This window comes from Callorhinchus milii, unplaced genomic scaffold (assembly GCF_018977255.1).
Source record: "Callorhinchus milii isolate IMCB2004 unplaced genomic scaffold, IMCB_Cmil_1.0 Scaffold2, whole genome shotgun sequence".
Lineage (NCBI taxonomy): Eukaryota > Metazoa > Chordata > Chondrichthyes > Chimaeriformes > Callorhinchidae > Callorhinchus > Callorhinchus milii.
In genome coordinates this window covers 90,534,444-90,606,532 of record NW_024704743.1, presented here as the reverse complement: position 1 = coordinate 90,606,532, position 72,089 = coordinate 90,534,444, and the positions used below count along the sequence as shown (strand labels likewise).

Sequence of the window (72,089 nt, the reverse complement as noted above, 5' to 3'; positions counted from 1 at the left end):
AGCTGAGTGAACTTAGGATGTATCACCCACTGCAATCTCAGCTGCGTAATGCAGTGCTGAGGTGTTCTGAGTTGTCCATCCATGGCGTTACAGACAAGAAAACGATGGAGGTTACATTCTTGGAGCTGTATGATTTGCTCAAGGCCTGGCAGAGATAAATGTGACATTATACCATAAATTGACTATTAAGCAGGCGAAAGAACTGACCTTTGGAATTGAACCTTGAGCCCTTGTGCATTGTGATGGAGTGAACATTGTTCTGGAGAAGGACACGAACATCAGAAGCAACTCCAGGTTCTTTTGAGTCCAAACAAACATCAAACCCAACTGAGGATCTCAAGTGACCTGAATTGACCCATTTCAGGTTACATTTTAATGCAGGTGTTTGTATAAATAGGGTTGGAGATTACCATGAACAGCTGAGACATATATATTTTACAACACACACTTCAGTCTTGAGGTCAAAGTGTAAACAGTTAATACATGACTTATAGTATTTTTCCTACAGATTTTTTTTTAGAAATTGAAGCATTTTGATTCACGTTGTTCAAAACAGCGATAATCTTTTACAATAAATATATTTCTTGAGGCCCACTTCTCATTGGTTATTTCTACTTTTGTTGTCAACACTGCACTTCACAGTGCAGCTCAATGATTCTGTTGTAGTGGTTCACTTTTGCTGCTGTAAATAGAAAGTGATTTTTACTGAGAAAGAATAACATTTTATTTCAATTTCGAAATATCCAAACGGAGAATGAGACAGATTGACAATAAGTGCTCGCAACTCTGTATACTGATCTCCAGTGAGCCTCTTGTAATACTTGTGAAACTATTAACGGTCCCACATCAATTTGCTTTGTTGCTGTATAAAGTAGCTTCTATGCAAAGTATTGTTACGTGTTTGTGGCTGACTTCAGTTTAGCGATGCCCTTTGTAGCTGCTTCATTTTCTGGAAAGTACACTCACTACCTCTTTCCATTTGCACCCAAAATTAAACATTATCACGGGTACAGTATATACTTCAAATAATATTTCTGGAGATTTTCGATCTTTAAAAAGCAAACACTGAAAATTCCTTGTAATTTCCATGTGCTTTTGTCAGAATATGGTACTTAAAAACAACTATTGTATGCATGCAGACTTTATTTTCCTCCTTGTAATTAGATTGGTCCGACTTTAATGTCTGTGGGAGCTCTGACTATTAGTATCATAACTCATTCAGATGAAGAGAGAACACAATGAGGTTTCATGTACTGGAGATTTCTCCCAGGCATTCTGAACATTCTCTGGCCGTTGCTAGGATTTTTTAATTGCTAAACCTATATTGTGTGCCAAACTAACTGGAGCACACACTGACAGCCAGACAGGAGGAAACAAAGCACAGCACACAAGTGTTGCGTCCCAGAGCAAAGAGTAAGATATTGCCTTATTATGAAGTAGAATCATAAGACTTTACAACACGGAAGGAAGTTAACCTGTCCATCGTATCTGTGCTGGTTTATCAAGACTATTTATCAAGACCCCTTTCAAATGCCTTTATGGACTCAGCCAGAACAACATTTGTGGTAAGGTATTCTAAAAACCTCAATTATTAACAATATTTTCTGGGCTAAACTGGAGACGAAGGGAATTTTGCTTGTTTTCTAAAGATTCAGCATTGAAAATAATTATTACATCAAACAAAACCTCTCTAAAGGACAATACCCTGTAGGCCTCAAGAATGGAAACCCAATACAATGGCAGATTGAGTTTGAAAACTGGATTGCGGCAATAATGGATCTTTGTTAGATCTTTAAGGCTTCTAATTTTGGAATCATGAACAGGTGGAAACAGCTTGCAAACTTCCACCCCATTCAATATTAGTTCACAATGATCACTGCTAATTAGCGGTGACGTTAATTAACGTACAATTCGCGAACATCACAAAAATCACTCGGTGCGCAAAGAGACTCTGTGCTGAATCTCGCTTGCTGCACTGGCTGAACATATTAACTTAACTGTAACACAAGCAGCAGCTGTTGTGCTTCCACGCCCCCCATCCCCTCCCACCCACCCCCACCGTCTAACCTGTTTCTGCTGGAAACTAATAACATAAAACAGTTATTTGGACACATGGGAATATAAATAAGAATTTTATATGCGTTACCATGCTGAGGGCATCTAGTATAACTGGGACAGCTCCAATAATCTGCCCATATGGATTCAATATACAACGTGTTTCATTATAACCAAAACATAAAACCTACAGCAGACATTATGCATTGTAGTGCCAAGTATCTTGCAAAGGTCAATAAGATGCTTTGGAATTTAAAGTGTAGGAGAGAGATAATTATCTACATCTACACTAGTCCAGATTAGTCCCATTGCAGATATGCAAACAGTGCAGATAATTGGACATCATGCAAATTGGCTACAGTGCTGAAACATTGATACATCAGGTTATAATGTCATGAATATACTGCACTGTGCCAACCCTTTTTCTCTGATGCCCTCCCACTAACTTTTTCTTTCTCCTTCCAAATCTCTAACTTTCTATCTCTCACTACGACTTTATGTCTACTACATTTTCTTACATGGGTCATGCTTACTTTTCCACTACAAGCAAAAAAAAAAGATCCAGTGTCCACATGAATGAAGTTGTGAACATGTATGCAAGGTTACGAGGGAAGCAATGTAGTCATGCTGTCAGGGAAAATTACTTTCCTAGTAACCTCACACAGTTACGTGACTAAATGCTTTGGCTAGTATCTTGTGACCTCACATCCACTATGCTTCAGAACCCAGTGAAGATTACTGGACACGTGGATAATTGGCAAGCAGGTAAGCAGTGTTCTACTGTAAGGCATTAACTATTGTGATTTAGTACAACATACAATTTTATAATTACAGAGACAATTGAAGGTGGGTAAAAACACTATAACAGAAGAGGGAAGTTATGACCAATGACCTATTTTATGAGTAGATGGCCTACTGTCAGCTGATGTACTTGGTCTAAACATTTTGGGAAAAGCACACTTCAGAAGTTCTGAAGTTCAGAAATAAAATTAAAACGAGAAGTGACTGTTACCATTATGCCCCTTGAACCAAAAGCTTATATTCTAAATGTAGACAATCAGATGATTGAAAAACAGTCTGTTTAAAGTTGCTGTAGTTTTCAATGGATCAACAGATAGCAGGATTGATGCAATTTATATCCCCACATTTATACTGGAGTGAGTGTAAATTGCACTACTCTTGAAAATACGTTCTCTGGATGGTATTGGGAGGAGGCTCCAGTGTAATTAATGTTGAATTTTCCCCTGTTCACACCAGGGGGAGAACTTATGGGAACCAAAGAGCCAAAGGATTAAGAGTAGAAGGAAATGTATGTTCTTTTTGGGTGGTTCAATAGCGGAGACATTTTCTGTGGACAGCGCTCAGTGATGCTGACACTGTACAGCAAGTGGTAAGAGTCACACCCATCACAGCCTGGCATGTAAGAGGTCCTCTGATGATATAGTTAAAGAGCTCAACAAGGTGATCACGCTTAGCAGTGTTTTTTCATTTCTAGACCCCGGGTTAATCAATGGAACCTAGATTTTATAAGGAAATGTGCAATATTCCTGCAACTGTTACACCCCTGCGACTATGTGGAGTCCTGTAGCTCAGTGGTTAGAGCACTCGCTTTGCAAGTGAGAGACCTGAGTTCAATTCCAGGCAGAGGGCGAAACCTTGGGCAAGTTTCCTTACTCCACACGCCTAATAATAATCCCTCCAAAACCCAAAACAATAATAAAATTGGTCATTTTCAATCCATGACTGTTTGTGGGACATTGCTGTGCGCAATTGGCTGCCGCGTTTCGCCCACAAATATACAGTCAATTCACTTTACAGTATATTCTGTGTAGCGCTTTGGGACGTCCTCCCGACGTGAAAAGCGCTATATCAAATGCAAGGATTATTATTATTATTATTATGACTTGCTCCAACCACCCATGTCAATCGCTGCCCAAAAGGGAAAGCTGCAAAAACTTTGCAGATAATTAGTTGAGGGTAATTGCAGATTTTATTGTAATTACAGGCTTTATTGTAATTACAGGCATCATTGCCCTATTTTAAGGATAGGTACACAACATTTGACCCCAGTAGGCAGTTTTTAACAGTACATTATTGTAATGACTTGAGATCACTGTTACATTGTATTCCACTTACAGCCAGACTGCTAAATGTTTTCCTGCTGATACAAGCATATGCCGAGCAAATCAAATGCTTGTCTTGTATAACTATCTTGGGAGTGTACATGGCATGGAATTAGGTTTGAGTCACAGATGAACAAGTGATCCATTTCCACCATTACATTTAATTCCTCTTGTTATATATAACCATCTGTTATATACAACCATGTTATACACAGATGTAATACACAAAAATGTTAAATAGAAATTATAGATACAACCATCCTTTATACATTTATACATGCATTTAAGAGGAAGCTAGATAATCACATGAGGGTGAGGGAATATCAAGTTTTGGGAGTGAATAAATCCGGGTCAGAATAAATCTTCACTTAGAAGAATATGGGTTAATTAGGGACAGCCGGCACGGATTTGTTAAAGGCAAATCTTGTCTAACATATCTAATAGAATTTTTCGATTAGGTAACAGAGAGGGTGGATAAAGGTAGTGCAGTTGATGTAGTTTATATGGAGTTTCAAAAGGCATTTGACAAAGTGCCACATGAAAGACTTGTGAGAAAGATAGAAGCCCATGGTATAAAAGGGACAGTGGCAGCATGGATCCAGAACTGGCTGGGAGACAGAAAGCAGAGAGTTGTGGTGAACGGCTGCTTTTCTGATTGGAGGGAAGTGTACAGTAGCGTCCCCCAGGGATCGATATTAGGATCACTGCTCTTCTTAATATACATAAATGATCTGGACTTGGGTATAGCAAGTGCCATTTTCAAGTTTGCGGACTACACAAAGTTGGATAGGGTAGTAAACAGTGAGAAAGATAGTAGCCAACTGCAGGAAGACGTAGACAGAATGGTAAAATGGGCAGACACATGGCAGATGAATTTCAATGTGGAGAAATGAGAGGTAATGCATTTTGGTAGAAAGAATGAGGGGAGGCAATATAGGCTGGTAATACAATCTTAAGGGGGTAAAAGAACAGAGAGACCTGGGGGTTCAGGTAAATGAATCCTTGAAGGTGGCAGGACAGGTAGATAAAGCTGTAAAAATGGCATATGAGATATTAGGCTTTATAAATAGGGGCATAGAGTACAAGAGTCAGGAGGTTATGATTAACCTATATAAAACACTGGTTAGGCCTCAGTTAGAATAGTGCGCCAGTTCTGGGCACCACACTATAGGAAGGATGTTAAGGCATTGGAAAGGGTGCAGAGGAGATTTATGAGGATGGTACCAGGAATGAGGGACCTTGATTATGAGGAAAGGCTGGAGAGGCTGGGATTATTCTCATTGGAGCAGAGAAGGTTACGAGGAGACCTAATAGAGGTCTTCAAAATCATGAGGGGATTTGATAGGATGGAAAGGGAAAATCTGTTTCCACTGGTGGGTGTGTCGGTGACTCGAGGTCACAGAATCAAAATAGTCTCCAAAAGAAGCAGAGGGGAGGTGAGAAGAATTTTTTTCACGCAGTGAGTTGTTCGAATCTGGAACGCATTACCTGAAAGGGTGGTCGAGGCCGATTTGATAACTACTTTTAAAAACGTGGTGGACAGGTATTTGAGGAGGACGGGTTTGCAGGGTTATGGGGAAAGCGCTGGGGAGTGGAATTGACATTACATTGCTCTTTTCAAAGAGCCGGCACAGACTCGATGGGCCGAATGGCCTCTTTTTGGGCTGTACGATTCTATGATTCTATGATTCGATGAGTGAGTGGAGATTCATGTGGAATATAAATGCTGACACAGTTGGCACTAATAGCTTGATTCTGTGCTGTACAATTTAAATAAATCTATATGAATGTATAGATGTTATATACAATCATGTTATATGCAAATGTTTTATATAACTATATTATATAGACATGTTATATACAACCATCCATTATATATACATGTCCTCCCAATGTGAAAGGTGCTATATAAATGTAAATTTGTATTGTATTGTATGTACAGATGCCATGTACAATAAGGTATGTGAAAATACATTTTTATTTTTTAATTAATTGTTTAAGAACAGGTTACTATTATGTCAGAGTGACTCCACACCTGGTAGTTTTCAAACAGTTAGGCAGCCTTTCAATTGTCCACGCCAAGAGACATGTATTTAATCAGCAGCTGTATTATTCGATGGAAAATCACTGTGATTTCCAACAGTAATTTGATCAGTTCAGTGGCTGACTGAATGCACACATATACATCATAATATGCACAGCAACAAAGAACACTCTAAAAAGTTAATTCTGGTACACTCCCCTCAGAAAACATAACTATTAAGTTTTAAACAGGTTTTCTGAATTAGAATCTGAATTCATAAAGTGAGGGTGTACGAAAACTGCATGAAGTGAAAATTGTGCGTGGAGACCGAACTGTATGTGCAACCTGGACACCTCTTGGTTAGTGGAAGAAGGAAGGACCAGTAAGATACATGTCTGCCTATTGCCATTAACTGGACAATGAGTTGTTTCAATTGGTACATGAACTGAACGTAAAATCCATCCTTAAAAAAGTATGATGTGGATATAAAACTTCTACCACATTGTAATGTAATGCATTGACTGTTTCCTGAGGCACTGCATCAGGGATCCCACTGGGGGCAGTTACCTTATTAACTAATTTATTTATGTATTTATGTATTCCTAGCTCACTACTCCGTCATTAAGCCCTTTTCTCCTGAAGTGACAAGTTATCAGGATTTTACTGTAGTTGATCTTCCAGGTGACAGTGACCATAGCTCAATAATATTCACTGTGACTTGGAAAAAGGTTCAAACTATCAACTGAACTCAAGTGTAGAAGTTAGATGGGAAAACTTCAGGGGTGTGATGGCAGAGTTTCACATAGAATAAGTGCTCTACTTATTGTTTCTCATTGCAGAAAGTAGTGTTCCATGCAGCTATGAGAGAGAAATGGGTGTGGGGGACTAGAAAAGGGCGGATAAGGATGGGTGGAGGATCACTTGGAGTGTAAGCATCGGCCTGGACTAGTTGTGGCAAATCTTGGAGTCCTGTAGCTTAGTGGTTAGAGCACTCACTTCACAAACGAGAGGACTTGGGTTTGATTCCCTGGCAGGGCGAAATGTTGGGGAAGTTTCCTTACTCCACACGCCTCTGTTTACCTAGCAGTAAGTAGGAACTCGGTTGTTAATCGATTGCCAGATCGCTTTTCCAGGGATAATAATCTCTTAAAAAAAATTGGTTACTCACTCCATGAATGTTTGTGGGACACTGCTTTGCGCAATTCACTGTTGCGTTTCACCCACAAAATATACAGTCAATTCACTTTACAGTATATTCTGTTAAGTGCTTTGAGACGTCTCGAAGATGTGAAAAGGAGCTTTTTCAAATGCAAGGATTATTATAAATGGCTTCAGCTTCAAGCGCTTCAATATGCTACCCACATGAAGGGTGCTATATAAATGTAGGTTATTGTTGTAGCCACAAGTAGGATAAAGTAGGAAAACTGGCGTGCAGAGAAGCAGCATTTAAACACTGGCTACAAGATTAACAAAAAGAACTATGCCTATCATCATTAAGTGAGTAATATTTTGGAAACAGTCTTTGGACCAAACTTTTGTGCCAAAGTGGAGGTGAGTGATGTTTACAACCAAAATTATCAATAGTTAAAGATAGGTTTGGATTGCAGTATTTGTTGGTGTGATAATTAAGGCATTGAAAGCAGCATTTGTCACCTCACAGTGTATAAAAGGACTTACAGTGCTACATTTGTACAATTACAACTAAAAGTAGCAATTGTTGTTGAGTGTACTGTTTTTGATAAATGTAGTGAACATTTTGCACACAGAAAATTTAATTAATGCCATGAGGTGAATGATCGAGTTATCTGGAGGATTGGTAGCTGGGATACTGGGATAAACTCTCTTCTCTTTTCAAATAGTCTCATGGGATCTTATTGTCCGCCTGAATAAAGGTAGTAATTTTAACATCTCAATCTGAGGAAAGAATCTCCAAATATTCAGGGCTTCGACAGTAATACACTGGAATACAGTGTTCACAATGGACCATTCACAGCTCTCTTCTCATTCACTTTTGGCCTTTGGCAGACCTGCTGCTCTGTATTTTGGGCTCGCCTAACTGTGGGACACTGCCAGAACTGTGATCCATCGCTTCACCAAGTGACAGTTTTATTCGAGCATCTATAAAGCAAGTGAAAGTGCTCTATAGGATCTATATCTTTAAATAAACGGTGCTCCCCTTTCCTTGGCAAATGGCCAGTGGAATGATTAAACGTACAATCTCATCGTATGGTGAATGGAGGGTGCAGTGCATTGCAGCATTCCGGAGAGCAGCCCTCAAGCAAAGGCATTCCTTGTAATTGTGCTGTTTGCAGAATCTTAAAAAACACTGCTTTAGATACAGTGTTATGAACTGTTTCTATTAGTTTATCTACGTTACTTAGGATCATATCTTAACCTGTTTTCTCTGCTCTAGACAATTGTAAGAAGGTGTTTGATACTTCAGAAGATAAAGTTTATTTATTGATTTGTATCTAAATTTTCATGCAAAGGTATTTACTCGTCTGTGAATCACTTAAAGATAAAAATCAATTAATTTATCATATTAAAATGCTCGCCATTTAGTTTTAATGCGACTGGTTTCCATACCTTAAATCCACAAGGATTTTAAGCTGTCATTCATTACACATATATTTGTAACATGTTGAGCCATGATGTTGAACCATGAACCTAAAGTTGTTACATTAAAAGGACAATGTATTTATTGAAAGCGGTTAATTTGATTTTTTTACTCGGGCATGTGATTTGGATAAACATACTTGTGAGATTAATGAAGAGCACAAGGAAAAGTACTAGATATCTTAGTCTTTACCTAGTCCATAAGTCAGGAGGTACAAAAACATTTATATAGCACGCTTCACGTCTAGTAGCTAAAACAAAATAATTAAAAATAAAATAATAGACAGTGATTCACTAATCATTGTTTAGATGTTGGCCTGGCTCAATTGTTAGCACTCTTGCCTCTGAATCAGAAGGTTGTGAGTTCAAGCTCTATTTTGGGACATTGAACTCACATAGTCTAAACTGACACTCGAATGCAGTGCTGGAGATGTACTGCTTTGTCAAATGGGTTGTTCTTTTTGATGAGACTTTAAAACCAAAATTCTGTCTGCCTGTTCAGGTGGATCGCATAGTACCACTTGAAATGAGAAAGGAGTTTCTCCCAATGTTGTCGCCAACAATCTTCCAGATAAAACTGTTCATTCAATTATGCCTGTTTGTGGACATTACTGTGCCCAAATGAGCTGCCATGTTTGTTCACAAAATACAGTCACTGCGCTTTACAGTAAATCTAGTGAAGCACTTTGAGGCGTTCTCCACTCAGCTCATTAGTTGAATTGCTCCCACTAGAACATTATTTCCATTTTAGTTTAGGTTAAGCTTTTACTTCCTGAACAGCTCCCTCCTTTCTTAGAAATGATCTCATTGTCTCTCAATGTCTCCCTTTTGTACCATTCATCAAGCCACACAGTCACAAGCCTACTCTGTGCCTTCCTGTCTGGTCCTCTGCGTAGCTCAACTAATAATCTAGAGACTACTACCCTAGAAGTCTGACTTTTAATCTACATCCTGATTCTTTAACCTTTCCTATGTTGTTCCAGCCAGTTGTACAGTTTATGTAGCCACATTCAGGACATAGTTGTATAGCAACTGTATAATTTGTTTAATTCAAGTCTACAAAGCATCTGAGATCTAGCCAGAAGTCTGAAAAACAATTAGATAAAATAAAAATACAATCATAAAATAGCATGATAACTTGAAAGGGAGTTGGAAATCAGGCACAGACATCATGGCGAGTTCGACATGGGAGGCTTCATTAACATCAAATCACAAGCATACACTTACCTGCACACAATGAAGAAGACATTCACACCTGTAGAACAGGTTTCTGACAAAGAACATATCACATATACAACTGGCAAGAAAAAGGCAGATGAGGCTACGACAACTTGCATTTATATAGCACCCTTCATGGGTGGTAGCGTCCCGGAGTGCTACACTATCTCTACCCCTTATGGTCTCACTCTGACAACTAGGCTTTGCTCATTGGACAGAAGGAGTTGAAGCCCATACAGAGTCCTGTAGCTCAGTGGTTAGAGCACTCGCTTTGCAAGCAAGAGACCTGAGTTCAATTCCAGGCAGGGCGAAACCTTGGGCAAGTTTCCTTACTCCACACAGAGCCTAATAATAATCTCCAAAACAAAAAACAATAATAAATTGGTCATTTTCAATCTACGACTGTTGTGGGACATTGCTGTGCGCAATTGGCTGCCGCTTTCGCCCACAAATATACAGTCAATTCACTTTACAGTGTGTTCTGTGAAGCGCTTTGGGACGTCCTCCCGACGTGAAAAGCGCTATATCAAATGCAAGGATTATTATTATTATTACAGTGAGCTGATGGTACAGTATAGAGACTCAGGGATGAAGATCTTGGCTTTACAAGAATTTTGGTAGTCCTCAGCAAAAGAAGTTCATTTTACATCTATTCCTAAATAATGACCACTGGTGAAACTGCCAACTCCCCACTAACTTCGGATCGCTGGTTATCTCAATGATTTCCATTATGCCATTGTTGTTTCCAATAACAACGTTTCAGTGCCTCTGTGATGGGAGCAGCATTGCTCGATAACCTATGAAGTGGCACTGAAATGCTTGTTGCAATATCCGGAACATTAAATTTAATGGGAGTCCAAGCTGCAGACTGAAAATCTTGGAATTGGTTTGGTGCTGAAGTCGGAGGTGGGTGGGACATTGAGAATACACATACATAGTCTTTACATTGCAAAAGGTAATGTTCCATAACAGATTCCATAACATATTTTGTAAACACGGTATTTGGTACCGAACTTCACCTCACCTTCATAGTTCCTCCATTATGTTCTACGTTCCAATCGAAAGGGAGATTTATTTGAAGATTGCTTTCACCTATTATTCGACAAACTGCTTATTGAACTTCACCTACTTTCTGTGACTTCAAATTCGTAAGAACAAACCAATGTGAAATTCAGTGTACTGGCAGGTTGATTGCATGCGGTTTGACATAATTTTGAACATAAATTCTTCAGCTTGGCTCAGCTGGTAGCACTCTTAATTCTAGGTCAAAAAGCTGTAAGTACAAGTTCCATGTTGGGACTTGACCTTATAGATTTGGTTGACACTGGGCAAATGCTGTATTGTTGGAGGTGCTATTTTTTGGATGAGATATTAAACCAAAGTCCCGATGCATGTTTAGGTGAGTATTGAAGATCTATAACAATATTTAAATAGGGAATGTAGTTTTCTCCAAACAACAATCCTTCAGATTAATTGGTCATCATCTCATTCATCCTAACCTGCGAGACATTGAAATAATCAGCCAAACTTTACCATTTGCTTTTGATTTCACAGATAGCTCAATGAAACCCATTTTTTTGCACTATGGTTAGCAAAGTGGGGTGTTACATTCAAACTAGACGATAATTAAGGACTGTCTTAGATTTTGGGGGGACAAACACAGTCAGGGATAATCAACACATTGCATATTGCAATTTTCACTGCTAACTTTCAGAGAGTCAAAGCTGTGGACATATTGTTCTAAGGCCATATGTGCAGGGATTAACTGTTCTTTAGCAAGGCTCCAGAATGGAAAATAATTGATCAAATGTAAAGCTCCTCCATCAGAAAATAAGTGTTTTAATGAGAGTTGGCCATATTTGGATGGTCTTAGTGTAACTAATACATGTAGGTACTTGCTGTCTGTACCAAACAGTTTCAGATTCAAAGCTAGTTATTTTATACTAGTTGTACCCATTGCAGCTTTGCTTGCAACCAAAGGATCCAATATGGAATGTTGGTTGACACACAGACAGACACATAGACAGACATTTCAGCTTTATCTATACTCATGTGGGAGGACTCCTGCGGGTTGACTTTGTTCTTCAGTTTCATTTATGGGCCTTCTCATTTTTGTCTAGTATTTCTACTTATACTTGAAAGGTTTGATTTTTGCTTAGGCATCTTTATAATGATAAATATAAATATATATTTATAATCACTGGAACGTCCTCCCGATGTGAAAGGCACTTTAATAATGTAATTTTGTTGTTGCCGCGGCTTAGCTTTGTTTGTGTTCTTTATTTTGTTCTCATCGCTTGGGTACGTGTGTGCTCTGTGACGCAGGATGCCACAGTGCCACTTCGACTCGGCGACCACCAGGTGTAACTGCAGCGAAAAACGCAAAACTGAAAATAACTCATGAATGACAGGAGATACCCAAAAATAAATATGCCCGTGCCACTCCCAGATGTAAGACCTTTCCGATGAGATATAAATCATGTCTCTACTTCAATCGATTATTGAAATCCTTCTTGAAGCACAGACAGACATTGTTATTTTATTAGTATAAATGATAATAAAGATAGATTACTTATTTTCTTAACTGACCAGGTTATTTTGTTTTTCTGTGTTATTGCTACCAGATTTGTAACAAATACTTAGCTGAGTGGTGACTGTTTAGTGCTTTTTATTATCGAAAATATGTTTAATAGGATTTTTTTCCAAAAAATAATTATACAAGCCAAGAGTCAGTGGGTACCTTACGGTATTTTTTTCTCAGTACTGGCATATTTGATTCTTTAATATTGCTCTAGAGTCACCCCATCTGCACCTGTAATCTATTCCACATGAACAATGAAATTGAAAACAACTGAATGATTTAGAAGCTTAGCTCCACAGCACAGGCTAATGAAATGACCTGCTTTATTAACAGTGCCTTTCAATTATTTGTACCTTAATTGTCTGCAAGAATTTTTGCAATATTGCAATTTTTACATTATTACTTGCAATAAAGTGTTTGTACCGCTATTATTTGTTAACTGAAAGACATGCCCTCTTCGCAAACAACGTGACTTTAGCATAGTCAATTTTCGTAATAATGTGCTTTACTCCACGTGTTTCCTGTAAATCCCTGTTGCATTGCAAAAAATCCCAGGGCACATTGTAAGCACCATATGTGTATGAGATGTATGAAAGCCAAACAAGTCATGCCATTTTGCACATTCCAAGATTTTTAGATGTGGTTTACTCTATTACATTGAACTAAATCACAATGAACACATATAATAAAGAATGGAGAAAATGAGAATGAATAATAACATTCCTTGCCTCTGGGAGACATCTCAAAGAGCTTCACAAAATGTTGTAAAGTATAGAGACTCTATTTGTAGATAAATGAGGCAGCCAATTTGCGTACAACAATTTACCACAATGAATCATGAAGTGAATGTCCAATTTTAGCTGCGGGATTGTTGGACATGATACCAGGAGAAACTTTCTTTTATTTTTGAATACTGCCAATGGAATCTTTATTGTCCATCTGAGCAGGCAGACATGACTTTGGCTTAACATCTCAAAGCTCTTGCATTTTCCTTGGGAATCCCAATAGTATTTGTGAAATGTTGTGAGATGCTCATCCTAAACAAAATTTTTGAATATGTACAAATTATTGCTATGTTCCTGCTACAGTGTTCGGACACAGATGTGGTAAGCAACATCTCTAAGTCCCATCCAACTGCCCCCTAACAAGTTCTATCTGCATTGAACAACCTTTAATAATAATAGTAATCCTTGCATTTGATATAGCGCCTCATTATGTCAAAAGTCTCAGAGTGTTGTATAGTTTTTCTGTAATGTTTAGTGACTCTGTATTGGTAGGCAAATCATTTGCCAGTGATCAGCCCTCTGATTCTACAGTTCCCCTCTATCTTTGCATTGCCTGCTTGAGTCTGCAAAGCCAAGCATTTTTTGTGTTTTTGAAACAGAAAGAGTTCTGCTATCATAGTATTTATTCTCCATAATAAAGGCCTGTGTTAAGGCCTGTGGAGTCCTGTAGCTTAGTGGTCAGAGCATTTGCCTTGCAAGCAAGAAGACCTGGGTTTGATTCCCAGGCAGGGCAAAACGTTGGTCAAGTTTCCTTACTCCAGACACCTGTTTACTTGCAGTAAGTAGGAACTCAGTTGTTAGTTGGTTGGCAGAATAATCCCTTCAAAAAATAATATTAATAATTTGGTCACTCAACCCACGATTGTTTGTGGGACACTGCTGTGCGCAATTGGCTGCCGAGATTCGCCCACAAAATATACAGTCATTTCATTTAACAGTATATTCTGTGAAGCACTTTGAGATGTCTCAAAGGTGTGATAAAGTAGTGAGTTTGCATAGTTGAGTCTCGATGTAATGAAACATAATCACTAAAGAACAAATTCCTCTTAGTGCTTTTGTCCCAACTACAAATCTTCAGATCAAACAGAGGCTGCAGTTGCTTTTATATCTGAAGGGAGCAATTTTGGTTAAGAGCATATAATATCTAAGATGAATTTAACAGGTGATGACTGTAAATACCAGGGGCTATTCTCAAGATGCTAAAACTGGTTTTGGTTAAAACTGATTTATATTATATTCTTTTCAATGCTTTGTGACATCTTAGCGACATGAAAAGTGCTATAGAAATGTAATTTGGTATTATTTTAATTATCCCAGTTATTGCTTCAAGATTTGAAGTTGTACAGTATGTTTTCATATCTCAAAGCAGAATGTATATGTATATTACATCTGATATCTTGCTGGCCAAGTGCATCCTTAGTGTAAAGTCACAGCTCAGATACCAAACTGCTTCTTGCTCTGCCTGTATTATTTGGTGGGTTTTGACAATTCCTGGATTGATGGGCTCTCTGAGCATCGATAGACTCTGTGAGCTTGTGCAATGTAGGGACTTGGCTGTGTATAAAGGTCTAAATGATCTTCTTCAGTTGTGCTTCTTGCCAATGATACTGGGTTGTGAAGAAATCTGCCACTCAAAGCTTCCAAGCTGACTCTCACCATTCCAATATCATAAAACATACTTGTGGCTACTGTGCAACACTGCACAAATATTAACCCAGATCATGATTCCAGTCGGGAAAGGGTGCAAAATTGACTAGGTAGAGTGCTGTGGGGAGAGAGGAGGTTAGAGAGATGGGGAGGTGCAAAGAAATGGAGGGATTTAAACACTAGAATAAGGATCTTGAAGTCGATCTGCCCTGTGACCGGGAGCCAGTGGAATTTGGCAAGGACTGGAGTAATCAGGGTACAAAGTTTGGTGCGGGTGAAAATGTGGGCAGCGGAGTTTTGAATGAGCTGAATTTTGTGAATAGTGGAGGAGGGGAGACCGGTGAGGAGGGCATTAGAGTAGTCCAACCGAGAGTTGACAAAGGCATGGACAAGAATTTCGGCAGTTTTAGAGGTGAAATATTGTCGGAGATGGGCAATGTGGCAGAGATGGAAGAAAGCGGTGCTGGTCAGGGACCGAATGTGGGGGAGGAAGGACAACTGGGGATCAAACCTGGTGCCTAAGTTCCGCATGGGTTAAGAGAGTTTTAAGGGCAGTTCGGGTAAATTGAGGAGGTCAGAAGACATTGGTGGGAGCCAAAGAGTATGGCTTCTGTCTTGTTGACGTTTAACTGCAGGAAATTTGCGCTCATCCAGCTCCTGATGTCCGACAGACAAGATGACAGAACATCAGGGGACTGGGGGTCACAGGTGGAGGTGGAAAAGTAGAGTTGAGTGTCATCTGCATACATGTGAAAGTTAATCCCGTGTCTGCGGATGACATCACCGAGAGGGAGCATATAGATGAGGAAGAGAAGGGGGCCAAGGATGGATTCTTGGGGTACTCCCAGGTGACTGGGTGGAAGCGAGAAGAAAAGCCATTTGCAGAAATATAGTGCTGGCGGTTTGTAAGGTAGGACTCGAACCAAGCGAGTGCGGTCCCACTGAGGTGGATGATGGAGGACAAGCGGTGGAGGAGGATGGCGTGATCAACTGTGTCAAACATGGTGGAGAGATCCAGGAGGCAGAGGGAGCCCTGGTCACAGATAGAGAGGATATTGTTTGTGACCTTCACGAGCGCTGTCTCTGTACTGTGGGCAGAGAGGAAACCGGACTGGATGGGTTCGAGTAGGCTGCACTCTCCACCTCTCAAAGCCAGTCAGGAACCTTGGTGTTCTATTCAACCCTGAGCTGTCCTTTCTCCCTCATATCTGCGCCACAACTGGCACCACCTTCCATCACCTCCGGAACATCGCCAGACTACGGCATTACCTCACCCCTCACGCTGCTGAAACTCTGGTCCACGCCTTTATCACCTCAAGGCTGGACTATGGGAACTCTCTCCTCGCCGGCCTTCCCGGCACCTCCCTCCACAAGCTGCAGGTCATTCAGAACTCTGCAGCTCGTGTACTGTCCCGCACCAGGCTTCGGGACCACATCACTCCCACCCTCACTCGCCTCCACTGGCTCAACATCCCCCAGAGGATCGAATTCAAGATCCTTATCCTCACCTACAAGGGCCATTCACGGCCTCGCTCCCTCCTACCTCTCCAACCTACTATCCCCCTACCTACCTGTACCCTCCGTTCCTCTGGCTCCGGTCTGCTCCACATCCCCCGCCCCAACCGCCCTACCATCGGTGCCGGGCCTTCAGCCTCTCAGCCCCTAGGCTCTGGAACTCCATCCCCCAGTGCCTTCGCCGCCTCCTCCCATTCCTCCTTCAAGGCCGGTCTCAAGACCTTTCTTTTTGACCCGTGCCTTCAGCTCCCCTCTCGACTCTCTACCCCCTCCTCGCTCCCTCCATTCCCTCCCCTCCCCTCACCCTGACCATTTCCCCCTTGCTCAGTTCCTGACCCAACTGTACAGCGCCTTGGGACGTCCTCCCGACGCTCTATAAATGGAATCTTGTTGTTGTTGTGTGCACAAAGTTGGTTGGCAATAATGCATTTCAGAGCTTTGGCAAGGAAGGACAGGTTTGAGACAGGGCGGTATTAGCTGAGGTTGGAGAGATTGAGGGTAGGTTTTTTAAGGAGAGGGGTAATGACTGGGGTTTTGAGGCCGAGTGGGACTGATCATGAGGAGAGAGACTGGTTAATAATGTCTGCCAGCAGTGGGCAGAGGAGGGGGAACTGAGTGATCAGCAGTTGGGTGGGAAGGCGTTTGAGGCAGCAGCTGATGGGTTTCATTGTGGTGATGGTGGATGAGAGGGAGGAAGGAGGGATGGGGGTAAATGAATGTAGGATGGAGGCCGAGGTAGGAACTGAGGGCGGGGTGCATGAGGGCGAGGGAATGGGGGTGGTGGTAGGTGACATGGGGCAGAGGGATGAAGCTGCCGGGTGGATGTTGTCAATTTTAGAGGTAAGGAAGTCTATATCTCTTCACACTTGGCGTTAGACTGGTTGATTGAGGCTGCTTGAGGAGGTTCACGGAGGAGGTGGTGGACAGTGGAGAATAGGACTTTGGAGTTATTATTGTCCTCCTGGTTGCTGATAATAAAGGTATTTCAATTAAATGAAGTTCTAAGATCCAATGAAGGGACTAGAAAACGCAATGACAATCTATGAACTCTGCTCTAACACAAACTATTTCCAGATCGGAGTGAATAATATTTGTGAATCTATTTCTGATTATTGTGTTTTCCATCACAGAAATAATGAACATTTCAGCATTGCTCTTCACTTTTACAGAGTGTGAATGTCCAATATTGCCTGACATTGAAACCCTTAATGCTGCCTGTGCGTTGTACAGCACAGAATACCAAATCACATATTTTGCTTGGAATGTGCAGAGACAAACAACAAAATAAAACAGCTATCAAATAGTTGAACTTTTCTACCAAACAAAAAAGTTCTACAATTGGGCAGATCAGAACATACATAAGGAATGGATTTTACCTGTTAAGAGTGGAAAACCTGCTTCTGTGACCTTTAAGGACATTCTTCATTATTTTTGAGGCATATCGATTTTCAGGATTTAATTATGGAAAGAAATGGTCAAAACATTTATCCTTCACTGTTAATATTATTTGAAGCAAACTTCCACAGTACTGGTCAACCGCATGATAGAAAGGGTTGGTACCAGTTTATGAGTAAATTCCAGGAAGCCAAAAGACTAGGGTGTATTTATTAGTGAGTTTGTTCAAGTGTTGACTAGGGGACCCAGCTCTACCTCATCTCATTCAGTGAAGGAACCATATCCCAAGTAACACTGTGATCAATTGCAGAATGAAGGTCACTAATCTCTAAAATCTCATTTTTAATTGATGATCATTTTCATGAGACTAGGATCTCAAACCAAGGGATTTCAAGCAGGATTACTTGATCATAAGTAACATGCTTCACCAGCCAAGTGATTATTCATTATTTTGGAACTTTGTTTCAAATAATCCTAACAATTAAAGAACCCAAGTAGTGAACTCCTTTCAGTAATCAAAAGTAACGCACACCAAGTGGTGGGAAATCCACTCCCAAACTGAGCCCATTTTAATCGGAGAGAATTTCCTCATTCAATGTGATGTAATTTCATTTGAAGCAATTGTTTTTGAGACTTCCCACGAGTGGGGATTCCTACCAGTCACCAGAAGTACACCACGTTCATCATCTTGACTCGCGGCAGAAATATAATCCCATCAGAGCAGTTTGCACAATGTGGCATGACGTACATACATCTTTAGAAAGGAATCCTGTTAGAAATCACCACATAATCAGCAACCTAGACTCCAGAATTGGACCAATTTAGCCTGTCCAATTTTTCAAAGCCAGATGGCATAAAAGGATAATGCTGGAATCCAAAATAAACTCAACAGTGAAGAGATTAAAATTCCTGGGCAGGTTGGATTACAGCGATATATCACAATATGCTTACAAACCTGAATACCACTGGTACTTTTTATTAGATTTGCATTACTAAAATGAATACTAAGCCACAGCAGGAGCACAGTTGGATGTCATTACATTGAATGTAAAAAGGCTGACTAAATGTTAAAGAGCAAGAAAGCATGAATCTAACACATTACCTTTCCGTTTTGCTATTCTAAGTTTCCCACGTAACCATTTTCAGTAGATTTACAATACAATATTGTATACAGTATGTAGTGACCTAAAACACTTACTGATATGAATTCCTGAAAAAATGGATAATATAGAAAATGTCCTCTAAATACTGTTATCTGTCTGTGTTTGTTATGCAGAGTGAATGGTGAACTGAAATGCTCACTATAGTCACTAACGCAAAAACTCCAATTCATGTCAAACCACAAGAGCTCACTGAGGCTCCATCTCCTTCTGAAACAGAACTTCTGGCTACTGACAGGAGTTTATATTTGCAAATCACAGTCATTATTTGCAACTCCTGTTACAGATATGTATTTGAAATCACAATCTAATAATAACAACTAAGTTACATTTGTATAGCGTCTTTCACATCGAGAGGACGTCCCAAGATGCTGAACAGACAGAGTTTCAGACCCGAGCTGGGGGTCGGGGTGGTGGGTGGTGGAGGGTGGAGGGCAGGGGGGGAAGCAGGGAGATCGAAAGCACTATTGTCATGGTGGCTATAAGCACTCTCGTCAAAATCATTTTTGAATGGTGTGAATAGGAGAAATCCCAGAACCACTGTGACAGTCTGACAAGTCACAGCCTTGACAAACGTTTTCCTTTGACCATGACTTTTGTTTCCTATTGCTAAGAAATTTTCAAAGTTCATTGAAACACCCAGACAACTACTTCCCCACTCCCTGAATGGAATTGCAAGAAACAATTGTCTCGATGGGGTTTGGCTTATGTTGCATAAGGCTGACTCTGGCTACAATAATGGATGTTGTACAGTCATACTCACCTTTGCCAGAGGTGAAATAAAAGCATGCAGCTATGAGGCTGTTGTCAAAACATTTTGAATTAAAAAATACATTTATAAAAAATAACCTGTAATCATTATTTTTCTCCTTTGTCACTCGTTTTGTAATGAGTAATGTTTTGTTTTACACAACACCGCAAGGGAGAAGTGTTTGACTTCAATACAGCTTGGGGAAGGTGGGGGGAGGTCAAAATGAAGGACAACAATTCTTTGGAGAAAAATACAATCCATTTCAATTCTTTGTGAAGAGAGAATAAATCTTTTATGCAAACAGCTTGATTTAATCATAATTTATTGCTTTTTCTGGCAAAAAGAAACATGATAACATTATGAGAGAGAAGCATGAACACTCTGATTCCATGCTAGTTTGATTATAATTGGTTTTATGCTAGTTGAAATAAAATTGGATATCAATAAAATAATACAAAAAGATTACATATTAGAATTGTATTATTAGTACCCAGTGATAAACCATTCTAAATGGAATTTATTGCACTTATCAGTGGGACTTAAAGACCTGATGTGGTATTCAGTTACAGTCATTCCAAATTTACTATTCTGCAGCCTTTACTATATTTAATAATGTGGAATCTAATACGCAGCATTTGCAAACCGGAATTTCATTATCAGCAAGTTCCTAAAATAGTTGTTCCTGCATTTTGCAGATTCCACAATTTGGTCGACTGGCCTCTGAGGTCAATCTAACCTGAGGGAATTAGTTAAAAGTAGAAACATTGAATCAAATAGCACAAAATTGGTTACAGGACTGAACGCATTGAAACTAGAAGTCAATACACCGAACAAGTAGAAATGGCAGATTGGAACAATTAAGTGATTTATTCTTTAATATTTTTCACCTGTGAATAGATCTGTCCTAATATTATTACCTTCTTTCTATATGTGGCCTCAGAAGATGAGATTTCAGTGCTTTTATTTAGATACTGACAAAATGACAATAAAAACATAATAATTCTTCAAAGCTGTTTGGTGTTTAACATCTAAATGGCAAATGCAAACTGACACTGAATAATTAATATTATTTTGCCTACAGAGATTCCTTATATTGTTGGGACTTTGGGTCACAATAGTTGACAATTGCTTAAAACACGTCAAGTTTCTCGTGGCCAGAAATACCAATAAATTATGATTAAAGTTTTTTTAATCAAGTCATTTATAATAATAATAATAATCCTAGCATTTGATATAGCGCTTTTCAAGTCTTCTAGACGTCTCAAAGCGCTTCACAGAATATATTGTAAAGTGAATTGACTGTATAGATGTGGGTGAAATGCGGCAGCCAATTGCACACAGCAGTGTCCCACAAACGGTCGTGGATTGAAGTGACCAATTTATTATTGTTTTTTTTTCTTGAAGGATTATTATCAGGCGTGCAGATTAAGGAAACTTGCCCAAGGTTTCCCCGGCTGGGAATTGAACTCAGATTTCTCGCTTGCAAGGCGAGTGCTCTAATCACTGAGCTACAGGACTCCACACATTTGCTTAGCAAATAGTGTCCTAACCAACAATCCTACAAATTAATTGATCATTCACCTCATCATAATATTTGATGAGCTCAAATGGCTCCTGTGTTTGCTTATAGAAACAGTCACTACACTTGAAAGTAATTACCCATGAAGAGCTTGGAGATGTTTCCAATGCTCTTGAATATTTTGTTTAGTCAGCCGGGTGTCGGACACATGTTTGACCCATCATGGTGCCTGGATCCAAACCAGACTGAGGGTTCCATATATGCACGCCATTTACACATGGAAGTTCCCATTTCTGAAATGGAATGCATATTTTCAGATCAGATGAGACATTAAACTGAGGTCCCATCTTCCTATGGCACTATTTGAATAGAGAAAGGAGCTTCTCCTGGTGTCCTGGCAACAAACCCCCCCAAATAAAATTGATCACTAACTCAACGCTGTTTGTGGGACATTGCTGTGCACAATTGGCTGCTACATTTTGCCCACAAAAATACACAGTCAATCCACTTTACAGTATATTCTGTGAAGCACCTTGGAATGTCTCAATCATGTGATAAGGCGCTATATCAAATGCAAGGACTATTATTATTATTTTTCATTCAATTTCAATCCAACGCATGGAGCTAAGTGCACCACACTGTGCATCCACTCTGCCAAAACTTCCAACTGCCAGTACAAGAGTCGGCATGTAGATAGTTACACCATCCTTGGCATACTTTCCCTTGAAATAAGAGCATTTTCATTTTGACAACTTTTTTTTGCTTCATGATAAATGTCAGTGCAAGAGTTTGGGTCAGCAATCAAGGGTTGAGGGGTAGATGAGAAAGGAATGCATTAGCTTTCTGAGATCAATGAATCAAAAGAGACATTTCAATTCACATTCAGACCTTAAACAGAGCTCCCATTTTCTCTCAGCCTTGCCTCCCCACCCCCTTCTTCTGTAACCACTCACACATCCTATGGGTCTCAGACGCATCTTCTCTTTTTATAATCTCCCACTATTGCCTTCTTTTGACTTGTACCATCAACACCCCTGATCTTGTCATTTTCTGTCCTCCACCTAAATTTTTCCGTTATCTTTCCTTCCCCGCCCCCTTTTCTATTTGTGCTTATAATCTGCTCCCTTCCAACATCCCCCAGTTCTGACAAAAGATCATAGACTTGAAACGTTAACTCATTTTCTCTCTCCACTGATGCTGCCTGACCATCTGTGTGTTCCCAGCGACCTCTGTTTTTATTTTATATTATTTTATATCTTCCAGAGAAGACAAGGAAACCAAGCACTTATTTTTAACTAAAGATTCTTCTGAAAATATGAGCAGTAAACTAAAATGGATCAATTTGTGCTGATATATACATATAATATTTTAGAAACACTGACTGAATTAATGAAAAAAATGAGGTCACAAAAGTTGTGATTCTTGACAGGTTTCACTACTAAATCAGAGTTGCTATTGTCAAAGATTGGCAGTAACTAGCAGTACATCACAGTCACTTCACAGGAACCCGACAATCTACTTCCAGTGCCTTGGTAGTGCTTGCCAGTCACCTGAAATACTGCCAGTAACTGGCTGCTTCCCTTTGGCAGCTCTGAGTCACTGTAAGCGAATCCCATCGGAAACTATGAATTTCACCCCCCTTTGTGAATGGTTGACTTCAGATGAAAGTTAATCATCCAGAAGTTAATTTAATTCAGCGATGCACTGACAAGCTGGTTAACATTTTGAACCTAGTACTGCAGATGATATATTTCACCCTCAAGCCCTTTACAGATCTAAGCACCTTTAAAATAATACACTGTATACTTTGTTAGCATAATGAAAGCTCGTCCTGGTAGCCCTAGGGATTTTTAATGCATTTGTATGCATTATATACCATCCAGATATTTTTCCATTACCTATACCTGCAGATCAGTGTGCTAAGAAATGTGACATGGCTTTCTTCTTTGTATTTTCATCTATGATAATCATTATCCTCCTTGAAGGAGGTAAGCGAGGTCTGCTTGTAACTGAGCTGGTTATAAAATGACATGTTTGGCAATGGAATGTCAGAATTGAGTCTGTCCTCGGTAGTCAAGTTCCTGAGCTAGGTGGGTCTGCAGTCCTTTAATATTGGGAGAATACTGGGAGAGAGTGCACAGTCTGTTCTAGCAAATTTCCATGTGTATCTGACATGCAAATGTATAACTTTCAAACTGGTTTGATTACTCTTAAGCAATGGGTTTCCATCTGTCAACATATCCCTGACTGCCCAATGCCTTAGCACATCCTCCTGACGTGAAAGGCGCTATACAAAAGTAATTTGTTGTTGTTGTCAACCTGTTAAACGTTAGCCAGGCTCAGTTGGAAGCACTCTTTCCTCTGAGTCAGAAGGTTGTGGGTTCAAGCCCCAATTTAAAAAAAAGATTTCCTATTGTAACATGGCTAATCCTGGAGAGTTTAGGCACAGGTTGGCAAGAGCCATGGCTTGTGGACCCAGATCATGTGATGGGATATTATAGCATTTTAACCAATTAAAACTGCAACTTGACATTGAGAGCACTGTCCAGTAAGCTTCCTACTGTTTCACCAGCCAGACCGACCCTTCAGTTATGGCTTTAGCTGGCAGACTAACAAAATCAGAAGAATCCCTGCTCCCGGTGACTGGTCAACTGTGTCAAGTCCAGGTACTATCCAGATGAGGCCTTAAATCTGCCTGTTCAGGTGGATGTTAAAGATCCCATGGCATTACACAAAAAGAGAAGGGGCTTTCTCCAATAATCCCCCAGATAAATTCACTTCATGGCTGTTTGTGGGATATTGCTGTGTGCAAATTGGCTACCACATTTGCCTACAACATACACAAGCACTGCACTTTACAGTGAATCATGTGGAGTGCTTTGAGACATGCTCCCAACATGAAAAGCATTATATCAAATGCAAGGATTATTATTTTATGATTATTATGGTTCAAAGTTTAACATTTCTAAAAACTCTAGCGGTGTCTATATTTTCCATTATCCTGGGTGTGTAATTTCCCTTTCTCGGTATCACAAACACTCAAAGAAAAAGATAAGAGTGCCTAATGCCAGCATTAAATGCTTCAATACTTCAATAAAATCTAGTGCCTTCAATTACTTTACCATGGGAAGTGGCGCTCTGTGTAGTGAAGTGATTAAGTATAACTTTCACATTGAAATTTTCTGAAACGGAACAAATCGCAGTGGAAGAATGTTCAGAATAATAACAATGTCTTTGATAAACTGGTTAGAGGCTGTTTGGTAAGAGAGCAGCTGACAATAAGACTTATGTTTTAACACAGCATCATTCATCCGGATGCACTCATGCAAGTCGTAACAGTGTATCATGAAAGAATGTCTCAGCAACATTGGCAGATTCATTTTTGTCAGTGTATTTAGGGCTGTATATGCACCCTGAATTCAGAAGATGAAACTTTAGACTTGGCCTCTCATACTTGGCTCTATTTACACAATAATAGGCAAGAATCTCTGGACGGCAGGGCACTGCTCTATTCAGCTGCCTCACATAATTGATATTTGTCCTTTAATGAATAGTTTATCAACTGGTCAAAAATAGAACAAACCAATCTTCAACTGGTAAAAGGTATGATACTTAGCACCTTCCCCTACCCCCGACTCCGGCCCAATGGCTTAATCCAAACCCATCTTGGATTTTCTCTTAGTGGAGGTGGTCCTGGTGATTCACGTGATTGTTATTATAATAATGATAATAAAAAATGTCTGGTTTGCAAATACCACATTCTGGTGGTGGGGATTCTTCCCACTCAGCTCCTGCTAATCCTGCAAAACAATGCCCTAACAGATAGGGTGATCCGAGCCGGACAACCAGTGGAAAGCTTGCCAGACAGTGCTTTCAATCGCAAGATATGCAGTGTTAGCTGATTAAACTCCAGCAGTATCCTAATAATAATAATAATAATCCTTGCATTTGATGTAGCACCTTATCACATTTTCAAGACATCTGAAAGCACTTCACAGAATATACTGTAACGTGTAGTGACTTATATTGTGTGGGTGAAACGTGGCAGCCAATTGCGCACAGGAGTGTCCCACAAAGAGTTGTGGATTGAGTGACCAAATTATCATGATAATTGTTTGTATTATTATACAATACCCCAGTTCTTAACCGATTGCTTAAGCGATGTCTAACACACATTCTGGGGTCCCCAAGCCTTGGCTCTTGCCAACCTGTGCCTAATACTTTCTAGAATTAGGTAAGCAGGATGATTCCGTCTGGGGAGAGAGTGCGTATTCTGTTCTAGACACAGGAATTTAGATGTGTAGGAGGCATACACGGATCTCAGTTTGGTTTGGATACATCTAAACATGGTGATGGGTTTCCACATGTGTTAGACACACGACTAACTAAATAAAAAAAACTTCAATCCCATTGTTGGAGGACAGAGGCTCAGATGTATATACACCCACTGTTAGAGTAACAGCAAATCACTGAGGTGGGCTCAGTAACTGGTAAATCCAGGAAAATCTCTAGCTGAATAAAGAAATGAGCTTTAACGCTTCCTAACCTGCTGTGCTCCAAATTTTCTTCTTGTTCAATTTTATAAAATGGTGAAAGGGATACCAAGGCTCTAAGCGAAGCTGGGATCTCATTCACAAGCACAGGTCAGGGCTCAGCAGCTGTTAATACTTAAACATTTCCATGGGCACTTCAGAAAATATGGAACCAATCGTGTTTTATCTTTACATGTCGTGCAGTGGGACCTGGATATGTCCTTGTGGGTCATTCTATATACAAATCAATGAATAAAGCTTATCTTCTGAAGTGTTAAACTGTTTGCTTAGAATTGCCTAAATGGTAGAAACAGATTGAGATGTGAACCTGTGCGTAAATTATATCAGCTTTGACATGTAGAGTAAATAAGGGACTCAATATGGAAAGGATAGGTCTGAAATGGCCTTTGTTCTGCGATTGCAGGGAGGAAATTCAGAACAAATCTACGCAAACACTATTTCAGTGAGCGAATAGTGAACCTGTGGAACAGGCTCCCTAGGGCGACGGTTGAAGCAGGAAGTGTTGATTCTTTCAAACACCGATTAGATGGTTTTCTTTTGGAAATAACATTATGGGATGTAGTACATAGGAAGTTTGGGACATATGTGCATGCGACCACCAGAAAGATGGATGTTGGTCTTTTTTCGACTAGCATTTCTTATGTTCTTATGTTTGTTACCATACAGTTGCATCAAATGAAATAGTAAACATATGTTTATTGAATACGTTATTTTGCCAAATCTAAAATTGCATGATTTTACAATGGTTTGTAAAGGTGTCAGGCTGCCTCAGGTAGAGGCACTCTAATTTCTGAGGCAAGAGTTGGGGTTTCAAGCCCTACATTGGAAGTTTGAACTCACACCCTAGGCTGATACTTCAATATAGTGTTAGGGCAGAGCAACATTGTTGCAGATGCCACCCTTCTGGTTGAAATGTTAAATTGACATCCTGTTTGCCTGTTTATTTGGACATTAAAGATCTCACGGCACTATTTCAAAAGCGAAGGCAGTTTCTCCCAGTGTCCTGGCCAACATTCCCCAGATAAAAACGGTCACTCACTCCATGATTGTTTGTAGGTCATCATTGTGTGTAAATTGGCTGTCGCTTTCATCTACAAACAGTCAATGCACTTTTACAGTAAATCTTGTGAAGCTCTTTCACAACCAGATAAAGCACTCTGTCAAATGCAAGGATTATTATCATTCAGACCATGATGTCATTGGACTGCAGATTGGGGGAAAAAAGCAAGATAATTCACTTTAAACTTAAATAACAAGAGTATAAATTGTATGATTTCATCCTGTAAAATAGAAGCCCTATCAGCCCTACAATAAAGGCCACAATAGGGCCACAGTATTTAAAATATCTTGAGTATAACTTGTACAATTTCATCCGGTAAAAAAGTATTTAATGATTACCTGCCTGTCAGGAAATACTTACAGAAAACTAACAAGAAACAAGACTGGAATTTGCACAAGATTAAGCCCAGAGATTTTTTTTCAGCTGTTAGTGGCAAAACAATGTTATTTGTGGTTAGGCAGATGGTCAGAGGCAAATCAACACCACAACTTGTACTTATACAGCGCCCTCCACACAGGGTAGCATTTCAGAGTGCTTAACAGTGGTGGAGCCTGACTCCCAGCGGTGGGGAGGGGGAAGATGGCCATAAGCACGGTTGAAAAGGAAAATCTTCAGGTGGGACCTGAAGGAGGCTGAGAGGGGGCAAGGTGGAGGGATTGAGGGAGAGTGTTCCAGAGCATCGGCGCGTAGTGGCTGAAAGCATGACCTCCGATGGTGGAGGGTGCAAGGGACAAGCAGGAGGCCGGTGCCAGTAAAGTGGAGGTGCCGGATGGTGGATCGGAGAGTGAGGAGGTCGGAGAGGCAGGGAGGTAATCAAAGGGTAATTAACAACTGGAACAGGAAGAGTGGTCAGGCCATTAAACTTAGTCTAGAATCAGTTTGATGCTATGACTAGAACCATAGAAGTTTACAGCCCAGAAGATGGCCATTTGGCCTATCATGTCTATACTAACTCTTTTAAGAGCAATCTCTTCAGTTCCATTTACCCAACCCTTTACTTTTACTGTAACCCATTAAATGATGAATAAGGGTGCATATAAGATACACTTGAAGAGGTAGATAGAGACCGCTTTGCACAGGTCGGTTGCATGACACAATTATAATTTGGGTCACTTTCTCACATGAGGTGTAGACAGAGTTTGGAAGTAGGACTCATTTGATCTTGAATACTTCCCAATTAACCTCTCTCCAATTGGAGGATGCTAGGTTGGGTCAAAGAACCTGCTTCATTCAAACCAATCTTGTGTGATACAAACAGAAATGGTTCATAAGATCAGAACCTCCCTCTTACAGCCTCGCACAGCACTAGAGTGTGACGGAATCCCAAATTAAAACTCTTTCTTTAAGTAAGAAAGCGACTTAAGGAAAATATTGCTAGTGTTTAATAATAATACCTTGGGACATTGGTTCAACATCTCATTCGATGGATAGTAATGCAGCATACCCCTAGCACTGTGTTTGAATGTCACCTTTGACTGTATATTCAAAATCCTGACTCAGAGGTGAGAATGTTACCAACTGAGACAGGCTGATAATCTCTAACAATGCAAATTCAAGGTGACCTGTAAAGAGAACATGCACCATACACCGGAGTCTTTTCTCTTTCATCTTGTGTTCTGGTAATTTGTGTTTGACTTCTCTCTTATGATTCCAAACGTCCTAACAACAAGCAAGAAGCAAATGTATTGTTAGATGAGAGGAATTGGATGGGTGGACTTCATTTCTGTAAATTTACTACATCAGGTCAATGCCATTATTTCACAATATCCTGGAAATGTGGCACTTTGTTAGATTACACAAGTCTGTGGAAGGACACCACTGATAGTGAGACTGTTTTTATAAACGATACCATGGTTTGAAAATTGTCTGTGAATGCATTGAAAGTCAGGTTACCTTGAGGATTTTTTCCTTTGTAAAAATCGGCACATATTTCCATATGAACATGCTCGCAGTTGGTGGTATTATTGTTTGATTTGTGTTGTGAATTACACACATGCTTAAAACTGACAAACTGCTAGATATACTAAGACATGGCTTCAAGTTTTCCAATGCTGTTTATGTATATTTTGGCTTTCATGTTTGATCTTTATTAAAATAAACTTTTCCATGCAGCTTTTGTACATGACCCATTGGATACTTCCTAAATGAAAGAATAACAGTGGGGAATGTGAAACCAAAGGGGACAGAGCAGGAACTCTACCTATATCCCCTTCCTCCCCACCTTCAAAATCCACCCTAAGACCTATCTTTTTTTGGCTGTGCTTTTGGTCACTTCTCCCATGCCACCCAACTCCCCCAACCACCCCCCCACCCTCACCTACCAAGCTTGGGCTCCCATTCAGCTGTGTGGTGCTGTGTTGGCCTGACATGTAAGTCATATGTGAATTGTAATTGTAAATTGTAATTTGCGACTGTCCTTAATGGAAGTGCTTCAGTGCTAGGATTCTCTGGTGCAATAATGAATGTTGGCTCAATGCTATCATCTGGCTCCTGCAACCCATCAAACCAAAGCCCTAATGAGTAGGATGGTTCTAACTGCAGAAGCAGCAGGAAGCTTACCAGACAGTGTTCACAATAAGGAGCTGTGTAATATTTGTTGTAGCAGTACCCCAACACATGCTCTGGAGTCCCCAAATCTCACAATCTAAGAATTTTCCTGCAAAATATACAGTAACTAATAATAATACATGCATTTGATACAGTGCCTTATCACATCTTCGAGACGTCTCAAAACGTTTCACAGGATATACTGTAAAGTGAATTGACTGTATATTTTCATTCCATAGTAAATCCTGCAAAGTGCTTAGATGTTTTTTATAACATGATAAGGTACTATATCAAATGCAAGGATTATTATTATTAATCCAACATTCACAAGACAAAAGGTGCAAGTCGAGACCATAATCTGTCTGTGATTATCCCATTTGCAATCCCCCATTCTTATATGAGATTTCTGGTTGCAGGTATTGCACTGAGATGTATCCAAATCCCCGCAATTCATTTTCAAGAGCAAATTAATATGAGTTAAATGGGACTTGATGTCTGCAGTAAAATTAGTCATTGGTTAGAACACGCTGTGTGCAGATGTCTCTTCTGCTTACATTTCCCATCTGCAACAAATAGATTCCCTTCACACATTCTTGTCGTCTGGCCCAGATCTTCAAGCAGGTCAATACATTTTGTGCTCAAAGAATTCCTGTGTTACTCACCAGCTTACTTCTGGTAAATTCATATCAATCTGATTGATCTGTGTGAGTAACACATGGCATGAAGACTCATTTACTTCCCAGCACCCCGGTGTGGTGTTCTTCTCTTTGAAAACAAATACATTTCTTTGCACTGAGGTGTTGCAGCAGCTCTTACTGGGGGCAGCAACTAGCTGTAGAGAATGTGCTTGGGTTATGTACTTTAATTTTCAGTGGTGACATAATGTGTTAACAACAGACTGGAAGAACACTGACAAATGGACCACTACAGATACGTTCTCCGTCAGAAAAACAGTACAACAGAGCGACTTCATTATAATGCAATATTGACTTCTGGGTTATATATCTCAGAAGCTGCGATATATAAGTCCTCCTCCGTGAAATTGGTGTCAGTAGGACTTCCTGAGTATAACACGCAGAAAGTGATATTGGCAGCCTGGAAGTCAGATATGTTTTAGTGCTTTAGTCACTGTGTAACCAGCTTCCCACACTAAAAAGTGCCCTAGTTTACTCAACTGCATTCTTGCTGAGATGAGTTGAGGGAGCAATGTCAGCCCAGTGTTCCTAAAAGAGCTTTAGAAAAACAAATATAAAAATCCAGAACTTTGTACAACCTGACAGAACTCAGTCTGAAGTGGCAATATGTACTACAGTCAAGTGATTTCAGTATAGGTGATATATATATACAGGCAATCATTTTAAAAGTTAGGGTCCTATTGTTATCAATCTTTTTATAATAATAATCCTGACATTTGACAGTGAGGTGAGGTTTATGAGCTGGAGGTGCAGATTGGAGATAATATTTCAATTCTGATCCTCTCCTCAGGGCTCCCAGAGACGTATTTCTCTTCACGTCACTGAACACATTTGGTACTTGGCTTCTTCCACTGGTTGAATACAGTCCTCGAAAATATGAATCTGGTGACAGGCTTTCTACAATGCAGGCAAGACGAAAAAACTACTGTCAAATCTGGGACAGAATGCAGAGGATCCTAAGAATTCAGAGAGCTGAGACAGGAAGATGCTTTCACAAGATTGGCTCAGATGAAGAATACCCTTCAGTCCATTTCATCTTATCCTTATGAAATACCCACCTTTTCATTTGCCCATTACACCATCAGTGAGTGGTAACCCACTCCAGCTCTCTCACCTGGTAACCCACTCCAGCTCTCTCACCTGGTAACCCACTCCAGCTCTCTCACCTGGTAACCCACTCCAGCTCTCTCTCCAGGTAACCCACTCCAGCTCTCTCACCTGGTAACCCACTCCAGCTCTCTCCAGGTAACCCACTCCAGCTCTCTCACCTGGTAACCCACTCCAGCTCTCTCACCTGGTAACCCACTCCAGCTCTCTCACCTGGTAACCCACTCCAGCTCTCTCACCTGGTAACCCACTCCAGCTCTCTCACCTGGTAACCCACTCCAGCTCTCTCACCTGGTAACCCACTCCAGCTCTCTCACCTGGTAACCCACTCCAGCTCTCTCACCTGGTAACCCACTCCAGCTCTCTCTCCAGGTAACCCACTCCAGCTCTCTCACCTGGTAACCCACTCCAGCTCTCTCTCCAGGTAACCCAGGGTTAATCTGCAGGGGAAAGCCAAAATTCACACTCTCTTGGACAAAAAAAATCTCCTCGTGTTTGGCCTGGAGGCTTCAGGCTAAACCCATGTGAATTTAAGTGAATTATTGCTGGATCCCCGTCAAGGCTGGTTTGATCCTCAGAATCTGTGCCTTAAACTGAACACACTGCTCCAAATGAGATCTGACTGGAGGGCTGTACAACTAGAGCAGCACTTTCTTACTTTTATCTGCCAGATTCTTGTTATATTTTTGCATCCGACTACCCAATTGATTGTGCTCTGCACTGATGAACTTGATTTTAATCATTTACGTGCCCTGAAACCTAAATCCCTTTGCTCATCTCTCCCAACTAGTGCTTCACCATGTAGAATATTCCCATCTGCCATTCTAGTGTCCCGTGTTGTGCCTCACACTTCGATACCTTAAACTTCATCTTCTACAGTTCCACTCCTTTGTGTAATTTGTCTATATCTCGCAATTTTTTGCTGTCCTTATTGCAATTTACAACACCTCCCAAATCATTCTCATCATGCAACAAGACTTCCCTCTTGTGCTATAACCAATTACTTTAAATAATGATGGAGTAAACGACCATCCGAGTCCAGATTGACTAGTATTTTAAAGTGTGCAGAATTTGATAAACTTTTAAATTACAGCCAATTTCTGTAAATTATTTTTTTAAAAACTACAGAAAAGGCTCATTTTCTTGATCACTTTTCTTGGATATGGGAAGCACAACTGTATTGTACTTCAGTAAAGAAAGGTTAAATCACATAGTGCCTCATCCCACTATTCTCATCGGCCTCCAGAAACCAGTATAAAAATGACATTGGCACATGCCCAGAAACAGATTGTTTCCTCAGGATAGAGGAAAAGGATTATGGTGTTTGTGGAGCAAGGAGCATAGATATATTACCAAAAAAGTGGAAACATGTGTCTGTTTTCAGTGTACAATGCCTTTAATAATAATAATAATAATAATCCTTGCATTTGATATCACACCCTTCTCATGTCGTTGAATTGTCTCAAAGTGCTTTGCAGAATAAACTGTAACCTGAATTGACAGTATATGCAAAATAGGTTGTTAGTCGATTGGTGGATTGCTTTTCCAGGGGTAAAAATTCCTTCAAAAAATAATAATAATAAATTGGTCACTTCAATCCACGACTGTTTGTGTGACACTGCTGTGCCCAATTGGTTGCCGCATTTTGCCCACAAAATATAGTCAATTCACTTTACAGTATATTCTGTGAAGCGCTTTGTGACATCTCGAAGATATTATTAGGCGCTCTATCAAATGCAAGGATTATTATTATATTTTGTGGGCAAAATGTGACAGCTAAATGCGCACAAACAGACGTAGATTGAGTGACCAATTGTATAGTTACAATTTTTTAAGGGACTATTACCCCTGGAAAGCGATCCGCCAATCGACTAACAACGGGTTCCTGCTTACTGCTCGGTGAACAGAGGCGTGTGGAGTAAAGAAACTTCCCTAATATTTCGCCCTTCCCAGAAATAGAATCGGGTCTTCTGAATTGCGAGGTGAGCGCTCAAACCAGTACGCTACAGGACTCCACTTTGTAACAATGATATGTTTTGAAGAATACAATGGTTGTCAGAATAACTTCATAGTAAATGTTACTGCGTAGTTGATAATCGGAGTGAATCAAAGAAATGGTCCATTTGCTGATACGTGACTATGAGGCAATGTAATAAGAGAACACGTACAAGCTGCTGCATTTACATTGGTGTCGTTACCACAGATTGCTCCTCAGTCTGAATCATTACCTCTGTAACATTGCATTATTGGTCAAGTGTAAAGTTCAGATCAAACCAGATGGTAACATTTCATAACTAGCAGCAGTGCTCCTTAGAAACCGTCGCTGCTCATTCAAAGCTAACTGCTGCCCTGCAGGCGATTTGCAATTGATACAGATGTGGCCTTTCCTTGAACCCGGAATGTGAGGTACAATAATCATCAAACAAAATGAATTTGGGGATTTTGAGTGCAAATATTTTCCATTTTGAGCAATGAGTGCAGAATAACCTTTATTGTTGTTTCCATAAGACTTGCAGTATCAAAATAATTTCCAAAATAATTGGAACCTTAACTGACACATGATTTTTTTTGGACTGCACTTTTTATGTTAACCCAATGCAGCTCCAGGGTCCCTGCATCTTCAGTCTCGCAGATAAAACATTTCCAATGCGTGGGAAATTGTGAAGAAAATCACTGTGAAGGAAAATCTCACACCAGGAAGTATCAGTCATCATCTTTATGTGTCTGCTTGGCTCAGTTGGTAGGATTCTTGCCTTTGAGTCAGAAGGTTGTGAGTTCAGGCCCCATGTGCAGAGTTTGAGTTCATTATCTGTGGGAGTACTGCATTGTCAGCAGTGCTATCCTTCAGATGAGATGCTAAATTGTCTACTTGTTCAGGTAGGTGTTAAAGATTTCATGACATTATCCAAAAAGGGAGGAAGCATCCTTGCCAATCATCCTCCAGATAAACTGGTAGTTCATTTCAAGACTGTTTGTGAGGAAATTGCTATACCCAAATTGGTTGCTGCCTTTGTCAAACAGTCAGAACTTTTTACAGAAATTCCCCGTGAAGCATTTTTTGACATTCTTGGTTTATAAGAATCTAAAATACAAGGCTTATTATTTCTGATTGGAAATTAATGAGTAACTAATGAGTAATTGGTAATAAAGTTTCAACAATAACGACAACAACTTGCATTTATATAGCGCTCCTCACGCAGGCCAGGGTCACAGAGCGCTTAAACATTGACATGTTTAAGTAATTTCATATTGACAGACACAGTGTCAGACATTAGTTCAACTGCGATTAATGCTTCTTCACAATTACTGTGAACCAAATGCAGTCAATCCTGTTTTCATCAACCACTCAGGGGACTGGATCAAAGTGGCTTTTATGTAAGGGTTTGTTTAATAATAATAATAACCCTTGCATTTGAATAGCACTTTTCATGTCTTCTCGACGTCTCAAAGCGCTTCACAGATTATGCTGTAAAGTGAATTGACTGCATATTTGTACAAACAACCTTGTTTGTAAAGGGAAATTGCTAAATCACAACAAGACTTCACATCGTATTCTTATTTGATGTACTCACGTGCATTTTCCAGAACATTCTCCAGCAATTATCTATTAAGTGAATGGTTGTCAGTGAAAGATATGATGCTTTTGTTGTTCTGATACCAACCCAAAGCATCTACCTCGACACAAATAAGAAGGCAAATGAATAATGCCTTGCAATCTGATCATCAACCACTCAGGGGACTGGACCAAAGTGGCTTTTATGTAAGGGTTTGTTTAATAATAATAATAACCTGTTAATAACTGGAAGTAATCTTGTTTATGATTTTCCCCATTCACAGGAACATACTGTAAATCCACAGGATGTTTCTCTGCTTATAATGTAAATGTACCAACTGACCTTGGCAATGTGTAACCATAAAGGGGAAAACCTAACCTCAGAGCTCCATATATTTACTGACCAGCAGAGAATTTGCCTCTCCTTGATGTCTTAGACTTAACCAAACTATCAGATTTCAAGAATAGAGCTATGTGTTAAAAGACACCATTGACTTAATGCATTAATTTATTAGTTAATTTCTGCCCCCTTCCCTCAAGTCCATGGTCAGCTTAGCTATGGTGGACTTGCTTACAAGATATACATTGAGCACTGGTTTTGTGTTGATAAAATATGTATTGAGATAAAAATCAATATGTTGTCTCCCTCTGCTGTTTCAGGGAGGAACTGTAGTTTGAGAATTACAGGGTTTATTTTATTGAACACATTCAAATATTATTAATTTTATTTGAGATAGGTAAAAACTGAAAGGGAAAGCATTTAGAATCATAGATAGTTTACACCACAGAATGATATCTGTGCTGGTGTTAGCTTCCCCAGTGGAGCTATCTTCTCTAAGTTATGTCAGCCTGGCCCAGCTGATAGCACTGTCACCTCAGATTCAGAAAGTTGTTGGTTAACACATGTTGGATCTCAGAATTCACAATTTAAGGTGAGACTACAAATTGGATAAAATGTTAAACCGAGGTCCCGTCTGCCTATTCAGGTTGTAAATATCCCGGCTGCAGACAATGATAGGAGTATAGATCTTAATTCAAGATGTTATATTATTGAAATTGAGACATAAAATCACAATGCAACTGTACCAGTTACCCGATACAAAACACAATCGATATGACGCAGTTAATCTTAAATCAATAAACTACAATCTTTACGTCTGTCGTCGGCCTCTAGGAAACCCTCGGAGCCTACCGACCTTATACTTCTAAATACCACAATGACCGGCCCCCGGCAAACCCTCAGGGACAACCGATCTAAGGAATACTCTATTATTAATTATTATTATTAATTATTAATTAATCTCAACCCGTAATGAGACTCTAGCTCAGTGCCTCACTCACGCTATCTGACCTGGCCTCGCTTCCTTCATGCACCAGTTACCCTTGCACTAACACCTCCTTGCCTGATTTTACAGAACAACTGAAAACATACTACCCGTTTTCAGCATCCGGACAACCGTGGCAGGTGGGAGGTCGTCACTTCTCTTCTCGTGGATGCTTCCTCAACTGTTGTGTCGAACCACTCTTTTTCTTTATCTTTATACCCCATTACCATCTTTGGACATTGACCAGATATTCCCCTCTTGATCCTGCTATCTGGCGTGAAACCTTTTTTTTGCTCAGTATTCCTGCTCTAGTTAACCTACTTATTCTAAACAATACCCTTTCTTGTATCTTTATCTCAAATAAAAGAATGGTTCTCAAACATCCCATTCTTTCTTAAAGCATCTCATGTAAATATCTCCTCCATTCAACCCTAATCTCCCTTCTGTCTTGTGACCCATTGGAGCTCGAGGAGTCAAGAAATGTCTCAGTTGATGTATTTAATTTAATTTAATCGTGGAGTCCTGTAGCTCAGTGGTTAGAGCACTCGCTTTGCAAGAGACCTGAGTTCAATTCCAGGCAGGGCGAAACCTTGGGCAAGTTTCCTTACTCCACACGCCTGATAATAATCCCTCCAAAAACAAAAACAAAAATAAAAAAATTGGTCATTTTCAATCTACGACTGTTTGTGGGACATTGCTGTACGCAATTGGCTGCCGCATTCGCCCATAAAAATACAGTCAATTCACTTTACAGTGTGTTCTATGAAGTGCTTTGGGACGTCCTCCTGACGTGAAAAGCACTATATCAAATGCAAGGATTATTATTATTATTATTAATTGAGTGTGTCTTCTGTTTATTGTCCTCCCCACTCTAACATGTTTAAAGCAACTGGTGCTGGCCTGTCTATCTTCCCATTCTGCTGACCTCGCCAGTCTTTGCAGCCTTGTGAACACATACTGAATTTAATTACATTGACACCTAGATCTACGTTTACGTATGCCTGTTCTATTGCTTTCAGACTTCTAGACTCAAATCTAAACCAACTAACCCTCATTAATAAACAATGTAGGATTGTGTGAATAATAAAACGTCTTAAGAAACTGTACACTACTAATAACCATACTTAAAGAAAACAAACATCCACTGCTTTTTACAAGGTGGCTGATGAAGATCTCACTGCACTATGTGAAAAGAGTAGGGAGTTTTTTCTTGTGTCTTGGTCAACAATCTCCAAATAAAAGTGATCATTGATTTCATGATTGTTTGTGGGACATTGCTGTGTGCAAATTGGTTGCTGTATTTCCTACAAAATATGCAGTCACTACACTTTACACAGTAAATCATTGAAGTGCTTCAGACGTTCAATGTGAAAGGTGCTATATGAAATAAAATTATTATCATCATTATTATTATTATGTAAGTACCTCATGTCCCAAATGTGCACCTTCCATCAAGGGCTGTTACGTAGTAACCATTAGGCGGAACCTTGGCTGCTTTTCCTCTCCCAAGCTTGGAGCACTTAGCTAATTCCAATGCTACCCTGGACTGCGATCAACTAATTCACTACAAATCAGGATTCAATCTAACAAGTTTCTAATATGTACATTTTAGAGCATGGTTGTGCAATCAACCATGAGGTCAACAAGTCAGTTCCCTGTCCTGGGATGTTCACTGGACGCTGTTAACCTGCGCTTGAAAGTCATATGGGATCAGCTTGGCTCAGTTCATAGTATCCTTGCCACCGACTCAGAAGATTGTGGGCTCAAGGCCCATGTATCATATAGTCTAGACTGACACTGTAGCGCAGTGCTGGGGGTGTATTTTCAGAGGTGCTGTGCCTGTGATGGCATGTAAAGATAAAGTCTTGTCTGCCCTTTCAGATGGACATTAAAGATCCTACACCATTTAAAGAGAGATGGGAATTTCTTCTAGTATCCTGGCCAACAATCCCCCAGTTAACATAAATGGACATTCACTTGATAGCTGTTTGTGGGACATTGCTGCATGCAAATTGGCTGCAAATGCACAGTCTTTACAGTTAAAGCCTGAAACGTTTTGATGATGTGATAAGGCACTATATCAAAGCTTATTATTATTTATTATAACCAGAGATTTATAGTCTTATTATGACAAGTCTTATTATAGTCTTATTATGACAAACTCCTGGGGATGAAAGATGTGTATCTTGTTACTAACTAATTGAGCTAAAATGAGCTAAAACCTTTCCAAGGTTCACAACATTGTAATAACTAAAATTTGTTATTATGAGTTCACATTATACATTTTCAGGAAATTATAGGGAATTCTAAATAGTAATTTTCATTTCAATTCAAAAGTAACATTGCTTTCTCAAAGGGCTATTGATGTTTTGAGCATATTGACAGCAGTCACAAGTTAGTCTCATGGAGATGTGCATTCCTCCCGATGTGAAAGGCGCTGTACAAATGTAATTTTGTTGTTGTTGTTTCATGCTTGCATAGTTTGATCAGTACTTTTCTTTTTCTGGGTTGTTACGCCAATAATGTAGCACTGACACTTCTACAACTGTTCCAGGATGGTGTCTCATGATGGGAGATACACTGATAGTTGAGGGGAGGGAATGATAAAATATGTTTGATGTTGCATATCCTATGATTTCGAGCGTAAATCTGAGAGTTTTGTTGCTGGCTGAAGGCATTCTTAGTTCAGTGGATTACAATCTTTGCACCCAGAGGCCAGCCAAATACTCAGACCACTTTAGCGATTTGTTTATACGCAAACTTCTAAGTTAAGATACAAAAAGCAATTTGCTTATCTTGAACTGCATGTGCCAAGCTAAAATCACGAACACAAGTGGTGTCAGCCTGGCTCAGTTGGTAGCACTTTCAGGCTGACACTCCAATGCTGAACCAGACGAGTGATGCCAGAGTTGCTATCATTCAGATGAGGTGTTAAATGTAAGTCCAGGTCCGTTTTGAAGGTCCTATGGCAAAAATTGAAAAGAGAAGAGAGTTAACCTGGAAGTCCTAGGCTAATAATCCTTTAGCCAAATTAGTTGCCATCAAGGAAACCCTGCTAGGAGTAAGTGTGTGTGGATGTTTGATGACAGGCTCAGATGCAATTTTTGCGATAATACAAGAGACAATCACATGACCAGTTTAAAAATAAAAACCTAGTCGTTTATCTTGGATATACAGTAAAACCCACATAAGTTGTATAATTCGGGAACATTTAATATGACTTATGCAAAGTCCAAGTTGTAGGCATACTGTATAAGATGGTTAAAATACGGTTTAATCAATAATATACTCTGCATATGTGAAATTCAATGTAGCTGGTAAATGCACATGTTTGTCACTGCAGCCGGTAAGTGAGCACGTGGTGATGGGTCAAGACTACATTTCCTGCGATTCAATACGTCGCCCAAGTGCAGTTACTGGCAAACGTTGGAATCACGTTGAATTGTGAGAAATTAAGTTCTTCTGTGCATGAATCAATAGATCGATGGATCAAGATAGGTCAGGATTATAAAGCGCTATATCAGTGCAAGGATTATTATTGTATTATTATATATTTCATGCTCTAATTTAGGTCTCCCGAACCTAAATAAGGTTTCCGAACCGAGCGTCGTGTACTTTATCCTTGTAATGATTATCAGCTTCCTCACACTATTATGACATGGTGAGTGACTAGTGAACTAACACCTCGAGATCTCTTTCATCTTCCCCTTGCACCTTCAACAATGCAGCACTCCCCAGCACTGCAGTGGAGTGTCAGCATAGACTACATGAGTCTAAATCCCAATTTGAGGCTTCAACCTACAATAATCCTTGCAATTGATATAGTGCCTTAAAACTCAAGAGGCAAAAGTGCTACCAAAGTGCTACCAACTGAGCCAGGCTGACATCTAAACCCTGTTGAACAAATCAAACCCTGGATTGAGACAAACCCTGTTAAATCAATGACTGGCTGGACAACCATTAAACCCACATTATTACAAAACAGTAATCCAATCTGCAGGAACACTGTGTGTGTGTCTCTCGATGCTATAACCTGATGGTTCACTGAACACTGGTAGGTTTTGCTAGAAATCAAACTGCATTTGTAGCCCAAGTCAACCAGAAGTAGCCCAATGTTATGGGTTGCCTGTTAATGGGGAGCAGACCGCACGATGTAGGTGAGTGGTTTTTGAAACCGTGGAAGAAGAGGCCTCCAGGGTGCGGGGAGCGTTCTGCGGGTTTAAATAAAAAATGTGGGAAAAAAATGAGGCATCGCCCTTTTTCCTGCACAGTCCCCAACGCACACAAAACCCGCCCAATTGGGCGTGATCCCGCCCGAGCCGCCCGGCCAGGCCGAGGACCCGCTCCCGGACGTGCCGCCCCCCTCACACCTGTCAATCACGGTCGCGAAGCGTTTGTGGACGGCGTTCGAATTTGGAAGGTCAGTGCAGTGAGTGACACAGAGAGAGAGAGAGAGAGACACAGAGAGAGAGAGAGAGAGAGAGCAGCTCTCACACACTGTGTGTGTGTGTGTGTGTGTATGTTTGGGGATGATGGCACAGAATGGTCCCTTTCTTTCTGCTGTTGGGCATAGCTTTGGGTGCACAGGGCCCCAGAGCTGCTCGGGTTAGTCTGATGCCCTCCTCCACTGCAGGAAGCTTACAGTCAGTCAGTCAGTCCCCTTCACCTTCATCACGTTGTTGTAAAGTGGATTGACTGTGTTTTTGTGGGTGAAACACAACAGCCCCATCGCGCACAGCAGTGTCCCCAAACAGTCGTGGAATGAATGACCACATTTTTTTTGAGGGCGGGATAATACCCCTAGAAAGTGATCCCGAATTACACGACTTATGTGGGTTTTACTGGGTGCAACTTACTGCTGGGTAATCAGAGTTGTGGGGAGTAAGGAAACTTGCAAAGATTTTGCCCCACCTCGGGATTGAACCCAGATCCTCTCGCTTGCAGGATGAGTGCGCTGATCACTATGCTATGGGATGCCTTGCATGATGAATTGGTGAACGTATTGTAGTTTGCATTTGTCTTATAATTGAGAAGTAGTTCTTTTTTGTGATGTATCATGTGGTGGGATAGATTATGTGGCGTCCTTAACCTGGTTAGCGCTGCCTCTTTCCAAGTGAGCAGAGATGTCTCCAAGGTTGTTTGTTGCATTACTGAGCAACGAACCTCATAGGTACACTCAACCCTTGACTTCAAGTACCCTGAATTTGGACTTGGCTGAACCAGGTGAAGTCTGGAAAAAAATTAAATTCTGTGAGCCAAAAATCCATTTTATTTATTTTAAATTCATTTTTATTCATTTTAAATGTTAGATTATTGACTTTCATTTGGAATTTTGTATTTTATTTTATTATATTTATTTTAAATGCATTAACATTTAGCTGGACTGGATTTCCCCCCCTTCGCATTAGTCTGGTTAGCTAAGTGTTGGAGTGTATACCGGCTTCAAAATAACAGTGTGCAAGCATTTGATGTCCCCTGCATTAAGCTACACATCAGTATCATTGGTTGCCACTGTTTTTATTCAGTTTTCTGCTGAGCTTGGAAATGCTGGTGGTGGCAATCCCTGCTCTTTTGCCACATTTGTATGGTGGTGTGGGATCGACATCTGTCACAAAATTGAAAGGTATCAATGGTTTCCTCCAATTTATGATACAATGAGAATTATTTTTCAATCCAACGTGCTTCTTTTCTTTCCTGAAGGTACCGGCTTCTGCTTAGGTGTGATTTGTGGGAGTCAGTTATCCAGAAGTACCTTCTTTCAGCATGACTAAACAAATTTGAACAAGTTTCCACTTTCCACCAGAGGGCACTGGATAGCAGGAAGAGCCCTGGCTGGTTTCTCCTATGAGCTCTCAAGGCCAGTTGCTGTGCAGCTGAGTCTTTCCTGGTCATATAGTTCATTTGTGTTCTAAATTGTGCTTTTCCAAACTGAGAACTCATGGGAGACCATGGAAAGAGAGAGGACAATGAAAGAAAAGTTGGTTGTAGATAACAATGATAATAATCCTTACACTTGATATCACACCTTTCATTTTGGGAGGATGCCTCAAAGCATTTCAAAGGTTATATCGTAAAGTGTTCCGACTGTGCAATGTGTAAGCAAATGGGGCAGCCAATTTGTGTACAGCAATGTGCCACATATAGCCATCAAGTGAATGATCAATTGTATTTAGGAGTTGTTTGCCAGGTTAGCTGGAGAGACTCACTTCTTTTTGAATACTGTCATGAGATTTTTAACATCCACCTGAACAAGCAGACAAGACCTCATCTGATAATAATAATAATCCTTGCATTTGTATAGTGCTTTTCACGTCTTCTAGACGTCTCAAAGCGCTTCACAGAATATACTGTAAAGTGAATTGACTGTTTATTTGTGGGCGAACGCGGCAGCCAATTGCGCACAGCAATGTCCCACAAACAGTCGTAGATTGAAAATGACCAATTTATTATTGTTTTTTTTGTACAAAAGTGTCAGCCTAAAGTCCAATACAGGGCTTGACCCACAACTATCGTCAGATTTTTTCAAACTCTTCTAATTTGCTTAGGCAGTCAAGGACATTTCTTGCCTGACTTTCCAGGCCTTTCTATGAGGAAAGGTCATTGTAGTGTTAAGAGATAATGTGGAGCCAGTGTAGGAATTGTGTTATTGTGCTTGGTACTGTAATGTTGGTAGCCAAAAGTAACCGCAATGCCACCTGTGCACAGGAAAATAACTTGCAGTAAATGAAACCATCTAAACACATGTTTTGAGTCTGTTTAAGTTTCAGTGTACAGTACTCATCACCCTTACAATTGTGTGTCAGCCTGGCTCGCTCTCAATGAGTGAAGTCAAAGGTTTGACTCTCCCAGTAATTTTGTAAGATGGTAAAAGATAAAATCTCTTAACAGTTTTGTGCTTTTATCAAGAAATCAATAAGTAATGGCAAGTAAGCCCACTCTGCTATTTGATTAATGCAGAGCTGTTATCAGTTTTTAAATTTGAGTTGACTTGGCACTTTTTTTGCTGAAATGTCTGTTAACGTAGGGGTTATCTTGAGTATTTGATAAGAGAACAAGAAGAAGGAATGAAACCATCTGAGGTAGAGAATGTCAATTAAAATAAAATCACCAAATGAAAACCATTGATGTGTAACCATTTATTTATTACTTTGTTCAAGGCTGAAAACAGCCTATTGAGCTGTACAAATAGTCTTCCTGATTTTATATATATTTAAAGCTACGATAATGGTAACTTTTAAGTATAGAACTAGTGTTGAAATAGCTGATTGTAATAATTAATTTTTATGTGGCTTCTACTCTTCCTGACGGGGGTTAAAACCTAACATTAAGATTTTAATGGGTTAATCCATCTTGTACAGTGTGCTTAATCCATTTTCTCGGGTGATGCACAACCTTCCTCTGTTCCCCTTCATTTTACTGTTTCTATTTTTGGTGTGTTTTTTAAAACTATTATATAAAATGGCAAAGCCCCACCCTGTTTCTCTTGGGCTCACAACTTCATCTCTTACTGTCGAGACTAGCAGTTCCCGTGCTTTTCAACTCGAATCCATTACCATCCCAGCCCTGTGTTTTTTGTCTTTTTATTTAGCCTTAGAATAAATTACTCTTTCACAGATTGTGCAGTTGGCTAGAACGATCTTTTTGAATAGCTGTTGGTTGCCTTTTTAAAGGTGGACTTTAACCTTTTTGAGGGTTGAAGATTCCTTTCATTGTTGTTTGAATTAAAGTTGCTATAAATTAAATTTGGTCCATTTGGTCACTGCTCACAAAGTGGTTTTGCTAGTTTGGGGATGACAAATTCTTAACCTTCTGTGTATCCTGAAGCTAGTTACTCAAGCAACTACCCCTCCCTCTGTCCTGGGAATTATGCTTGGTTGAAGACAGGAATTCAGAGATAAATATAGACTATTCTAGAAACTTGGGTGACGTGGGAACAGGAAAAGGCCATCAAACTTTTCTACTAGTTTATTAAATGATGGCAGATCTTTTCATCACTTCCCTGCCTTTCCTCTATACTCCTTAATGTCCTCATTTCCTTATTAGTAATCTTTGATGTGGCACCTTTCACTTCTGCTTGACGTCTCAAAGCATTTCACAGGATTAACCTGTGTGTCCTGAAGCTGCTTACTCAAGCAACTACCGCTCCCGCTGTCCTGGGAATTATGCTTGGTTAAAGACTTTTGTAGGCAAGTGTGGCACCTGATTTGCACATAGCAATGTCCCAGAGCCACAAAGCAAATGCCCACTGTTTTCTGGGGGGATTGGTAGATAGGGCACCGGGAGAAGCTCTTCTTTCAAATAGTGCCATGAGATCTTTAACGTCCATCTGACATGCAAAAGGAATCTTGATTTAGAGTCTCATCTGAAGGAGAATGCCTCCAACACCGCAGTGCAAATCCAGCCCTGCATTGCACGGCCAATTTGCGTACCCATTGACGGATGCGTGGAATAGTTATGTGGGCCGCAAATGCAAGTTGCCCATCCTCTAACCTAAACTGAGTTCAAATTCCTGATGTGGAACTTGAACTCACAGCCTTTTGACTCAGGTGAGAGTGCTACCAACTGAACCAATTAGGCGCCTGGTGCCCGCAAAATATAAAGTCAATTCATAATTTATAAATTCTCAGTCTTATAGTGGGTAAAGGCATTGTTACAGTATGAGACTACACAAGGCTCAAACCCATGCCTCACTGAGCTCAGCTGATTTCAGTCAGAGCAGCACTGCAAGTGGTATCTGAGCCCTATGTTAAGAGGAAATTAAACTGAGCTCCCAATCGCTATCCTTTTGGAAGGGGCCAACACTCGGTGTTGAGGCTCAAATGTGAATGAACACATTTTAGGATGTCCTCCCGACATGAAAGGCTCTTTTCAATATAAAATAGATTGTGTATGGCAGAGGGAGCCTTTGGAACTGTAATTGAATAGAAGGAAAATAATTTGAATGCCTTTTTAAGGACGGTAAAGTTTTGGGTAAAAAGCCCCAAGAGGATTCATTAATCATTGTCTGCAACAACTTGCACTTATATAGGGCCCTCCACGCAGTGCTTAACAGTGTGTTAGAATATACACTTTTTGTATACTGCTAGAATCATAATAGATGTTGTGAATGGGTTCACTTTTAAGTTAAGTGTGGGGGACAACTGGACTGACAGTCATGGGATAGGACACATCTGCTTTTCTCTGTTTTTGAAAGAATAACAGGACAGCTTTGGAAAAGGGCAGGGGGTCACCTCTTATCAGTAAATGACAACACGCCCACAGAGATAACGGTCCAAGGTACCGGTCGATATAGAATCTCGACTTAGCAATAAGTCGCTAGATTCTGACAGGGCCTGCCAAGCGACAGAAGGCAACCCTCAAGAATAATAATAATAAAATAACCTTTGCATTTGATATAGCGCTTTTCATGTCGGGGAGGACGTCCCAAAGCGCTTCACAGAACACACTGTAAAGTGAATTGACTATATTTGTGGGCGAACGCGGCAGCCAATTGCGCACAGCAATGTCCCACAAACAGTCGTAGATTGAAAATGATCAATTTATTATTGTTTTTGGTTTTGGAGGGATTATTATTAGGCGTGTGGAGTAAGGAAACTTGCCCAAGGTTTCTGCCTGGAATTGAACTCAGGTCTCTCGCTTGCAAAGCGAGTGCTCTAACCACTGAGCTACAGGACTCCACGTAGCAACTAATGAGCAAGTTGCTTAAACCTTGGTACCATCCCGGGATACTGATAAGAAATAACCAGTCACTTAAAAGGAATGTACTAATGATCCCACACCACAAAATAATGAGCACCAGATACAGCCTTAAACTGATCAATCCTCTATCTTAGACAATTAGATCAGATAACAGGGGTCTTAAGGATAATGTGTATGTGGGCTGAGGCACGTACACCCGGCATGATTTTGACCTGGTGATCTAATGTCCGCACCATGATTGGATAAACATCGGTATAAGACTTCCGTTAACTTTGTGAACGGGGCCGTCCCGGGTCGCGGAGACCAGGGTACGGGAGATGGGGCCGTCCCGGGTCACGGAGACAAGGGTACGGGAGATGGGGCCGTCCCGGGTTGTGGAGACCAGGGTACGGGAGATGGGGCCGTCGCGGAGACAAGGATATGGGAGATGAGGCCATCCCAGGCTGCGGAGACAAGGGTACGGGAGATGGAAGACTGAGAGCTAGAAACACTAAGACTGAGGATATCAGATGGAAGATTGAAAGTTGTAAGCAAGAAGACTGAAAGCATGAAGAATCAAGCTTGTGTGCTGTAAAGACACAGTGTTGAACTCGAGATATCTACGGTGGTATTGTTCTGTTATAAGGTCTGTTGATTGTACCGGCCTTTGGTCTGTTATATTGGTTATTCCCCAATATCCAACGGGATATTGGGGAATAACGAACGAATAATAATAAAACAGTCAGATATCTGGTTGCAAACGGATTATTTCTGATTTTATTTTCTAACAAGTGGCAGAGCCTGAGTCCAAACTGGGTTGGGTGGGGGAGGTGGCTGTAAGCACGGTCAAAGAGGAAGGTTTGCAGGCAGGACTTGAAAAAAGGGAGAGAGGGGGCAAAGTTTCCAAAGTTTTCTGCAAAGTGTAAATTGGCTGAGTTTCTAGTGGCTGCAGAATTTAGGAGGTGGAGCTCCATTGCTGTCGAGCTATAAAAGCAGGAAGCTGCGCATTTCAATTGCTTCATCAGCAATTTATGCATTATTCATCGTAACTTCTCCTTTCAGAATCCCTACTACCCTTTGGTCGTCAGAAAAATGTCGTACCTTCCTGACCTTTTCAAGTACATCGATGAGCATCAGGAGTTGTACATCAAAGTAAGTTTTTTGTTTTAAGAAACTCAAATCGTTTATTTTTCATTTGTGTAACTTTTATTTCCCCTTTTGTTTTATCTAACTTTAGTTTATATAGCAAAACACAAAATACTGCAGATGCTGGAAATCTGAAACTGAAACAGAAGTCGCTGGGAACATTCAGCAGGTCTGGCAGTATCTATGGAGAAAGGAAAGTAAGTTAACGTTTTGCGTCCACAATCCTTCGTCAGAATGGATGAAGGGTCGTGGACCCAAAAACTTTGACTCATTTTCCTTTCTCCTTAGATGCTGCCTGAGTGTTCCCATCGACTTCCATTTTTGTTTTTATTGTACATTGCTTTCATTTTAAACCCCGTTTAAACAGCCCTCTCTATCTTTAAAAGTTGCCGGCGATCACCTTCCTTTACCTCCTGCTTTGTGCCCGGCAACATTTAAATTTAAGTTGTTTTGTCCTACGTAACATGCTAGAGAGGATGTTTGCTTCACAATATCAGTCCAAAACATACCGGCATCCAATTTGTGATATTCGCAAACTGGATTTTATATGTTAATTGTGTCTTCCGATTGCAAATATCAAAAAGCATCTAAGATGACGGAGGTGGAAATAATCCAGCAAAATGATATTGAATTTGATTTGTTCTCCATTATATTTTTGTGCTTTGTCAGCAGTTACAGTGCAACCAAGTTATAAACATGAATTTGATTCCTCTTGTGCCCCGTTCACTGTGCATGTGTGCGGCTGGCCTCTTTGTTCCATGTGCATTGGGCAGCTTTCATGCCAAAATGGCTGATTTTGGGGTCATCAGGTTATTGCTAATATCACCTTGTGCTTTCTGCATTCACAGTCAGCAGTGACCCACTGACCCAGAGCCACTCATTTGTTCTTTTAGCATGGGAACCAGCTGATGCATGGCGAAATAAAATGTGTGCACATCCTGTGTGCTGTGGAACAGTCCGCACTCCCCCCTAAGAGGGGGCCGATAGGTAGGGGGATACAAGACCCCAGTTATAACTGCGAGGAGGGGAAGCCTTGGTCCCTCCACCAAAGTGGAGTGTGCAGAGCGCGCCCCCCCCACCGCCACAAGGGGCTGGGCCTGTAACGGGATAATAACATGTTGCATCTTCTGTAACGGTTTGATACTGTCTGAGACGAGCGAAAATATATGTCAACAAATAAATATATATATTTTGTTTAAAAAAAAGCCAGTTCCATGCATGGATGGATTGTCAATTTTGCTATTGCACCTTGGTTGAGATTTTATGTATCCAAAACATTGTATTATAGTGAGGCTCCACTGAATATTGCAATTTTGCTCTGATTGTGAGTTTTGGCTAACACATTAGCTACAGGAAAAGGTAAGTCTGATGTCCAGGAGCTGGACATTGAATTTCCAGAATAATGATCATGTGGAAAGCCATCAGCTTTCTTCTTAACCAGTCCTACACTGATGTGGTGATCAAACCCTAATTGATTAATAACACTTTGTGATCTTGTTTCTTAGCGTCTTGCAGAATGGGTGGCCATTCAGAGTGTATCCACAACACCAGAGAAGAGGGCTGAAACCACAGCGATGGTAAAGTTTGTTGCCAAAGAGGTAGAGCGACTGGGTGGAACAGTGGAACTTGCCGATATTGGGCAACAGACGGTGAGAAACATTAGAATATATCTTGCTCAAAATTACCCGTCTTTCAAATGTATATCTTTTCAAAAACTTCAATGTATCTAACAGCTCCCTGATGGAAGTCAGATTCCTCTTCCACCAATCCTATTGGCCACACTGGGCAATGATCCAAAAAAGAAGACTGTGTGCATTTATGGACACTTGGATGTTCAACCTGCCAAAATTGAGGATGGCTGGAACACTGACCCCTTTACCTTGGTGGAAAAAGATGGTAAGAAAAGGGACCCTTTTGAGATAGCGAACATCAGTTGTTGTAATGATGTTGTGATCTTTACAGTTATTCAGTCTCTGTCCTCTGTCCAGTTTATCTCCATCTCCAGTTTCCTATTTCAGAACTACTTAGTTGACCTTGGATCAGTCTCAATCTGATCAGAATACCTTGATGAACCCTGATCAAGTCCCATTGCATTATACTCTTTACATTTGACAATTGAGTGATACAATATGTGATAGATTGAGGAATAGTCCTTTTTTGCAACATACAGAGCTTTTATGCAGCCATTATATTACAGCTTCTGGTGCAGTAGTAGAGTGGTTCAAAGCAAGACTTGCTTTGCAGGCGGAACAGTATACTTTGTAACTCAAGTGATTTAAATGTTCAAAGTTACAAAACAATAAACTAGCACAGGAGTATATCAAAAGATAGTCACCCTGATACTGATGAATTCCACTTTACTGTGCAACACTGAGCGAGATAGATCACCTTGGACAATTTGGACAATAATAAAATAATCCTTCCATTTGTTATAGCATCTTTCACGTCAGGAGGACATCTCATAGCGTTATACAATATATACTGTGGGCAAATATCCCAGTGAGTGCGCTCAGTGAACATCAGTCATGATACTGAATTGCCACATCTTTCTGAGGAATTTGGCTGCTTAAGCAAATTTGGATTTTAAAAAAATCCCATAAAGAATGGTGAAATCTGATGACATTGACTGAAACTGGAAGCATGAAGAGGGTGTCATGTGAGGATTCATCACTGGTGTGTTGTGGTGAATTTAAACCTAACTGGAAATACAACCCAGAGCAGATATGATGGTTTAATAGTTGCCTTCTATTTTTTTCCTGAAAAAATCCTTTTCTCTGCCACATGGATCACATTAAGCCTCTGTTCCCCCCCACACACCCTCCACACACACATATGCACTGCCTTTGATCGCAGATGAGAATTTTTTAAATTAAGGCAAAAGCTCCACAACTAATTGGTCTATAAACTTTTCAATTGTTATGAACCATTTAAATGCTCACTAAGATAAAGTTTTTTTTCTTTAGTAATTTTTTAGTAATGCTTTTGCAAACATTGATTTGCTTTCCAATGATCACTTGCTTTTCAAGCTTTTGTTTTGCTCAACCCTTTGAATTGACTAGCAATGTGACTAATATGTTGCTGGTGTAACACAGAGACCTACTTGTCCTTTTCACAGCATATATTATTGGATAAGGGTTAGTAGACGAGAGACTGAGACACTGTAATGTGTCTTTGTTAAAACTAGCTTAGTCCTCATTCTTTTATTATAAATTTGAAAAACCAAAGGCTTTCTCATACATAATACCAGGTTTAAGAGTGCAATAATTGAAGTGAAGATCATTTAGGCACTTGATTATTTTGTGACAATTGGGGGACTATAAAATGAATTTGGTGACCTGAGTTTCAAATGTAGATTATTACAGAACTGTGCGTTCATGGGATACTTGAGAAATGTGTGTGTGTGTGTATGTGTATATTTTGTTTTGCTTGCACATTGCTATGTTCTTAAGCCAGTGTGCAGAGGGTTACATTGCCTATCATTTGAAATACATTTCTCAACCTTGCACAGATTGCCTGAAATCAGGAATTTATCTTGTGAGCAGTGATGATCTTGTGGTTTAAGACTCACTGAACTTTAGTATGATTGCACAACGTAGTCTTTGGCCCCATTTGTACCTTAATCTCTTTGTAAAAAAACACAGTGATAATTTATGAGACCTTAACTGAAAGACGTGCAAAGGCATAAATTTTATATCGGGAATCGTAGCATCTTTGATGAGTGTGTAACAGCAGGCTGACTACATCATAGGTTTATAAAAGGGGAATCAATTTTTAAGTAAATCATGTGCTGCCTGTTGCTTGCTCTGTAGGTGATGAGTCATGTGAATAAAACACAATTCTTCAGAAACGGAAAGAAATCAACAAGGAAGTATTAGATATTAGGGGCCAAATTAAGATGGTTACATATCATTTTTGCATGCCGACTCATGCTGAGTGTAGCATTCAGCATCCAGTACCTTGCTGGCTGTTCATGTGGGAGTCTAAGACATGGAGTTGCAGCAGGTGATTCAACAACTCTGGGGGTGGGGGAGATGGAAACATCACAGTCCTGTCTTCACCCAACATGTATATTCTCATCTCAGAACAGTGACTGAATAGAGATCAAAACCGTGAAAGCAGCTGGATTCCCCCCACCCCTGCCGCCCACCCACACCTCTTATCACAGGCTGGAGCACATTGCAGTCTTATTTTTATTTAACTCTGCTCAAACATGGGATTTAGCCTGAATCTTGCCTGGTTTTGTTGTTTTTGTGGGTCTGTGCTACACACTGGACAATGCACATGGGCAATCACCTGCCATAGCTTGTTAGTATTGATCTAGTTCAGTGGCTGTCTTCTGATTTTGTAATACAGTCAAATCTATTCAAGCAACCACCTCCATTCAGCAACCACACCCTGTGTGAAACCATTGTGCAACAACCTAGACAGCCTGGTTTGCACACCAATCACCTTATTGAGATGCTACCCTTACATAAAGGCCACTTTGGCCCAAAGTGATTTGACTGCATGTGCAGAATATTTAACCCAAGATGGGTTTGGGTGAAGGGTGGGGGAGAGGAGTGGATCAAACTGATATTGGATCATTATTCTCACGTAAACATAAGTTAGTGTAGAATATGTAGCACAGAATGTAGAATTGGGTTATCCAGTTTGGTTTTCTCCACGTTGCCCAGCTTATCTAAGTTCACTCTCCATACCTTCAATATCGCCCCCTTTTCATACATCGGTCTGATTCATCTTCTTTTAGGACTCCCAAACAGGTCACTCCTTAACATTGTTTGTAAAAAATCTTCAGGAGACCAAAATTACTAAGGCAGCCCCAATGTGGTTTGTACAGAGCTAGAGTGTATGGACCAGGAGCTCGCTAGTTCAAATCCCTGTCTGTGCTGACTTTGCTGATCTCAGCCAGGACTCCATGCGGAAGCTAAATTGCCCTACCCTTCTCAGACAGCCCAGCCAGTCTAACTGGTCCTGGCCCTTCTACAGTACCCTCTACTGGTTGTGTGTGTGTGTGTGTGTGTGTGGTTGCTGGGTGGGAAGAGGTCAGGCTCGTCTGAAGCTCACTGCCAAGGCTCACACACGAACAAACGTCACTTGGGTGAGATACTAGAGGGCAACCAGTGCCCGTGGAACTGTACTCTGATTTTGTACAGTTTGGAATATTCCTGAAAGAGGAAGCCACACCTAGAGCAGAGTGGCAAATGCCAGTGGAAAGAAAATTAGAAAGTTATATAATAATAATAATCTTGCATTTGATATAGCGCTTTTCACATCTTCTAGACGTCTCAAAGCGCTTCACAGAATATACTGTAAAGTGAATTGACTGTATATTTGTGGGCAAAACGCACACAGCAATGTCCCACAACCAGTCGTGGATTGAAGTGACCAATCTATTATTGTTTTTTTTGAGGGATTATTATTAGGCGTGTGGAGTAAGGAAACTTGCCCCAGGTTTCGCCCTGCCTGGAATCGAACCCAAGTCTCTCGCTTGCACTGAGCTACAGGACTCCATAAGTTAAAATTAATAAACATGCTAAATTTATTTAAAAAAACAAAACTATTACAATGGAGTTAGTTATTTTACTTTTCTCATCTTTCGCTCCTCTTTTCTCCACCACCCCTCCACTCACTCCATATTGTCCAGATTCGTGTTAATATCTTGACTATTTTGAACTTTTACAGGGAAGCTGTATGGGAGGGGCTCCACTGATGACAAAGGTCCTGTGTTGGCGTGGCTGAACTGCATTGAAGCTTTTCAGAAAATAAAGCAGGTCATAAAAACAATGAACTTTGTTTCAGTGCACAGTTTGTACCGATTAATATGTTGACTTCTTTGATGGAGGATAGAGAGCAGTCTGAAGATTTTTGCTTACAAGTCTAATTGCCCTAGTTGTTAAAGTTAACCTTTTGAGATTTGACAACGTGAAAACTTCAGTGAGGGAGCAAGGCTCTGACATTATGATTATAATGTGAGCATAATGTTTATGAAGTCTCTCAAAGAAATAATTGAACTGCATCCAAAAAATCACAGAAATTTTAATCCTTAAATGGGACACGACATGTCAATCGACTGCCAGGATAGTGGAAGGCGAACTAGATGGACCTTGGTCTTCTTTCGACTAGCAAATTCTTATGTTCTTAAATCAAAATGTTTGCTATTATGAATAAAAAATGTCCCCCTTTTTATGAATCTTGCAACACTTTGCTTATCCCATGACTTTATTAAAAGAGTTGTTAAGCCTGCTGGATAATTATGAACTCTAACCATGCACAGATATTTGAAAGTATCCCTTTTATTTGAAAGAATTACAAATGAGTTTGGAAGATTTGTTCATTTCCCTCTATCAGAATGCAAACATTGCATGTCATTTTTATTGACAATTGAGATAAAGTAAATGGTGTTTGTGAGCCATGTTCTTTTAGCTCTTTATTTAAAATATATGTGGTCTTCAATTAGAGACCAGTAACTTCAGCAATGAGAGGCAGTTTGCTGAAATAAGGTTATTGCCTAGCAAGTTTGTTTATCGAATAAAAAAAATCAAAATAGTGTTTAGTTAAACAAGACTGGTTTGTTGTGAAGTTAATGGAAATGTTTCCTGATTTGTGGCAAATAGAAAGAATGTTTTCTTTACCGTTTACAGTAAAGTTTTGTAATATTGCACTGAAGTATTTTATTGGGAGGGAGAAATAATTCTATATTGATGGTAAGTGTCGCTTTGTGTAATGCATAGCTGATGTGGTCAAAGTAGACAGGTCTAATGGTGTTTGATATTTTTACAGGAACTGCCGATCAATCTCGTGTTCTGCTTGGAAGGTATGGAGGAATCTGGCTCAGAAGGTCTTGATGAATTGGTGTTTGCTCGTAAAGACACCTTCTTCAAGGGTGTGGATTTTATTTGCATTTCTGATAACTACTGGCTTGGGAAAAGCAAACCATGCATAACGTATGGCCTCCGTGGTATCTGCTATTTCTATGTGGAGGTAAATTTTTCTTTGGTTTTAACCTTTGTGATCCAACGTCAATCGCATTTTTTAAAAGAGTAAAACAAATATTTTTTTTAAAGTTGTGCTAAATATACACGGTAATCAACTCCTGAATGTATTCTGGTTATAGATTCCAGCATTAGGTGGTGCACCATTTACAGTATCATGTCAGACTTTCCAGTTTTATTACATTTTCCGAGATCATCAGTTGAAGTTGCGATAATGAATTATATTTCATGCTCTTTGATTTGACTTCAGAAGCCATACCTTGACACCAGATTTAGACTGGTTATTTTCAGTTGTAATTGGGGTTCGGCTGTAAATACAATAAATGGTCAAATCTTGTTCTGTTCCACTTCTAATCTAGGTGACTGGTTCTGATAAGGATCTTCACTCTGGTGTCTTTGGTGGTACAATACATGAAGCTATGACAGACCTGATCACTTTAATGGGTAAGTGCTCATGATTTGTAGCAAACTGGATTGACACAATTAGAGATTTCAAAAGGGAAGTGATCTCTAAATGTGCTTCTCTAATTTTATCTCCTACCTAATTCTCCTGTAGGCATTTGTGGAGGGAGGTGGGCAATGGCATTGCAGAGGGCACACATTTCTTATAAGGGCAGTCCAACAGAGACTCGTTCTGGATTGTGACATTTATTTTTCTCTTATCATTGTCAATGCATCTTGATCTAAAACATGTTTGTACTCTTTCCCAATTGTTTTTGTTGGAAAGCCATCAGGGCCTCTTTCTAGAACCATTGGCACACAGTCAGTTTCTCATAAAAATCGCTTGGGTTATTGCCAGATTCTAAGGGCTGTTCAGATGCCATTGTCTACACCTGCTCGACAACCTTTACCGTGTTGATTGTATGGGGAGGGGGAAGGTCCTACTGAAGATGTTTTGAGGTGCTCTCTCACTAGTACGACCAACCAAATTCCCATTTTAAAATAGGCAAGTTGGTGGACAAAAATGGAAAGATCCTCGTTCCTGGGATCTATGACTCCGTGGCACCGCTCGAAGATGAGGAGAAGCACCTGTATCAAAAAATAGACTTTGACGTGGATGAATACTGCAAGGATGTGGGAGCCTGTCAGCTGTTGCACAGCACTAAGGTACGTTTCTGTATGGTTGAATTAAGTTGCATAGTCTATTGGCTTTAAAGATATGAATCTTTTTGTTTTAACATAATGTGAATTGACATTGGTATTTTTCGAGTACAGATTTTGAGATGAATGCATGGGGAGGGGAGAATTTAAACTTGTATGTTAAATTCTTGCCTATAAGTCACAGCTGAATTTAGAGACTTTGAAACTATTCTTGTAAACAGCACTCCTCTGAAGAGTCCTGTGTGTCATTTGTTTTCTCTAGAAATTATAGGAATATATGCGTTAGAGATGTGGAGTCCTGTAGCTCAGTGGTTAGAGCACTGACTTTGCAAACGAGAGACCTGGGTTCGATTCCCAGCAGGGTGAAACCTTGAGCAAGTTTCCTTCTCCACACCCCTGATAATAATCCCCCCCAAAAAACCAATAATAAATTGGTCATTTTCAATCCACGACTGTTTGTGGGACACTGCTGTGCGCAATTGGTTGCTGCATTTCGCCCACAGGTATACAGTCAATTCACTTTACAGTCTTCTGTGAAGCGCTTTGAGACATCTAGAAGACATCTAGAAGACATCTAGAAGACGTGAAAATCTCTATATCAAATGCAAGGATTATTATTATTATTATTATCTAAGTGGATCCCAAGGAACACATCTCCTCCAGAGCACTAATGCTAGTGCAGTCGGTTAGGGTCTAATTATCGACTGACCTGTTTTTATTTCACTGAGTATTCATCATTCAGATACTCTTTGGGACAGGGCTGTTGTGTGTGATCTAGTTCTTTTGTACTTTCCAAATAATTGGCACACGAAGTAATTTGGACACACTATTAGAAACAAAAGAAATTGATGCATTTAATCAATTGGCAATTTCTGTTGGAGAAGATGCAGTCCATGAAATTGTTTGCTTGTAAATCTATGTGACTGTGCAAAAGTTGCACTCAGTTATGCTGAAGCTAGTTCAGGGACTGAAGGTTTCACTCCTCCGCAGCCTCTCTTGGATCAGTTGTTGAGTTCCTCTCTCGACTCAGAAACAACTTTCCTTTCACCTCTGAGACCTAGGTTTAAATTCAAAGCAAACTGGGAATGAAAGTAATAATAATCCTGGAATTTGATATTGCATCCTATCATGACATCAAAACATTTCAAAGCACTTAAGATATTTTATTGTGAAGTGTAGTGACTATAATTTGTAGACTAACGTGGCATCCAATCCCCTCTCCCATGTTGAATTCCCGTCACCTTCAGATGTAGTTGTACAACTTCCCTTGACCATTAGCTGTTGCATGCGTCAGAGTTTGTAAAATTTACTTCTGACCTTTACACATCCTTATGAATCCATATTTACAGCAGTTAAACAGGAGCCTGTGTTTTTTGCCTTTTGTTCACAGGAGGAAATTCTGATGCATCGCTGGAGGTATCCATCCCTATCTCTGCATGGAATTGAAGGAGCTTTCGATGGGCCAGGATCCAAAACTGTCATTCCTAGGAAAGTGATTGGGAAGTTTTCTATTCGTTTGGTACCAAACATGGATCCAAAGGTGGTTGAGAAACAGGTACAGTCTTTGCTATGGAGACTATGCTTTCTTCACTTTGCAGTAGCTGGTCTTGAGCTACAGATGGGTCTCAGTTTAACATCCCATCTAAAGATTGGCAACTCCAAAAATGCAGCGCTATATTGGGGTCTCATTGTAGATTATGAGCTCAAATCTCAACATCAGGTGTGAAGCCTCAACCTTCTGACTCCAAAGCAAACGTCCCAGCTGACACCCATTCCCTTTTTCTGTTCTATGTGAAATAGTAATGTAAGATCAGAATGAATTACCTCTGCCATTCTATTAGATTATGGCAGCCTCTTTATATTTTTAGTCCTATATCCTTGCATTTGATTCATACCCTTAATTTTCAATCATCTGTCCATCTCCATTTTAGCTGTTGTGAGCTCAGGATTGTCATTGGAACAGTTAAGGGGGGAGATTAGAAGACACTTGCATCTACATAGAGGGCTGTCTTTCTATAGAATGCTTTGCTGTATGGTTATTGAGCTGACAGCAACACAGGAATTTCCTCTTTCCTGTCTTTTTCTGTTTGAGCTTATTTTTTGTTTGTTGTCCGATTAAACTCATGAGGAAGAGTGTCTTTATATTGAAAATTCCTGGTCTTAAATCATATCTCATAAAACCAGCATTTTAATTTTCATTCCTCTTCATGCTATGTAGGGTTTTGCTTTCTTTCAAATTTAAATTCCTCATCTTGTGCTTTTTATTTAGGTTGTGGATTACTTGACTAAAGCATTTGCTGAACATGGCAGCCCCAACAAGCTGAAGGTGGAAATGGGTCATGGGGCAAAGGCCTGGCTCTCAGACTATAACCACCCCCACTATAGAGCTGGCAGAAATGCCACCAAAACAGGTTGGTAGACGAATGACAATTTTGCATTCTTGTTCACAAGACTGCTGCCAGGCTACCAGGAGGGGCATTGTATCTAATTTCAGTCTTCATAGTACCTGAAAATCAACATTTGANTTTTTTTTTGCTGTTCTTAAAAGAACCAGCTTCCAAATTAAGCCTGAGTTTTAAGAATTTTCCAAAATACTGTGTGATCTTTAATTTAAGACAAAATAATCTTACCAGGCTAAGACTAGGTGAAATTCAGGCCTCAGAGGTTCACTTTGAGAACAATGGACTTGATATGACTTACTATGGGTGGTAAAACACTTCACGTTAAGCAAACAAGGACACAACTGACTTAGAAACAGGAGGAGGCCATTCAGTCCTTCGAGCCTGTACCGCCATTCTATAACATCATTGCTGATCTGTACCTCAATTCCAATTGCCCATCCTTGCCCCATATCCATTGATACCCTGACCTAACAAATATCTATCCACCTCAGTCTTGAAGATGTAAATGGAAACAGCACCCACAGCCTTTTGGGAGAGAGTTCCAGATTTCCGATTTTCACTACCCTTTGGGTGAAGGACTGCCTCCTAATTTCACTCCTAAATGGCCTAGCTCTAATTATAAGATTATGTCCCCTTGTTCTGGATTCCCCCACCAGAGGAAATAGTTTCTCTGTATCTACCCTGTTGAATCCCTTTATTATTTAAAAAACCTCAACCAGATCACCCCTCAAGCTTCTAAACTCAAGGGAATAGAGAACAAGTTTATGCAACTTGTCCTCATAATTTAACCCTTTTACCCCTGGTATCATTCTGGTGAATCTGCACTGCACCCCCTCCAGAGCTAATATATCCTTCCTGAGGTGATGTGTCCAAAACTGAACGTAGTTCTCCAGATGTGTATTTAAATGAATTCTAGTTGCCATATTTTGTTTCTTTCTCTTGAGTGTTTGGAGTTGACCCGGACATGACGAGAGAAGGCGGAAGCATCCCCGTAACTTTGACTTTCCAGGAAGCTACAGGAAAAAATGTTATGCTGCTGCCGATGGGAGCTGCAGATGATGGCGCTCATTCACAAAATGAGAAAATCAACCGGTACAAAGTCATCATTTAGTCATGTCTAACGCTTCAGCCACATTGCAACTCACAGATGCCGATTGTCTCTGCATTGCCATCTTTACCACGTGTCTGTTTTTATTATTTCTGTTTATTATAATAATAATCCTTGATTTGATATAGCGCTTTTTACGTTTTCTAGACGCCTCAAAGCGCTTCACAGAATAGACTGTAAAGTGAATTGACTATATTTTGTGGTCGAAAAGCGACAGCCGATTGTGCACAGCAGTGTCCCACAAACAGTTGTGGTTAAGTGACCAAATTATTGTTTTTTTTTCATGAGGGATTATTATCAAGCGTGTGGAGTAAGGAAACTTGCCCACGGTTTTGCCCTGCCGGGAATCGAACCCAGGTCTCTCACTTGCGAGGCGAGTTCTCTAACCACTGAGCTACAGGACTCCTATTTGAGTCTGTTGAGTTGAATAATCCTGGCTAAACTCACAAGAAAGGATCTTTTGGTGCTGTGTGGAAAATCCCTCGGTTTAAATGAATACTTTGTAGAAATTAACGTTTTCATGACTCTTTATATTGTGCACAATTTAACTTGCTTGTCCAGTCATCTCATGAATCATATGAATCTTTAGTTGTACAATAAGGAAATGTATCCTAGGGATACACCATGATTTTTTTTCAGGCAGAGAGTTGTTAGAAGATGGATTGCTTTACTATAAGTATCTGATGAGTCTAATACCATGATGTTTAAAAGCGAAAGCGGATAAAACTTTTGAAGACTTAAAAATATAAGAGAACACATGGAAAGAGCAGAGAAATGGGATTAGAGTAGTTAGCAATGTTGATTGAGCTAACACTAGTTTAGGTTTGACAGACTGAATGACTTTCTCTTGTGATAATTTCTGTATTTCATAGTTCTCCTGAACCTCAACAACTCAGCCAATTAGACTAAACTCTAGAATCTCTCTCTACCTACTGTACTCTGCAAAACTAGGTGACATTCAGGAAGTCACTGTTTCAGACAGGAATACTATTTTCCCTCTTAAAGATTCCAAAACGTTGGATTTCTAGGGAGAGAAGATTATGTACCAAAAGTGCAGTAAATACAGACACATGAAATTAATAACTTTTTTTGCAAATTATACCATTGAATACAATAATAATATTTACATTTTGTATAGTGCCTTTCGTGTAAAGGATGTCCTAAAGCACTTTACAGGGTATACTGCAAAGTGCAATAATTGTGTTTTGTGTACTATTTTGTCCCAGCAATAGTTTCCAAAGGAGGCTAGAAGATTTCCTCCAGTGCAACATGCAGTATTTTAATCAACTTGTTTTTATTACATAATAAAGCCTTGGTAAGCGTTTTCACCAACCAGGTGGTACCTCCCTAACCACTGTAAAAATAAACTTGCTAGTCCTCAATATACATTCCTACAAGAATATTTTTGTAATCAATGTGACCATTGTCCCAGTCCACTCATTCAGTCTCTCTCCAGGGAGTAAAAACAGGAGGCACATATATTCTATGGATGGCATAGAACACACACTCCATGGATGGACAAGTTGGAAGCTGAAAGATCTGGGCCTACCAAATGTGCTTTAGGGTTGATTTTATTTAGGAAAAGTAATTGTGCACATCAGGCATCCCATTTTGTAGTACTCCCTCTTAAAAGTTCCTACAAACCTTTGGCATATTAGTGCAGGATCAGAATGGTAGACTTCAATCGATGGATTACTTTTAATTGTTTTTGTTTCTCTTACAGGACCAACTACATTCAAGGAATCAAGCTTGTTTGTGCTTACTTCCATGAAGTTTCTTGTTTGGATTGACAGCTGCCTTGGAATGGATGTTTGGATTACTGAAGCCATCTGCAAAGCATAGGATTCCTTCTGATTTGTATACTGTACAGAGGCAACTATTAGAAACAGTTATATCACATTGTAATGGTGTTTTCAATTAACCTGTAAAGTTGAGAGAAAAATGATTTTTTTAATTAATCTTTGAGAAAACAAAGTTTCCACGCCCATATTTCATGCAAATGTTCATTAGTCCAAGAACAGTCTTCTTGGACTAATGAACAATATGCTTGTAGTAGACAGCCAGGATTATTTTCTGTGATTTCATTTTTTTTTCAGGTAATATTTGCCCCAGTTCTAGGGCAGTGGCATCATAAAGTACTATTTGTCCTCAATTTTAAGTTTTGAAAATTGTCAAAGCCTTAACATTTCTGGAGTGAAAACAAACTTTGAAATCATAGGCTCTTGAGTTGCTCACCTCCTCTCCTTCCCCCACATATCAAATTTGAAAATTTGTGTAAAATGCTGATCCATTAGAATTAAAATGCTCAACTGTGTTTTGCCCCCACTCTTTAGGTCTCTCCAGCCTAATGTTTCTTAAATCTGAAGCTGGAACTGTAAGAGCATTTTGTATAAGTTTGGAAATGGGTGAACTCCGTGTTGTAGACCAGGCTGCAGACTTGTGACCTGGTGAAAAGGAAGAAAGGCTCTTTTGGTAATTGGTGAGATTAAGATAGACGGGTACCAGATTTAATCCTTAAGTAAATTTATCTGATTTATCTGAACTCAACCAGAGCAATGGTAGGATTGGGGCAATGGTCACATTGATTACAAAAATATTCTTGTAGGAATGTATATTGAGGACTAGCTGGAGGAATCAGGTTTATTTTTACAGTGGTTAGGAAAGTACCATCTGGTTGGTGACATTTATTTGAGGGCTAAAAACAGGCATGAATCTTATTCATGATCACAATCCAATGACCCCAAACTTTAAAGTGGCTGTGTATTCAGCGCTTTGGGATGTCCTCCCGACATGAAAAGCGCTCTATAAATGTAATTTTGTTGTTGTTGTTGTGTGGATATCAAACAAGGAGCAGATTGGTTTGTTCTCTGATGTTCCCTGCAGCTGACTCTTAACACTCTTCCCAAATTCTTACGCAAAGATCAGCCACATACTTACTGGGGTTACGAGGATAACTGACGGTTATCTAATCCAAGGTAATGCTTGAGGGAGGGAGAAAGCCAGGAAGAACCTTTCCTGAGAAATTTAAGATGAATTAGACAGAATCCTCTCAGATTTAAAACTGAGAAGCATTTAAAAAAGAAATCAGAAACCTGAGTTAAATTCTTCATTCTACCCCAGGAGTCTTTGAGGTCAGTTGTCTGGGGCAGCAAATCTCTATATTAATTAGTTATTCTCTTCACGAGTGTCTGGAGGGACCCTGCTAGTGTGAATGTCTCCTTCATTTGCCTTCACAATCTATCGCTGGTAATAAATAATAACTTGTGAACCACCGAGTTGTTTTTCAATGATGGACAAATGTTATAAAAATGCAAGTTTACTTTAGCACCCTTAGTTTTCCCCCAACTAACACTTGTGATCCATTTGGAGGTTGTGTGGGTTTTAAACAGTGTATTTTGTACAATTGATCATGTTAATCCTAGATACTTGATGTACCTACCCCATAGCTTTTCTGTTGGATGATGCACTATAGCTCTATTCAGAGTTGCGTAACCAAAGCCTCAATTAAACCAAAAGATTCCACATTCGCCCGTTTCCTTGTGCCTAGATTGCTTATTTTATGTAAGACTTCTACAAAATTCATAAACAAGAAAACATCAAGCCTACTGCCAAAAACAAAAAATTATTTTTGCATTACTGTATTGCTCTGATCTAGATTGTGTATGGCGTACAGGCAAATAGCCAGAATCGAGAAATGTTGCTGAACGAATTTCAAATGAAGGAGTCTGGAGGTTGAGATTCAGATTTATTCTGATTTTCAATGGATGTTATTCAATTTAAGTCAAATAATAGCAGAACGGATGACAAAAATTTCCCATCAAATAAATTTCTGGGCTGATCAAGTGCTTCCTTTAAACTAGCTTGTGAGCTCTTCATTTGCATCTGCTCTGTGATATACCTAATGTCAGGTGGACAGTAGGTGCCAAAAGTAGAAATGTGTTAAAAAGTTCCCAATGCCCCTGCACTTGGCTGCCCTGAAGCATTTCCCTTCCTCAGAGGAACTTTTGTGCCTCATTAAGTGTCTGATCGCCTCTCCATAATCGTCCACCGAGAGGACGGTAAAAGGAACTGTACCACAGGTTATCAACAGCAAACAGATAGACCAGTTTCCATGGCACTCAGGATTCTTCAGTACTTGGATATAATCAGGCAGCCAAGTCTGGAGCACTCAGCAACACTTTGAGTGGTGAACGTTCAGTCTTGGATGTCTTCTGATTAGATCCAGCACTGAAAAGATGTCAATTGTGCATTTTTTTAAAAAACCATACAAGACTCTTCAGATCATGTATATGCAATTGTTGAGAATGGTTAGGCTTGTTTAAATTGCCCTGAGTATATAAAGCTGGAAACTCGTTTCTAAATGGTGTATTAAGAATCTGTCAGGCATTTGCTGATTAAAATTAACTTGGTTAATAAAGGTTTTATTAATGCTAATTATGGTCTCAATTTTCTGTGCATTAGTTAATCAGAATATAACATGCCCTTTGCTTTATTGTCTTCTACCCGATATATTATTGTATTATGTACAGAACTATCAGTGGAGCCCTGAAAACTAATGGATATAGAAGGTATTTGCCTTATGAGAAAAAAATGTTAACCTAGTTCCTCAACTGTAGTTTTAACTCTGTATTAATAAAAATAATCCTTGCATTTGATATCACATCGTCAACACTTCTCTAAGCTCTTCACAAAATTTTCACTAAAGTGTGGTGACTATTTCAAGGTGAACGGAACAGCCAGTTTTGCACACATAGCAGTGTCCTACAAACAGCCATGAACTGAATGACCAATTTTTATCTGGAGGATTGTTGGCCAAGACATCAGGAGAACCTCCCTTCTCTTTTTGGATCATGCCATAGGATCATTAACTTCCATCTGCGGTTCACTTCCATAGAGTCAGGCAATAATTCACTCAAGTGACTTATGTTTGCGCCCGACGGTATCATAGCCGGTTCACACTCGGATTCACTCACTACAGCATGTTAGGGGTAACTGCATATTAGAGGTAACAGAATAGTGATGTGAAACTGGCCAATTCCTCCACGGCATATTATTACAGATTATAATACTATACTAAAGTAACAATCCTTACATTTTGTTGGCAGCTTTCATGGCTGAAGAATATACTGTAAGGTGTTGTGACTGCTTTGTGGGTGAATGTGGCAGCCAATTTATGCACAACATTGTCCCACAAACAGCTACGGAGTGAATGACCAAATTTATTTAGTACACTTGATCTCTGGGTTCTATAAGGTGGTTTGCTTATAATGCGCTCAGGTTGTGGATCCTGATATTTTCTTACTTAAAAATTTCAAATCCCGACATCACACCATTGAAATGAATCATCACACTTCAAATCCCATCATTGAGCTCAAAACGTGTTGGGAGAACAACAGAATTTGAAGTACAATGATGCATTTTGAAACAAGACAAGCCAATTTTAAGTGGAATGGAGCTGGCGAGCTTGCTGAGCATCTGTTCAGTACCGGCCCTGGCATGTGATCTAACTTTGTGTTCGTACACTAATTTTTCTACAAACAATATTTCTCCAATTTTCGTTTTCCCAAGTGGGCAATATTTATGAGTGTGTCCGTCAATTAGTGTCAGGAGGCTCTTGGCTGCAGGGGGTATGACATCCAACTGCAGCAGCAAGCTTAATTTTAAAATAGTTTTGCACACAGCACTGAGCTCAGCTCTACTAACAAAACCATTAGAAGCAGAAAAATGAAATCCTGCTCCACAACTTCCAACCAGTTCCAAACATTTGTTATTTATTATATCAGTAATGTGCTTGATATTAACACATAAGTGAATTACAGTTGCTTGGGAACTGCATGAAGCTGGTATTGTCCATGAATAAGGCAGCCTGAGGGAATCCTTTCAAGTAGATTAATGGGAGCTTCCAAAGAGTTAAGGGAATGAGTATTGTAAAAGTAGCTCAAAAGCCAGAAGATGAAAAGTAACCAAAGATGCTATGAGCTGGTTGTTCTTGCTGGAGGTAATTTCTGTGCTTATGAACAACACAACTCTCTTAAAAACTATTTTACTCCCAAGTGCTGGTTGACAGAAAATCTCACTTGCGTCATCTAAACTGAAACTCCAATGCAGTAGTGGCGTTGTGTTGCATTGTCAGAGGTGCCGTCCTTCAGATGAGATGGTAAAACACTGACGTACCTGTTCAGGTGCATGTTAACCAAGAACACCAAGAGATTGCATTTACATAGCGCCTTACACATCGGGATGACATCCCAAGTTGCTGCTGTGTCAAGGGTGTGCACCTGAGCTGGGAGTTGGAGTCAAGAGAGGTGGAGGTCAAGGGGTTTGGGGGTAGGAGGATGACCAAAGGCATGGTCAAAAAGAAAAGTCTTAAGACGGACCTTGAAGAAGGCAAGGGAGAGGCAGAGGGGGGTCTGAGATGAGAATTATAATTGGAGAATTATAATTTCCATTGACTGTTCATTGCATAATTGAGAGAACCTGTACAAGTGGATAATAATAATAATAATACTTGCATTTGATATACAACAACAACAGCTTGGATTTATATAGCTCCCTCCATGCCGGACGGCGTCTCAGAGAGCTTCACAGTAACGGATCCCGGGGCCGAGCCAGGGGGAGGGGGAGGAAGGTGACCAAAGGTGCAGTCAAAAAGAAAAGTCTTCAGCAGAGACCTGAAAATAGGAGGAGAGGGGGCGAGACGAAGGGAGTGAGGAAGGGAGTTCCAGAGCCTCTGGGCATAGTGGCTGAAGGCACGGCCGCCGAGAGTGGAGCAGAGGACTCGGGGGACGAGGAGGAGGCCAGACCTGGAGGAACGAAGGCAACGGGTACTGTTTTGAGGAGAGAGGAGGTCAGAGAGGATGCAGAGGAGTGGAGGGATTTCTAGACGTTTTTTCTAGACGTCTCAAAGCGCTTCACAGAATATATTGTAAAGTGAATTGACTGTATAGTTGTGGGTGAAACACAGCAGCCAATTGCGTACAGCAGTGTCCCACAAACAGTCGTGGATTGAAGTGACCAAATTATTATTGTTTTTTTTGTCTTGAAGGATTATTATCAGGCGTGTTGAGTAGGAAACTTGCCCAAGGTTTTCTCCTGCTGGAAATCGAACCCAGGTCTCTCGCTTGCGAGGCGAGTGCTCTAACCACTCAACAATTTTTGCACATGGTTAATCCAAACCAATTTTCATCATGGGATGTAGACTAGTTGTAGACCTTAGTTACGATTGTAGAATCATAGAAATCTTTTACAGAACGGAGAAAGGCCCTTAGTGGCTGTGCCAGTTATCTTTAAATTTTATTTTCAAATGTATCTAATAAATATTTTCAAATTTTGTCTAATTCACTTTTAAAGGTTGCAGTTTTATGAATTCTGCTATACTACTGTTTCTAGTAGATTATTCTGTGGAGTCCTGCAGCTCAGTGGTTAGAGCACTCGCTTTGCAAGTGAGTTCAATTCCAGGCAGGGCGAAACCTTGGGCAAGTTTCCTTACTCCATACGCCTAATAATAATCCCTCCAAAACCAAAAACAACAATAAATTGGTCATTTTCAATCTACGACTGTTTGTGGGACATTGCTGTGCGCAATTGGCTGCCGCGTTCGCCCACAAATATACAGTCAATTCACTTTACAGTGTGTTCTGTGAAGCACTTTGGGACGTCCTCCTGACGTGAAAAGCGCTATATCAAATGCAAGGATTATTATTATTATTATTCCATGTTCTAATAAGCCTATGTAAAAAGAATATATTCTATCCTTTTCCATATATTTTAGAAGTGATTTTAAATTGATGTCCTCCATTTACCAACTCATTGACCAGTGAAAAGTAGCATCAAAGCATTGAGAGTGAAAGGCAATGGAAATGCAATGTTAATGAAACAAAACATGAGAAAATATTACATTTTATCATGCCAGTATATGAAAAATATATACCTATTCCTGCCCGCGAAAATATAAATGTATTCAATGTGTCATGAATGTTATAAAAGAGAGGTTCGGAAATTGGCCACCTATACACTGCACATATAAAGGTCAACTAAATGAATGTCAGCAAATAGAATTTTTTGCTGAGACACATGTATAAAGGGATATTGAAAATAACTATTTCAGTAAAAATAGATACAGTAGTTGAATGGACACTTCCAGCATTTGCTAGTAAAGCAGCAGACCAATTGATTCGGATCTATTCTATGCCACACTTGACTCTGTGAATGCATTCCCTGCCCTGTTATGCTTTACCCAATTGACACTTAAAGAAAAACAAATAAATGTTCAGTGAGAGGAAGTAGTGTTTTACGCATCTTAAACGTTATTAGTTATTTGCAATATTTGCATATGAAATTTGCATATTTTCTACAGTGTTGGCCCTGAGGTAAGATAGTAGACAGAGATGATGGATAAATCAAAGGGTTCATTTATTAATCAATAAGACGGTTATTAAACAGTTACAAGTTTCATGCTTACAACTTCAGGAGATGATTCAGGACTCAGGCTGATCGCGACCTTCACTGGGGACACTAGGAGCAACTTATACACCATTATTCTTTGTAATCCTTTGGCTCAAACGAGTAGCTAATTCATTTAGCCCACGATATTACAACATATCCAACCTCTTAACATTTGTTTAGTTCTTTTATAGTCTTCACCAAACATGTCACAGAATCCAGGGATACAAGCCTCCACTCCATTTGGTTTGAATACTTTCACACATCCAACATCATATCAAACAATGATTTTATCCCTTTTCTTACAGTTCTATTATAATTTCCAGTTTGTATTCACCCATCAATTGCAGCCTATGCAATGATCGTGCCTTTCAAACAGTTTGAGTCCTGTAGCATATTAGATAGAGCACTCGCCTCATAAGGGAAAGGACCTGGGTTCGATTCCCGGGTAGGGCAAAATGTTAGGCAAGTTTCCTTACTCCACACACCTCTGTTTACCTAGCAGTAAGTAGGAACCTGGTTGTTAGTCGATTGGCAGATCGCTTTTCTGGGAGTAATAATCCCTTAAAAAAAATTGGGTCAATCAATCCACGACTGTTTGTGGGATACTGCTGTGTTCAGTTGGCTCCCGCATTTCGCCCACAAAATATACAGCCATAGAATCGTAGAATTATACAGCACAGAAGGAGGCCATTCGGCCCATCGTGTCTGTACCGGCTCTTTGAAAAGAGCTATCCAACTCAATCCCACTCCCCTGCTCTCTCCCCATAGCCCTGCAAACTTGTCCTCCCCAAATAATTATCTACTTCTCTCTTAAAATTTGTTATCGAATCGGCTTCTACCTTTCAGGCAATGCATTCCAGATCCGAACAACTCACTGTGTGAAAACATTTCTCCTCACCTTCCCTCTGTTTCTTTTAACAACTATTTTAAATCTGTGTCCTCGGGTTACTGACCCACCTGCCAGTGGGAATATATTTTCCTTGTTCACCCTATCGAATCTCCTCATAATTTTGAAAACGTCTATTAAGTCTCCTCTTAACCTCCTCTGCTCCAAGGAGAATAATCCTCGCTTCTCTAGCCTCTCCTCATAACTGAAGTCCCTCATTCCTGGTACCATCCTGGTAAATCTCCTTTGCACCCTCTCCAATGCCTTGACATCCTTCCTAAAGTGTGGGGACCAGAACTGAACACAGTCTCCAGCTGAGGCCGAACCAGTGGTTTATAAAGGTTCATCATAACTTCCTGACTTTTGTATTCTATGCCCCTTTTTATAAAGCCTTGTATCCCGTATGCTTTTCTAACAGTTTTATCTACCTGTCCTGCCACCTTCAAACATTTACTTATATGAATCCCCAGGTCTCTCTGTTCCTTCATCCCCTCTAAGATTGTACCATCAGCTTATATTGCCTCTCTTCATTCTTCCTCCCAAAATGCATCACTTTGCATTTCTCCACAATAAACTTCACTTTACTTTACTCATTTACAATCAATTCACTTTACAGTATAGCCTGGGAAGCGCTTTCAGACATCTCGAAGACATAATTAGGCGTTCTATCAAATGCAAGGATTATTATTATAAAAATGGAAGTTGCTGAGAACACTTAACAGGTCAGGCAACATCTACGGAGAGAGGAAAGTGAGGTATTGTTTTAGGTGATAACCTTTTGTCAGAACTGTTCTTATTTCAGATTTCCATCATCTGCAGTATTCAAGCGGTGGAGGAGGATAATGTGATCGACCGTATCGAATGCAGCCGATAGGTCGAGGAGGACGAGGAGGCAGAGGGAACTCTGGTCGCAGATGGTCAAGATGTCATTAGTGACCTTGACCAGGGCGGTTTCTGTGCTATGGGCAGCACGGAAACCCGACTGAACGGGTTTGAATAATGCATGGGTGGAGAGGAAAGAGAGCAGCTGGAAGGCAACAACTCTTTCAAGGACCTTGGACAGGAAGGGGAGGTTGGAAATGGGCCGGAAGCTTGATAGCTGCGACGCATCAAGGGAGGGTTTTTTCAAAGTGGGAGTGATGGTGGCAGCTTTTAGGAGAGGGACAGTTTGATGATGTCTGTGAGAAGTGGGGCAAGGAGGTGGAGCTGAGCGATAAGGAGTGGAGTGGGGAGGGGTTCAAGGGAGCAGGTGGTGGGTTTCACCCACTTATCCACTGAAATACTGAATGAACAACATGTAGTATTTGACGTGGTATAATAACCTTTTAAAATCACCACACAGAAACATAGGAAAGCCCCTAATGCAGTCTACTAAATAAACAATTTAAATATCATTGGTAAAAGAAAGTTTGACATTTAAAAGCTTTGTAGGAGGAAGGAAGTTGAGGGAGATAAGGACATTTGCAACGTCGAGGTCCATGGAAAGAATGGATTAGATTAGGAGAGAGTGGTTGGGTTTTGATTTAGTTGCATCCAGGAATCATTTTGTGAGCTTGAGATTGAAAACTTCAAAGGAGTAATGATCATAATCGTGTAATGATCATAATCGCAGAAAAAAACCCAAGAACATTTGAACCGAGAGGTTTGAAATCAAAGGGTAAGAGTGAGATCATCTATCAGACAATTGCTTTCCTTGTATGCTGAAAGAAGTCGAGACAAGGTTCTCTGGATATGGGAGCAGTTTTGCGTCTTGTATGGAGTTGACCTAATTAAAGAGTAAAGGAATGTCAAGGGGAAAAAAGGTTTTTTCCTTGAAACAGAAAACTGAGCCCTTTTTTGAAGCACTTTTAACAACGAATGAGATATAATCACACCATTTGAGACTAGAGAAAGGAGTGAATTAATAGATAAGGACCAATTTGAAGCCAATCACAGTTCAAACCCGTTGGCTGACCTTTTGCTCTCAGGATTCACTTGTATATATCGAAGAAGAGTATCAGTATTACAAGTCTCAGCCATACCTTATTCAATTTCTTTAACTTTTCTTCTGATATTTTGTTGTTTAGACACTTAAATTACTTGGCAGAGTTTAAGGGTGTTTTATATTGTAGAAGACACAAATGTATTTCTATCCCACAGGTAATGTCAAGAGTAAGTAATTCATGTTTCATCAGTTAAATGCTGAATGTGATTGAACTGGTGTGCACTTCCCACGTGATGTCTGAGCTCAGTGAGTAAAAGTATTTTAAAATTACCTTTCCCACTATCCTCAGCTGTGATATTCTTCCACCTGCAAGTACAGTATTTCTTTATCCCAATGGGAATAAGCAACTGGAATAGGTTACCAGGAAGGGTGGTTGAGGCCTGGACACTGAACTCATTTAAAAGACAGGTTGATGATGTTATGGAAAGACAGGAGAGTGGGTATTCTGGATAGATGACAACGAATGGGCTGAAAGGCCTTCTTCATCCAAAAAAAACTTGTCATCTTGTGTGAGTAATGAGACAACCAGACAACAAGGTTGATCTATTATATTGTCACAACAGAGCTATGGAAACTAGGCAGAAACAAAAATATCAGTGCAAATTTTTATTAAAACATCATTATTAATACTGCATACTACTACTGATTTAATTTTTAAATAATAATAATTTTGTCGCTCGCTCCACGACTGTTTGTGGGACACTGCTGTGTGCATTTGACTGCCATGTTTTGTCCACAAACTACAGTCAATTCATTTTACTATATATTCTGTGAAGCACTTTGAGATGTCTCAATGACATGATAAGGCACCACATGAAATGCAAGGATTATTATTATATAAACTAAGGTAATGATTATATTTTACAGTATATATACTGCCTCATGTCAAAGGAAATCTGTGACGCAGTCACTGCAAGCTCTCCTGGGAATTCTGTGCCCCGAGTCAAATTTGCAAGATCTAGTTAGTAATTGTATCTTGTTTCCACGCCATTGAACACAAGATGTACGTAGGTTGCAAGGATTTGAGTTCCAGTGCAGACTGATATCAGCATACTGGAGTTGGAAGAAGTGCAACCACTAGATGGCATTTTTTAGTAGTCAAGCTTTGCCTGGTTTCATTTGCTATTATCTTCTGATGTTTGCTATGTACACATGTTAAAAGATTCATGTTTTGAGAAGGCTGCTATTGTGATTGCTTAGTGGGTAGCACTAAGGCAGACACACCAAAACGTCACAGGTCTAATTCCTGGTTTGTGTTGAGTCCGCTTATCTTCAGGAGCAGAATTTCCATGGATCGGATTCACTGGACCTTTTTCTGATCTTTGAAAAAAAATCACCATTTGAGCGATTCAGATTCCTTATTAAGGAATCCTGTTCAAAAGTCCGGCCAATACCACAGAACTGTCAAAACTAGAATAAAGGCATACAAGTTGGATCAAAAATATTTATACTGTATATTAAAACATTATTATCTTACTTGCACTTTGAAATCAAAATGGAAAGGATTATTATTTTAAATTAAACCACGGTATTGTTTGCCTGGGAAGACTTATAAAGATACCAACCATCCTTATACTGCAGTAAACCTCACATAAGTTGTATCGGTTGGGACCATACATTTAATATGACTTATGCGAAGTATGCGTTATGGCAAACTTGCATAGAATATAAACTCTTAAATTGGATTTAGGCAGATGTAGGACTTAAGCGATTATACAAATTATACAGATCAGACTTATGCGAGTTTTTACTGTATATCAAAAACACTAAGTGCATCTGCAAGACTGGTACCCTGACCTTAATCTGTTATTTCCGGCTACCCCCAGTAGAGAACACAGTATTACCACTTACAGATGTACTTGGTGTCAACCATTTGCAATGGGGGAAAAAAATATTTTTATTAGAAAAACAGTGAAAGCGTTGTCTGCGGTGTGTTGGTTTACATTTGCCCATTTCATCACAGAGGCTACAAAGAAGGCGGTGGGTTCGCAGCCTGTGATTGCCGGGGGGAGATCACTGTGAGATGGGCTTGACTGTTTGCAGCAGGTGAAGATGACTCCTTGCTTTGCTAAGTGTTGAAGACGCACTCAGTGACGTCAGGCTGCTGACACCGACACGC

At 40.0% G+C, this 72,089-nt stretch overlaps 2 protein-coding genes across 2 annotated transcripts in view; both read left to right on the top strand.

The window, feature by feature from the left end:
- Positions 1-590, top strand: part of LOC121848130 (divergent protein kinase domain 1C-like) — a 3,898-nt gene extending 3,308 nt beyond the window's left edge. Inside the window, exon 2 of the mRNA XM_042332267.1 lies at positions 1-590. This exon is cut by the window's left edge and continues 40 nt beyond it. Within this exon, the coding sequence (XP_042188201.1) occupies positions 1-158 (158 nt within the window). The 3' untranslated portion in view covers positions 159-590.
- Positions 591-40,609: 40,019 nt separating this feature from the next.
- Positions 40,610-63,089, top strand: cndp2 (carnosine dipeptidase 2). The gene is made up of 12 exons (XM_007903218.2): positions 40,610-40,648; positions 46,969-47,058; positions 48,558-48,701; positions 48,786-48,948; positions 52,735-52,823; positions 53,833-54,033; positions 54,404-54,488; positions 54,991-55,151; positions 56,536-56,700; positions 57,415-57,556; positions 58,492-58,639; positions 60,379-63,089. Exons 2-12 carry the CDS (start codon positions 46,999-47,001, stop codon positions 60,443-60,445), a joined length of 1,425 nt encoding a protein of 474 aa, XP_007901409.1. The 5' UTR covers positions 40,610-40,648; positions 46,969-46,998; the 3' UTR covers positions 60,446-63,089.
- The last annotated feature ends 9,000 nt before the right edge of the window (positions 63,090-72,089 follow it).

Excerpts from the sequence above, each read along its gene's own strand:
- cndp2 (XM_007903218.2), top strand. The coding sequence starts at position 46,999 with ATGTCGTACCTTCCTGACCTTTTCAAGTACATCGATGAGCATCAGGAG. Across the intron at positions 47,059-48,557 it reads ATCAGGAGTTGTACATCAAA|CGTCTTGCAGAATGGGTGGC; the intron begins GTAAGTTTTTTG and ends CTTGTTTCTTAG. Across the intron at positions 55,152-56,535 it reads AGCTGTTGCACAGCACTAAG|GAGGAAATTCTGATGCATCG; the intron begins GTACGTTTCTGT and ends TTTTGTTCACAG.